This window comes from Rana temporaria, chromosome 5, assembly GCF_905171775.1.
Source record: "Rana temporaria chromosome 5, aRanTem1.1, whole genome shotgun sequence".
NCBI classification, from domain to species: Eukaryota; Metazoa; Chordata; class Amphibia; order Anura; family Ranidae; genus Rana; species Rana temporaria.
The window spans coordinates 261,015,146-261,087,234 of NC_053493.1; the positions used below are offsets into that span (position 1 = coordinate 261,015,146).

General features: G+C 45.3%; 1 protein-coding gene across 1 annotated transcript; it reads left to right on the forward strand.

Moving 5' to 3' along the window:
* Nucleotides 1-16,516: 16,516 nt before the first annotated feature.
* Nucleotides 16,517-56,344, forward strand: E2F3 (E2F transcription factor 3). Its single transcript, XM_040353786.1, has 7 exons — nt 16,517-17,138; nt 30,424-30,535; nt 31,793-32,012; nt 39,248-39,406; nt 41,727-41,841; nt 55,481-55,616; nt 55,716-56,344. Exons 1-7 carry the CDS (start codon nt 16,857-16,859, stop codon nt 55,964-55,966), a joined length of 1,275 nt encoding a protein of 424 aa, XP_040209720.1. The 5' UTR covers nt 16,517-16,856; the 3' UTR covers nt 55,967-56,344.
* The last annotated feature ends 15,745 nt before the right edge of the window (nt 56,345-72,089 follow it).

A 72,089-nucleotide genomic window follows, 5' to 3' on the forward strand; every position in this document is an offset into this window, starting at 1 on the left:
CTCTGTCACCCAGTCCTCTGTCACCCAGCCCTCTGTCACCCAGTCCCCTGCTGTCACCCAGTCCTCTGCTGTCACCCAGTTCCCTGCTGTCACCCAGTCCTCTGTCACCCAGTCCTCTGTAACCCAGTCCCCTGCTGTCGCCAAGTCCTCTGTCACCCAGTCCACTTGCTGTTGCCCAGTCCCCTTGCTGTCGCCCAGTCCTCTGCTGTCAGCCAGTCCCCCTGCTGTCGCCCAGTCCCCCTGCTGTCACCCAGTCCAAGTGACAAGTGACAGGCTGAATCTGTTGACGGGATGGGTGGCAAGTGACACACTAAATCTGGTGGCAGGGGACGGATGGCAAGTGACATGCTGAATCTGGTGACAAGTGGCAAGTGACATTTCCGAGTGTCTCCGATGCTCTCTGGCGCCCCCCACCTCTGGCCACATGCGGTATTGCATGCAATTGAAGTCAATGCGAAACAAATTATTTTCGTTTCCATTAACTTCAATGGGGAAACTCACTTTGATATGTGAGCACTTTGGATTACGAGCATTCTGCTGGAACGGATTATGCTCGTAATCCGAGGTTCCACTGTGTAATATATATATATATATATATATATATATATGTATATATATATATATATATATATATATATATATATATATATATATATATAATCTCCCTAGCCCTATGTGCTTTCATATCTGTCTTATCTTTATATAATACGCTCTTTGAATGTTTCTTTAAAATGTATGGTTTTCTCTTTTATGAACAAAAAAATAATGACGTTATGATGTTGGGCTGGTATAATAATGCTATGGGGCTGGTATGAAATGTTTTCCAGGGCTGGTTTTTACTCCCAGTCCGGCCCTGTGCATCCTTCAATAAGTTACCAGGCCTCTCTTAAAGTACCAGCCTTCTGCTCCGTCCTTTCCGGGACAGGTCCTCCACTGGTTTTCTCCACTGAGTGGCTTCCTCCCACAGGACAGACAGCACAGGATCACCTCCAAAGCGTAGGCCCCAGTCAGGATAATTGGGTCTACCAGGCGTAAATGCAGCCTCGGGCAAGCATGGTCCCGACGCTAAAAATCACACAACACATACCTCGCGCCAGGAGGGCCACGAGGCGAAGAAGCCCCTGTAAAATGGTGTCTGCCCTTAAAGGGTCACTAAAGGATTTTTTTTAAATCTAAATAGCTTCCTTTACCTTACTGCAGTCCTGGTTTCATGTCCTCATTGTTTGTTTTTGTTCTAATCCTTCTCTGTTCTGAACACTTCCTGGTTATCTGTTTCCTGATGAAAAATTCATGGGAGCTTTCTCTCTGTGGTCACTAATCAATGAGTGTGATTACTGTGTGTCTAAAACCCTCAACACCAATCAGTTTTGTTTTCCAAACCATCTCTGCCCTGTATTGGCTCTGTGCAGCAGAGAAGCAGGAAACATGCAAAAAACTAAACTAGAAACTACAGTACATTATATGATTGATTTTTATCTATTTTTATAATTTTTAAAGGAATCAGTTAACTATTATCTCTCTATACCCCTGTAAACAGTCATTTCAGAAAAAAAAAATGTTTCTCCCTTTACAACTCCTTTAAGTATCCTTCCCTAGCGGGGAGACCACTCCACTGGGCTGTTCCTGAGGAAAGACACCCAATACACCATGGCTTGCCTTGGTTCCAACATTGGCCTGTGGTGGTATTGCCACCTACAGGCAAACAAAGGGAAATCCCTCCAGCACAAGCCATAGCCGGAACAGAGGCTGATTTAGCCTTAATTAACAAAGTCTGAGCCAAACTATCGGCTCAGACACCCTCTAAATTTGACATAGTGCCTGTCATCAGGAGCAGGGCGCTACATATATATTTATATACAGTACAGACCAAAAGTTTGGACATACCTTCTCATTCAAAGAGTTTTCTTTATTTTCATGACTATGAAAATTGTAGATTCACACTGAAGGCATCAAAACTATGAATTAACACATGTGGAATTATACATAACAAAAAAGTGTGAAACAACTGAAAATATATTTCATATACTAGGTTCTTCAAAGTAGCCACCTTTTGCAGCAGACACATCTCTAGAACTGTTAAGAGGAGACTGTGTGAATCAGGCCTTCATGGTAGAATATCTGCTAGGAAACCACTGCTAAAGAAAGGCAACAAGCAGAAGAGACTTATTTGGGCTAAAGAACACAAGGAATGAACATTAGACCAGTGGAAATCTGTGCTTTGGTCTGATGAGTCCAACCTTGAGATCTTTGGTTCCCAATCCCTGTGTCTTTGTGCGACGCAGAAAAGGTGAACGGATGGACTCTACATGCCCTGGTTCCCACCGTGAAAGCATGGAGGAGGAGGTGTGATGGTGTGGGGGTGCTTTGCTGGTGAACCTGTGGGGATTTAATCAAAATTGAAGGCATACTGAACCTGCATGGCTACCACAGCATCTTGCAGCGGCATGCTATTCCATCCGGTTTGCGCTTAGTTGGACCATCATTTATTTTTCAACAGGACAATGACCCAAACACACCTCCAGGCTGTGTAAGGGCTATTTGACCAAGAAGGAGAGTGATGGGGCTGCTACGCCAGTGACTACCTCTTGAAGCTCATCAAGAGAATGCCAAGAGTGTGCCAAGCAGTAATCAAAGCAAAAGGTGGCTACTTTGAAGAACCTAGAATATGAAAAATATTTTCAGTTGTTTCACACTTTTTTATTATGTATAATTCCACATGTGTTAATTCATAGTTTTGATGCCTTCAGTGTGAATCTACAATTTTCATAGTCATAAAAATAAAAAAAACTCTTTGAATGAGATGGTGTGTCCAAACTTTTGGTCTGTACTGTATATACAAGTTTGTTCAAAATGATTCAACCCCCAATGCTGTAAAGGGTTTTAGAGAATTTAGTGTACATTTGTAATTGTATTCAGAATGAAATCCTACAAGACTTCTTAAAGAACCATATGCAACTAAAATGACTCAATTGGTTTTGTAATACAGTAGTAAATGTTTATTTGTAAATTATTCATTTACACAATTATTCAACCCCTTAAAGACTACCACTCTGAAGAACAGAGGTTCATTAAAGAGTTTTTCAATCAGGTATTGAAAACACCTGTGGATGATTGGGAGCAGCAATAAAGCCTAATAAGCACCATTTAGGCAGCTTTAAAATGACTGTGATACTCAGCTCCTTCTAGACATTTACTGGTGTGGTTACAAACATGGTGAAGTCAAGAGAATGGTCCTGGAAGACAAGAGAAGAGGTGATTACTCTTCACAGGAAGGGCAATGGCTATAAGAAGATTGCAAAGATGTTAAACATACCAAGAGACACCATAGGATAAGCATCATTCGCAAATTCAAGGCAAAGGGCACTGTTGAAAACGCTACCTGGTCGTGGCAGAAAGAAGATGCTGACTTCGACTGCTGTGCGCTACCTGAAGCGTAGAGTGGAGAAAAGTCCCCGTGTGACTGCTGAGGAACTGAGAAAAGATTTGTCAGATGTGGGTACTGAAGTTTCTGCTCAGACAATACGGCGCACACTGCGTAATGAATGCCTCCATGCCAGAACTCCCAGGCGCACCCCCTTGCTGTCTCCAAAGAATAAGAAGAGTTGACTGCAGTATGCCAAAAGTCCATGTGGACAAACAACACAAGTTTTTGGGATTGTGTTCTGTGGACTGATGAAACAAAATTAGAAGTGTTTGGGCCCATGGATCAACGCTATGTTTGGAGGAGGAAGAACAAGGCATATGATGAAAAGAACACCTTGCCTACTGTGAAGCATGGCGGGGGGGTCAATCATGCTTTGGGGCTGTTTTGCTTCTGCAGGTACAGGGAAGCTTCAGCGGGTGCATGGTACCATGAATTCTCTTCAGTACCAGGAGATATTGGGATGACAATGTGATGCAGTCCGTCACAAACCTGAGGCTTGGGAGACGTTGGACCTTTCAACAGGACAATGATCCCAAGCATACCTCCAAGTCCACTAGAGCATGGTTGCAGATTAAAAGGCTGGAACATTTTGGAGTGGCCATCGCAGTCAACCAGACTTAAATCCGATTGAGAACCTCTGGTGGGACTTAAAGAAAACAGTTGCAGTTCGCAAGCCTAAGAATGTGACTGAACTGGAGGCTTTTTGCCCATGACGAAATGGGCGAAGATACCCGTAGATCGCTGCAAGGACACTTGTGTCAAGCTATGCTTCACGTTTAAAAGCTGTTATAACTGTAAAAGGAATTTGTACTAAGTACTAAGATTGAATGTCACTTGGGGTTGAATAAAACTGATAATGATGTGAGCACAGAAAAATACATTTGTGGTTATTTCATTATAAATGTTATGTTATATTTGTCTGACCTACACCGTGCCTCTTTGATTTAATTGTAAGCAGGATGACTGAATGATCAAAATCAATGTCAAACTGGCCAAAACAATCAATTTCAGTGGGGGTTGAATAATTTTGAATACAACTGTATATATACAATGTGTCCTAAGACAGAACTGTGGGAGAGAGGGTTTAGGGCCAGGACACCCTATAGTAGTTGCAATGTTAATTGGCAGACTCCGAAACTTCTATAGGTAGACAGCCATGCAGGGAATGTTACCCAGCCGGACACCACGTCTGCATGTGCAGACTCCCCTGTCTCCTATGGCAACAATCTTAAACAGTTCCTAACTGAGGTTTAAAATGAACTCTTTAACTTCCTCTACAATCTCTATTGTAGACATTCACTCAACTGAGCTCCCAGTTTCTCTCACTAGCCTTGCTGACCCACTGCCACTGGATCTCTGGAGCTCTTCCAACCTTCTAGCCCCCGTATCTTCCGCAAGCATCACCCCTGCATCCTTGCTGGGTTCCTAGCATTGGCATCCAAGATACTTCTCAAGCATCACCCCACTGGCCTGCTCGGTCCCTAGCTGAAAATACAAGGCTGCTCATGCAAGCGTCACCTCCGCTGGCTGGGTCCTTGGCTTGACTCCTGCTGATTTTTCCAATTCTTCACCGTCCCCTGTTGGTGAGAATACTGCTCTGGCACTTGCTTCAGCTACTCAGTGGTCCCTGGTAACAAGGTGGCTGGTCTTCTTAGTGGCGACAGCTTCCCCACTACCTCTGACCACATCAGGTTCTCCGGCTGGCAGAACTGTCACTTCTGTGTTTAACTGCAAGCCGCAGTCCCAACCCTAAGCTGCTCTCTTGCTTCTGGAGAGGCCCTCAGACAGCCTAGCAGCCAGATGTCCCCGGAATAGGTCTTGGGATTTGGCCCAGCACAGCACAGGTCCACCCAGACAGCTGTCCAGATGGCATTGAACCCCTGATCACCTGACCTAAACCAATAGGCTCTCCCAGCAGGCCAAGTGACCAAAGAAGATCCCTGCCCATTGGCTGAACTACCCCATCTTTTCCTAATCCATAGCTCCCAACTGTCCCTGATTTGGGAGCAATGTCCCTCTGTCCCTCTTCCCCCTCATTTTCCCCTCATTTTGTATGATCCATGGAAAAAGAAAATATGGACAGCCGCACTCCAAAAAACCTTGTTGGTTGTCTTTATTTAAAAATAAAGACAACCATCAAGGTTTTTTGGAGTGCGGCTGTCAATATTTTCTTTTTCCATTTGTTGCCTTGTGCACTGCCAGCACCCTTGATCTTATGAGACCATACTGATCATCCTAACACAATCCACCTGGAGCGGTAACTTTCTTCCTTGGTATGATCCATATAGTTGTATATAAAATGCACTTTTTATCTTTCAAAAAGTGTTTCCCAGTGCTAACTCTTTAATCCAATTTCTAAATGGCTGCATTTGTACCAGGGCCGATCCTACGTTCACCCAGACGCGACAGAGGTGGGGAGCTGAAGCGCCAGCGTGCTTCCCTTTATCCTCCTCCTCTCCTTGTTTGTGTCGAGAGGCGGCTCTCCCCCCGCCGCTGCCGCTATGTTTTCCTAGCGTAAGCCCCGCCCCCCTTCCTCCTCTTGTCAGAGGAGGAGCGTGAAGAAGCCAGAGATCATACATCAGAGTGGCTGTCTGTGTGGAGAGAGACTAGCCCCTCAGTGACGTCGCTGAGGGGAGTGGTCCATGCCTGACACTGTTTCCTCCTCCTCCTCTCTGTGTCTAAAAAAAACTCCTGCCTGCCGCGATCTGTGCTCCACCGGGCGGCGACGGCTGACAGTGCACACTGTCCTCTCCTCTGCAGCTGCCGCCCAGGTGTTTTTATGTACCGTAATGAAGGGGGTTTGTCCTGGGGGGGTCTGTAGTAATGGAGGGGGGTGGGGGTTTTGTCCTGGAGGGGAGACTGTACTAATGGGTGAGTCTGTCCTAATGGGGGGTTTGTCTTGGCGTCTGTACTTATGGGGGGGGTTTGTCCTGGGGGTCTGCACTAATAGGCGGGTTTGTCCTGGGGGGTCTGTACTAATGGGGGAGTCTGTACTAATGGGGGATTGGTCCTGGGGGGTCTGTACTAATGGGGGGGTTAATCCTGGGGGGGTCTGTACTAATAGGGGTTTGTCCTGGGGTCTGTACTAATGGGGAGTTTGTCCTGGGGGGGGTCTGAACTAATGGGGGGTTTCTCCTGAGGGGGTCCTGCACTAATGGGGGGGTCTGTATTAATGGGGGTTTGTCCCGGGGTCTGCACTAATGGGGGCTTGTCCCTGGGGGGTATGCACTAATTGAGGGGGGGTGTGGTTTGTCCTGAGGAGGGTCTGTACTAATGGAGGGGGCGGTTTGTCCTGAGGAGGGTCTGTACTAATGGAGGGGGTGGTTTGTCCTGAGGGCGGGTCTGTACTAATGGAGGGGGGGTCTGTACTAATGGTGGGAGGGGTGGTTTGTCCTGGGGGGGTCTATACTGATGGAGGGGGGTCTGTACTGAGGGAGGGGTTTATACTTAGTGGGGAGTCTGCACTGATGGAGGGGGTCTATGCTTAGTGTGAGGGGGTCTGTACTGAGGGGTGCGACTATAGGTGGTGTCCTGCTCCACCAGAGGAAAGCCACACAGCTTAATGCCATCCCTGGTGGAGAAAGGAATGAGTCACTGCCAGAAATAAGATCTGGGCTCGCCACGGGCAATTCAGAGTGAGCTGACTCCTGATCATAGGAACCGTTGTGTTGCTGTATCGCTGGGTCAGGTGAGAGGGCCGATCGGCCATTATCTACTTACGTCCATAGGAACTGCAGGTCTCTGACCATCTCCTGTATTAATCTCCAATCTCTGTCTCCTGTAAAATGTCTGCACTCTCTGACCATCTCATGTACTATGATTGCAGTCTCTGACCATCTCTTGTATCATGTCTACAGTCTCTGACCATCTCCTGTACTATGTCTGGGCACTTTCCTAACAGACCTCTCTAACAGAAGCCCTCTCTTTGTTCATCAGAGAGGTTCCCCTCCAGTCTCATTACTGTATGCTCTTCTGTATTTTTCTTTATTGTCAAAAGATCGTGGGAGGATCCCAGGGTAACAAAGACTTCTTAGGGGAGGCATCCTCTGTGTTTGAGTCATTGCCCTCAGAAACATTTGTAAAGGGGAGGAGTCGGTTAGATGACCAAGCCCATGTGGGGGCGCCAGAAATATTTCTGCACCCAGGCGTCTGTGACCCTAGGATCAGGCCCTACTTTTGTACATTTTTTTTTTGTACATTTTCCTTTAACCGCTTTAGCCCCAGACCATTTCGGTGGCCAAAGATCAGAGCATTTTTGCGATTCGGCACTGCGTCGCTTTTAACTGACAATTGAGCGGCCATGCGATGTGGCTCCCAAACAAAAATTTACGTTCTTTTTTTTCGTCACAAAATAGAGCTTTCTTTTGGTGGTATTTGATCACCTCTGCGGTTTTTATTTTTTGCGCTATAAACAAAAATAAAGCGACAATTTTGAAAAAAAAATCTATATTTTTACTTTTTGCTATAATAAATATCCCCAAAAATCTTTTTAGGCCAATACGTATTCTACATATTTTTGGTAAAAAATTGCAATAAACGTATATTGATTGGTTTGCGCAAAAGTTATAGGGCCAGATTCTTAAAAGGCTTACGACGGCGCTACGCCATTTGCGCCGTCGTAAGTCCTAATCTGCCCGGCGTATCTATGCGACTGATTCTTAGAATCAGTTATGCATAGATTCCCATTAGATCTGACAGGCGTAAGGCTCTTACGCTGTCAGATCTTAAATGCAATTTTTTTTCCCGCTAGTTGTCGCATCGTCGTTTTTCCCCAGTCGTCTATGCAAATTAGCTAGTTACGCGAGATTCCCAAACGTACGCGCGGGACGACGCAGTGAGTGATTTTACGACGTTTCCGTAAGCGTAAACTTGCCCCTGCTATATGAGGGGCAAGTTTACGAAGGTCGTCGTATGCCATGTTAAGTATGGTGTCGGGAGTCAGCGTCGGCTTTTTCCGTCGTTTTCCTAAGTCGTACCGCGAATACGACTTTACGTCAATGACGCTCACGATGGCGTCATTGACGTTTTCCCGTCGTGAGCTGGAGCATGCGCACTGGGCTATTTTTCTGCCCGGCGCATGCGCAGTTCGATCGGCGCGGGGCACGCTTAATTTAAATACAAAGCCGCCCCCTTTGAATTACGCGGCCTTACGCCGGGCCATTTACACTACGCCGCCGCAAATTACGGAGCAAGTGCTTGGAGATACGGCACTTGCTCCAGTAATTTGCAGCGGCGTAGTGTAAATGGCCCGGCATAAGGCCGCGTAATTCAAAGGGGCGGCTTGTATTTAAATTAAGCGCGCCCCCGCGCCGATCGAACTGCGCATGCGCCGATTTTGGGACCATTGTCATTTTTACAGCTATCATTGCTATAAATATGCACTGATTACTGTGATGAAAATGACAATGACAGTGAAGGGGTTAACCAATAGGTGGCGCTGACGGGGTTAAGGTGACCTAGGAAGTGATTCTAACTGTTAGAGGGCATGGCTACGAGTGACACTGATTGCTGTTCCGATGAGAGGGAACAGACGATCGGTGACAGTGTCACTAGGCAGAATGGGGAGATGCATGTTTACACTTCCTCTCCCCGTTCTGCAGCTCTGTGGCCCGGATCGTGGACATTGGCGGACATAGAGTCTGCGGGCACGGTCACGGAGCTCGTGGCAGGGGCGCGCCTGCACGGCGGGAATTTCAAAGTGACGTATATATATATACACCGTCCATTTTGCCCAGCCCATGCCATTCTGCCGACGTAAATGTATAGGAGCCGGTCGGGAACTGGTAAAGGGTGTTTGGCAGAGGTCGTGTCCTATGCCAACCTACGTTTGTTTAGTAGGTGGTCCCTTATTCCCATCTCGAAATGTTGGGAGGCATGCTAATCTGTCCTTGCAATGCCCTTGTCTTAACTAATGCCACCAGATACCCGACCATCCAGTGACAGAAGTGCAGCAATTCCAGAATTAGGAGGAGAGCAAGGGGGGTGGGACATTACATGAAGCATGTGGTAGCAAAAGAGGTAAATTGGTGAACATACAGTATAGGAGGTTTATTGATTATTACAGTAATACATGCATATAATACTGGTATCAATGGTAAACAAGGTAATAGCAATAGAGATGGTAATAACTTTGGTATCTCATGGTAAAACCACAATAATATTCCAAGGTTCACCAAAGCAAGATTAGATAAAAACATTTGCAAAGTAATGCCTGCAGGACCTATGGCCTCACTAGACCTGTAAATATAAGTAATGCATAGTTACTTGAATATCTGGGTAAGTATTGGTAGAAGCATGGCAATGGGTAGTTTCTACACGTTTCGTGGCTTTTGAACCACTCGTCAGGAGCAAAGCGAGTGATGCATCTATAATAGAATTATTGTATATGAATAATCAAAATAAAAAATAAAGGATAAGAACAAGGGTGGAGTAAGAAGAACCCCACACCAGGTGCATGCTTACTTACTGGTCCGTATATTGGTGGTATGGTAGCCGGGTGCCCCAGGCCATACAAGGGCACCTCCAACCGGGAGCTGTGGTGGAAAGCTCGGCGGGGATGACCCACAAAGGCAACAACCAGGGAAGGCGTGGTAACCACGAGGCACTTCTGTGGAAGGAGTGAAAATATGAGGTAAACCTAAGAGGTCTCTAAGAGATATGCATCAAGTGAAGAGGTGGGCAGAAAGCCTGTGCTGGTGGAAAGAAGAAAAAATGCAGGGGTCAGAACTAGCAGGCCTGAGACTAAACGTATCTATATGACTAGAGACTGTGGGTAAAGAAAGTGGTTACCCTCCATTGGGATCTCGCAAGTGAATGTGAAAGGCACATGGGGCAGTGATGGGGCATGCACAGTTACCTGTTGTGAATGAAATAAGCAGATGGAGAGGAAAGAGGGGGAACCCAAGCTGCATGAAGTCTGGTATGCAGAGAGCCTTGAGTGCCAAGACCGCCCAGGGAGACACCCATATATGTGTCACCTCACGCCGCATGGCAGGGTGGGAGGAGGATCACCGGCAGCCGGAACAACTGTGTCTCCGGCCAAAAGGCACCATGGTATGTCCCATGTTGCCTGCGATTGTGGAAGCCGACTGCATGGGCGTGGCAGTGCCACATAGACGCTGCATGTCCAGCGTGGGATCAGAGTGGAAACGAGCCGCTGGCGGGGTGCATGCACACCCCCTACCCAGGTCACATGGGTATATACATGATCCAGCGCAGAGGTGCCACCTTGTAGCAGTAAAACTGCTATAGGGTGGACCTTAACCGTTTTAGCCCCAGAAGAATTTACCCCCTTCCTGACCAGAGCACTTTTTGCTATACGGCACTGCATTGCTTTAACTGAAAATTGTGCGGTCATGCAATGCTGTACCCAAACAAAATTGACGTCCTTTTTCCCCCACAAATAGAGCTTTCTTTTGGTGGTATTTGATTTGATCACCTCTGCATTTTTTATTTTTTGCGCTATAAACAAAAACAAGCGTAATTTTTTTTTAAAAAGCGATATTTTTGACTTTTTGCTATAATAAATATCCCCAAAAAAATATAAAACCAAGGGGTTAAGTGTGTCCTAGGGAGTGATTCTAACTGTGGGGGTAATGGGCTACCAGTGAAATGAGAGATCACTGCTCCTGATGAGAGGGAGGAGTAGATCTCTGTCCCGTCACTGGGCAGAACAGGGAAATGTCTTGTTTACAAAGGCATCTCTCCGTTCTGCCTCTCTATGACACGATCGCGGGCCGCTGGCGAACATTGAGTTTGCGGGGCCCGCGGGCACGGTCACATGTGGCAAATTAAAGGGGATGTACAGGTATGCCCATTTGCCCACCGCTGCCATTGTGCCGACGTATATCAGCGTGCATCAGTCAAGTGTATAACCACTTAAAGGGGAGGTTCACCCTAAAAACGACTTTCTAGTATTACATTGGCCCCCCACATTACAATACAATTATGCCTATTATGTTTTTTTTTATGCTGTACATACCTTGGTACAGCTAATTCACCCGTGACTTCCGGGTTGCGAGTCCCGCGGGAATGGGCGTTCCTAACATGCTGGTGATTGACTTGATGACCAAAAACGAGCTCCCCCCCCCCGTCGCGTAAGCTGCGTCATGATTGGCGAAAGGAGCCGAACAGCGTTGCGCAGGCGCAGTATAGCGCCGACCTCGCCGTTCGGCTCCTTTCGCCAATCGTGACGCAGCTTGCGCGACGGAGGGAGCTCGTTTTTTGTCATCACGTCAATCACCAGCATGTTAGGAACGCCCACTCCCGCGGGACTCGCAACCCGGAAGCCACGGGTGAATTAGCTGTACCAAGGTATGTACAGCATAAAAAAAAACATAATAGGCATAATTGTATTGTAATGTGGGGGGGCCAATGTAATACTAGAAAGTCGTTTTTAGGGTGAACCTCCCCTTTAAAGCGGAGTTCCCACCCAAAACTTCTCGCCCCCTGACATGCATGTAATTTTTTTTTTTGGGGGGGGGGGGAGTGAGTACCTTCTTTTTAGAGGGACTTCCTGTCCCATTTCCTCCTTCCTCTTCTCGGCCGCCTAGGTGACTCCTCCCTGCCAGCAATCTTCTGGGACATGTCACAGAAAATTGCCTGTCCAATAGCAGAGCGCATTGCGTTCCCCGCCTGTGAAGCCGTAAGCTGTCATAGCCGGGTGCCCACAGCTGCTATAACAGCGCTGCAGAGAGAGGCTCCGGGCACCCGCATCGCTGGACAGTGAGAAGGGTAAGTGTCTGTTTATTAAAAGTCATCAGCTAAAACGGGTGAAACTCCACTTTAAGGACCAGGTCTATTTTTCAGACTAATACCTAAATTCAGGTTCATGGCCGCAACTTTGCGGCGGCGTAGCTTAAGGAATTTAAGCTACGCCGCCGTAAGTTAGCGAGGCAAGTACATGATTCACAATGTACTTGCCTGCTAAGTTACGGCAGCGTAGCCTAAAGCGGAGGGCGTAAGGGCGCCTAATTCAAATGTGCTTGAAGGGGGCGTGTTTTATGTTAATAGTGCTTGACCTTACATTTTTCACGTTTCTTACGAACTGCGCATGCGCCGGGCGCCTACATTTCCCAGTGTGCATTGCGGCTAAGTACGCCGCACGGGCCTATTGATTTCGACGTGGACGTAAACGACGTAAATCCCGATTCACGGACGACTTACGCAAACTATGTAAAAAATTCGAATTTCGACGCGGGAACGGCGGCCATACTTGACATTACTATTCCAACTAGGGCCCAGCTCTAACTTTACGCGGCGTATATCTTACGTAAACGGCGTAAAAGTACTGCGTCGGCCGGGCGTACGTTCGTGAATCGGCGTATCTACTCATTTACATATTCTACGCCGACCGCAATGGAAGCGCCACCTAGCGGCCATGCGAAATATTGCAATCTAAGATAGGACGGCGCAAGCCGTCGTATCTTAGATATGTTTAAGCGTATCTCTGTTGAGCATACGCTTAAACATAAGTCGACGTAGATTCTGAGTTAGGTCGGCTTATCTACTGATAAGCCGGCCTAACTCTTACTGAATCTACCTATCTGTGTTTACATGTAAAAATCACGTTTTTTTTTAGTTCACCTTTACGAGCATTGGGCAGAAGTGATGTTCCGCCCTCCAATGCTATGGAGCCGAGCGAGGGTCATTTCCCCCTCACTCTGCATCCAGGCTCAGAGGAGAGTGGATGCTGCCGACGGCTCCAGTAAGCTGCGGAGACGACCGGAGCGCGGCGGGGGGCCCCCGACGTATAACGACGGCGGGCGGGTCTACAAGTGGTTAAAGTATAACTAATGGCAAAACTTTTTTTTTGTTTTGGATAGAGTGGAACACGTCAGTTTTTATTGCTGTCTGTACCCCTGTTTGGGAGATTAACCCTCTCTATTTGTCCTGCTTAAAGCAGAGGTTCACCCAAATAACATCTATATAAGACCAAATTCTTTATACTTCTAACATGTACAGTAGGCACTTTTTTTTTTTTTTTAGGCTGTACATACCTTATTATCACTATTTTCAATCCAGCTTCCGGGTACTCACTCCCGAGGGAGTAGGCATTTCTATGCTGAGCCGCAATGTAATCTTGGAGTTGGCCCAGATGATTGATGTCCTTCAGAAAAAGTTCACCCCGGCGGATAAGGCCCCCCCCGTATTGCGTAGGCGCGTCACGAGAGTCACGGAGTTTCCGAAACTAGCCGAACGTGTAGAGCCGCAAGTTAGCTCTACACGGCACCTGCGCACCGACTAGGAGCTGTGTAGAGCTGACTGCGCAGGCGCCGTATAGAGCTGACTCACAGCTCTACATGTTTGGCTAGTTTCGGAAACTCTGTGACTCTCGTGACGTGCCTACGCCTATATAGATGTTATTTGGGTGAACCTCCGCGTTAACATTATCATTGAAAGTGAAATGAAAAGAAAATCCCATATTTTGGGTTATCCCCGGAAAAGTAATAGAGGGGAAATGTTGTGGTGACTTAGGGGGTCCCCAAGGAATTCCCTTAATTTGCAGGGATTTCCTCTCAGTTCCCGGTTGGCTGTGGGACAGGAAGTAAACGGTAATCTCCGCAATGGGATGCCCTCCCGGAGGGACTGGTGGGAACCCCAGGGATTTCACACAAAGCAAAAAAACAAAAGAACAAAAGCTGGACAGCCGCACTCCAAAATTTTCTTTAAAAGAGATGTCTTTATTTTCAACTGTGCATACAGTCACTGCAAGCCCACAAAAATCAGTATGGCCAACGTTTCGCACTGGCGTCAGTGCTTAGTCATGGCTAAGCACTGACGCCAGTGCGAAACGTTGGCCATACTGATTTTTGTGGGCTTGCAGTGACTGTATGCACAGTTGAAAATAAAGACATCTCTTTTAAAGAAAATTTTGGAGTGCGGCTGTCCAGCTTTTGTTCTTTTGTTTTTTTGCTATTACCGCATTGCCAGCACCCTGGTGGTTCAACAACCCCTGATCATCACGAGGCTCACCTGGAGCGGTGAGAATTCTGTCTGGATTTCACACAAAGGAAGCAATTCAAAGAGAACAGGAGACTTTTTAACACAAGTGCATGGTACAGCAGGCACATATTGAGAATATGAAATTTTGGGTTTACATATTATTTAATGTCATAGTTGAGGTAACCTTTGTTTTTTATTGTCCAAAAATCTCTAAGTCCAGGGAGTGGCCAACTGGGGTCCTCCAGCTTATGTGGAACTACTTTGTTGCTGAGTAAATACATACCTAACATGTCATCCTTTGAATTTGCGCACACTTGTGGAATGGCAAAAAACGACGGTACTTAAAAATCTCCATAGGTACTTTTTTTTTACAGATTACTAGTTTAGAGTGATAGAGGAAGTCCTGTGATAGAATTATTGCTCTCACTCTGATGATCGTGACGATACCTCACATGTGGGGTTTGAACACTGTTTACATTTGCGAACGCTACTTACGTATACAATCCCTTCTGCGTGAGAACATGGCGCTTTAAAAAAAAAATATTTTATTATTATATTATGCACCTGGGTGACAACGGCAGAGGGGTTACACCGTCCTGAGCGCGGTGGAGGGTCCCAGAGGCAGGGCTCTTCAGCCGCAATGAGCCGGCGCCACGCTAACCGTGAGTGACACCCCTTACTCTCACTGCTACTGCCTCCTTTTTACTATACACACAGGTGCGCCGCCCGGAGAATGACAGTCTGAGCAAGCAACTCTCCGGGCAGCTGAACGCTGAAGCCTCTGCCCGCTGCATGAGGGGGGGGGGGGGGTCTGCACTTTTTAAAGGGTTATCCTGAGGGGGTTTGCATTTATGGGGGGGGTTTATCTTGAGGGGCTATCTGAAATTATTGGGGGTGGTTTATGCTGTGTGACCTGCACTGATGCAGGGGGCGGTTTATCCTAAAGGGCTGTCTGCACATATTGGGGGGTGGTTTACACTGATGGAGGGGGGTTTATCCTGAAGGGGGACTGCACTTATTGGGGGAGGGGATACTGGAGGTCTATCCTGAGGGGCTGTCTGCACTTATTGGGGGGGGGGTGATTTATCCTAGGGGGTCTGTACTGATGGAGGGGGGTTTATCCTGAAGGGGGACTGCACTTATCGGGGGGAGGGGATCCTGGAGGTCTATCATGAGGGGCTGTCTGCACTTATTGGGGGGGGGGGGGGGTGATTTATCCTGGGGGGTCTGCACTGATGGAGGGGGGGTTTATCCTGAAGGGGGACTGCACTCATTGGGGAGGGGGATCCTGGAGGTCTATCCTGAGGGGCTGTCTGCGCTTATTGGAGGGGGGTGATTTATCCTGGGGGGTCTGCACTGATGGAGGGGGGTGTATCCTGAAGGGGGACTGCACTCATTGGGGGAGGGGGATCCTGGAGATCTATCCTGAGGGGCTGTCTGGACTTAATGGGGGGGGGTGATTTATCCTGAGGGAAGTCTGCACTGATAGAAAGGGGGGGGTAGTTTTTTTAGAGGGGAGTCTGTTCTGATGGAAGGGGGTCTGTACTGAGGGGCGACTATAGTTGGGGGGGGGGACCATGTTTTACCTCACGGGGTGACACCACTGGCTGGTCACTCACTGCAGGCATCACCCTTGTTTAACCCCTTCAAGCCGAGAACGCACATTTGCGAACGGTCAGCATGAAGGGGTTAATCAGCCCCAGAACCTGTGTAATTAATATGGGTTCGGTTTTAAAGGGATGAGGTGTCAACTCATTCTACCACAGCTGCCCACCAAGCACGTAAGCCCAGGAGGAAGAGGCCTAACCCTAAGAGCTCAGCATTATATGAACAGAACACGGCTACCATAACATTACCACAACACTCCCTGTGAGGAATACAGATAGAAAAACGTGAATTTATGAATAAAACGTCCAGAAATTTCTATCTGCTCGTCCTATATCAGCTAGAGACGCTGATGCTCTGCACCATGTGATAACTCTCCACTGACCCCTCCCTCCGCCTCGCCTCAGCAACCAATCAAACACCGATGAATGTGACAGGTTCTCTGGTGTGAGGAGAAACGCAGCGCGGCGTTCCGAATTCGAGCGCCTCCCCGCCAATCAGAGACGCCGAAAGCATCCTGGGCGTGGACATGCAAATCCAGTTTGAAAAAGACGGCGGGAAATCTGAGTTTCGCGGGAGGACCTTCGCGCGTAAACCGCATCCCTTCATTCATTGTCAGCTTCCTGGAGCCATTTTTCAGCCGCGGCGGTGGCAGGGAGGTCGAAGCGGGGCCCAATCACTTCTAGCAGCACAATCCGCCTGCATCTGCCCCCTCCGGAGCCCGATCGCCCTCCGATAAGCTCACCCCGAGATCGGAGGGGGTCCCTGCTCACTGCATCGGTGACTATTTGCAGGCTACGGGGGCCGGGCCCGCACGGATTCCAAGGGTCGGAAGGAGGGAGGAAGCCGAGTGTGCCCGGGATCGGAGAGCGGGAGGAGCAGTATGAGGAAAGGAATCCTCTCCGGACACGACAAGCTGCTGGTGACCGGCCTGCAGAGCTCGGAGAAGGGATCCGGGGGGTTCGTGACCGGGGGAGGCTCCACCGCCACTATGGTGGGAGGAGGAGGAGGGGGATACCTGCACATCCTGTCCTCTCCCGGCCCGGTACACGGACTGTGTGTATCCGAACAGCAACACCAGGCGGCCGCCAGCTTCATCTACTCTACACCGCATGGACCCGCCGCCAGAGCCGGCCTACTGCAACCTACAGTGGGGCGCCCTCCGGTAATCAGCCCATCCCCCACACTGCACCGGGGAGGGGGGGGGGACTGTACAGGGAGGGGGGGTCATACAATACACGGGGGGGGGGGGGGGGGGGACTAGGCTTTCTGGGCAGGTTCCCGCCCCGGATGAAGGGGGTAGGGGAAAGGAAAGGTCACCTGTGTATTAGCTGTTTATACATCTGTCACTGGGGGGGGGGCTGTCTCACTAACCTTCTTCTGTTCACACATCACTTTCTACCATCAAAGGGGGGCATACACGCTTCCAGAAATTCTTTTATCATGAGTGTTCCGATCAATCGATAATCAACAACCAATTTCATTGCTAAGCGATCGTTGTGATCGATAACGTACAATTTGTATCTTTCGGCGATCGCTCATACGCCGCTTTCGTGTGGTTGTCAATTATCGACTGATAGCCGCCCGCTGATCATAAACGAGAATTGACAATCCAATGAAATTGCACGAGGAAAGATATTGTATGCGATCAATCGCGTCAGTTTTTACCGTGTGATCTCATCTGGTCAGTTTTCATCGTCAACGTTCTCATCAAACAATTGATAGAAATGGAATTGGTGGTTCGCCACTGATAGGAACGTTGATGATAAAAGAATTGACCAATCGGGCAATCGATCAATGCTGAACAACCTATTCAATTTCTATTAATTGATAGGAATGTTGATGAGAGAATTGACCAATTCGATGAGATTACATGATGAAAGATGACCAATCACATCTGTTTGCTATGCAATCTCATTGATAGGAACGGTGATAAGAGAATTGACCAATCACTGTTCCTATCAACGAGACTGCATTGCAAACAGATGTGATTGGTCATCTTTCATCATGTAATCTCATCGAATTGGTCAATTCTCTTATTAACATTCCTATCAATTGATAGAAATTGAATAGGTTGTTCAGCATTGATCGATTGCCAGATTGATGATAAAAGAATTGACCAATCGATCAATGCTGAACAACCTATTCAATTTCTATCAATTGATAGGAACAGTGATAAGAGAATTGACCAATCGACGAGATTGCATAGCAAACAGATGTGATTGGTCATCTTTCATCATGTAATCTCATCGAATTGGTCAATTATTTTATCAACGTTCCTATCGGGCAATCGATCAATGCTGAACAACCTATTCAATTTCTATCAATTGATAGGAATGTTGATAAGAGAATTGACCAATCACATCTGTTTGCTATGCAATCTCATTGATTGGTCAATTCTTTTATCAATGTTCCTATCAATGAGATTGCATAGCAAACAGATGTGATTGGTCATCTTTCATCATGTAATCTCATCAGATTGGTCAATTCTCTTATCGTCACCGTTCCTATCCATTGATAGAAATGGAATTGGTTGTTCACCATTGGTCGATTCTTTTATCAACATTCCTATGTGACAAATGGATAGTGAGCAACCAATTTAATATGACACGTGGGAAAGTAGCGTTTGAGCGATAACTGATAATGTACAATCGTATCTTCCAACTATCGATCTAACTCCTGTGTGTAGCCTGTCAAACTGGTTGGACCATTAAATCGATTGTCTAATTGGGCAATGTTTTATGATCAGCAATCGATTTGATAGTCCAACAACCAATTTGATACGACACACACAGGAGCTTGATCGATAGTTGGAAGATATGATTGTACGTTATCGGTTATTGCTCAACTTTCCTGTGTCGTATCAATTGAATTGGTGGTTCGCTAACAGTTTGTCTGATCAATTCTCTTATCATTCCTATCAGACAAATCAATTGTTGAACAACCAAGTCAGTTGATATGACAGGAAAGTTGAGTTTGAGCGATAACTGATAACGTACAATCATATCTTCCAACTATGGATCAAGCTCCTGTGTGTGTGTGTGTCGTATCAAATTGGTTGTTAGACTATCAAATCGATTTGTCAATTGATCAATGCTTTATGATCAGCGTTCTCTTAGACAATCGATTGGCCCAACAACCAATTTGATGACACGGGGGGGGGGGGTGGGGCTTGAACGATAGTTTGATAATGTACAATCGTATCTTCCGTCGGTTATCGCTTAAACGCTCCTGTATGTCATATCAATCAAATTGGTGGTTGACTAGCGATTGATTGTGTGATAGGAATAGTGGTCATAAAAAAATTGATCAATCGGATGATTATATCCTCTTTTCTGTGTGACATATGTCATCGATAGGAATGCTCATGAGAGCTGACCAATCCGATGAGGATATTTCTTGGATATGATTGTATGCTTTCCATTATGTAATCTCATCTGATCAAGTATGACTGCTGATCATAAAAGAATCGACCTCTCAGGTGAGATTACATGAAGACAGATGTGATGGCCTACAATCCTTTCTTTCAGTCTGTTTTTACCAACTAATCTCATTGGATTGGTCAATTGTTTTACAATTCCTATCAATCGATGGTCAACAATCACTTTGATCGCTATTACTCACAGGAAAGCGAAGCTTGATGGTTGGAAGATACGATTGTATGCTATCACAGCTGTCCCTCAAACACTATTCCTGTGTCATATCGCTAAAATTGGTTGACCATGGATTGTCTGATGGGAATGTTGGCAATAATGAAAATTGATCAGAGGAGATTTAATGGTAAAAACAAAGCAAAACATGCATGCCGTCTCACATCGGTTTTTCATCATGTAATCTCTGATCAATTCTTTTATGATTAACATTCCAATCAATTGATGGTCAACAACTAATTTGATTGATATGACACACAGGAAAGTGGAGTTTGAGTGATAATGGAAAGATCTGATTGTACGTTATCAATCAACTATCGCTCAAATTCCACTTTTCTGTGTCATATCAATCAAATTGGTTGTTGGACGATTAATCGATTTGATGGAAATGTTGATCATAAGGTGTGTGGTCACCATTATGAAAGTATATCTTGGCTTGCCTCTGTGTGTTAAACTTCCACATGGCTTTCCTTGATTTCCCGGCAGTGTACCATTTGGCGTTGTTGCTCTTTTCACCATGTCTGCTTTTTTCTTTGGTGATCAGGATCTCTAACCTCCATGGCTTTGGTATGGAAATGAAATGAGATGTCTGGCTGCATAATTAGGCCTGCAGTGTGGCTCTTCAGGAGTGTCTGAGGCCTGGAAGTTGGCTGTACAATGGTCTGATGAGACCAGCAGGTCTTGCTGCAGGATCATCGTGTTACTGGAGAAGTCCAGCCTCGGCTCGTTTCTTATGGGTCACAGGAGTGCAGTTCGTTTGGCACTCCTCGACCCGGTTTCCGCAGAGAGTGGTCGGAAGTCCACTGTCTGCTGACCTCACCAAGATCAGTCCAGGCACCACGTCATCCCGATTTGGAGTCTGGATCCGCCAGGTACTTGGACTGATGGCCACCTCGGCCTCTCAGCAAGCCGCCGAGACAGCCGCCGCTCCATGCTCCAATGAGAATGCCGGAGCAGCTGATTAACAGGCAGCAGCTCTCTGCTCGGGGAGCTGAGAACCGAGCCATTGGTTATGTTGGGTTCTCAGTGAAGAGTCTCCGGGGGACCAATGCTGCATCCACCTAGGTAAGTATGAATCTGCAGTAACCCCGCTTCCCATACTTCTCTTAAGCCAGCCATAGGTGATGTGATTTTTATTTGGTTGCAGGTAAGAAAATTGCTCTTCTCCAACAGTCAATGCTGCTGGGGGAATCCCTCCTGTGGCACTGTTGTGTTCTCCCAGCAGGGTGGTGGGCCTCATGGGAGAACGTGGCCTTTTTTTTTTGCTAGCTGCTATAGCCACTGGCAATCGTGTGGAAAATCAGATGGGTGCTTTGATCGGCCTGCCCATACTTGGTTTGAATCTCAGCTGCTCCCTGCTAAACCAGCCAAGATTTAAACTAAGGGTTGATGGTAAAGTAGACCTTACACCATTCATTATACTTGTCACTCATTCCATGTTCTTCTTAATTACAGACTGTTCATTTTTTGGGACCTGTAAAGCAGTTCATCTTTACTCCCTATAATACATAACGCCATATGCAGTACATTATGCATCACTCAATTTTGAACAGGAATGCTTACCTTTTCAGTTGCAGAGTTCATTGCCCTCCCCCTCTTCATCCTGCAGATGGCACCATGTACTAGGGGTTAGATGCACCCCCCTGGAAACTTATGAGCAAGCACTTGGCTTCGTTCCTACCCACGCATGCACAGCTTGCACTGTGGTAGCTCAGTGTTCTGTGAGTGGACTGCACACCGGTGGAGAATGAAGCAAAGTGCTTTTGTGAGTTTCTGGGGCTGTGCATCCAACACAGAGCCTGTCCTTTCTTCAGTGGAGAGCAATAGAATGAGTTGCTGAAAAGTTAATCATTCTGTTACAGATTGGAGCACTGTGTTGCTCAATGTACTCGGGACACTAATGTATGAGGTTTGTGACAGTAAAGCTGAACTAACACTTAAGGCCCCTTTCAGACGTGCGGACCATATGTCCGCTTCTTCATTTATCCGTTGCGGATGAAAACGGGACATACATTGGTCCCTATGTGATTGCGGGTGTCAGCGGATGACCATCCGCTAACACCCGTAATCACCCGCCTCAGCAAAGCTCCGATTTTTTTTTTTCGGGCGGAAGAAAATACTATTTTTCTTCCGTCTATCGGATCGGGTGAACACGGACGTACGGTCCGTGTTCATCCGATCTTCCCCATAGGGGAGAGCGGAGGAAAGACAGGGCGGTCCCTGCACAGTGTGCGGGGACTGCCCTGTCAGCCGACGGCTCAGCGGGGATTTTACGGAGGATCCCTGCTGAGCTGACGGACACACGGAGGTGGATCATTACTGATCCGCCCCGTGTGAATAGGCCCTAAGCCTCTTGCACATCTGGGTAGCTGCAGCTTTTAGATTTTCGCTGCTGGAATGACAGTTGTGTGATCGTCAGTAGGGGTGCAACGGATCGTCATTGATCTGAACACAGCGACCCAGTCGGATCGACACACCACACAATCCGCGGATTGCGGCCATAGGAAAGGCTGCGGCTTTGGCCTAGCTCCGGAGCGGTGGACATCCTGGAACATGGGGCGGCCTAGGTGAGCTCCCCAGAGCGGCCCGTTGATGGGGGAGATGTGGACAATACAGTGGGGACTATATATGGTGGTGGTCTGAAATGATCTGAGGAATGATCCGTTGCACCCCTAATCCTCAGTAGCCGCACAGCCCATTTAAACTAACAGCATGCTGACAGTGGCTGCTGCTGTTCGCATGTTTAGGGACAGGTGTCAGAGCCTGGATGCAGCAGACTGTGTCCAGGCTCAGACATCTGTCCCTAACCGCTTTGTGGCTACATGCGCAGAAGCGGCCACTGTCGCATGCCATTTGTTCAAATAGGCTTCTGATTGCATAACTTGGTCATTCCAGCGGCAAGAATCCACTAAAAGCCGTTAGGCCTGATCCACACCTATGCAGTTTGCATTTGAACCGTTTCTGCAGCGCTTTTTGCATTTCTTACCTCGTTTTTGATGTGTGTGTGTGTTCTGCATTTGTTCTTTATTTTTGTTGCAGTTTGTTGGGCACATTTAAAAAAAATGTCTACATGCGTTTCCGCAGCGTGTTCATTGATGTCTATTGGACCAAACACGCACCATGTTGTGTTTAAAACAGTCGGTGGCCCTTTCCAAAAAATGCATAAATGTCTCGTAGGAAACAATGTTTAAATGGACTGTCGGGCGTTTCTGCAAAATGCACTAAACACGTAGGTGTGAACAAGGCCAGAATTTGGCCCCTTCATCTTCCCACGTCCTCGTTTCTCCTGGTGAAATACCTTGAGGCTCCTAGGATTTTCTCATCACACATCCCAAATGGCTTCAGGTTGGTAAGTGCCAACTATCATGAGTTTTCACCCCTGGAAAGCTGACATCTATGCGGGCAGGATATTTTGGCACTAGCTGACCTGCAGCCTTTTCAGATATCTTGACTCAAATAGGTTGCGAGTGGCTGAAGATACATTGCTGGCATCTAGGCAAGGAGTTGGGGGTGCAGGGTCAACATTCTATACGGGTCACAGAACATAAATACTAGCAAATGTATAATGGAGAGGAAGGAAATTGCCAAACGTGCAGAGAAATGTATGCTTTAACCACTGACTATCCCTGTGAAGACTTCTATAGTGTGATTGTTGCAGAGTAGAATGCCTGGTGAGGTTGGGGGTGGAGGGTGAGATCTACTATATAAGGAGTGATATTGAAGCTGATAACCATAGGCCAGTGGGGGATGGGCAGGCTTACAACTCCCCTTGTTGGTATGTATCTGTTACTAAGACATGCTTCAGAAACATATGGTGAATTATGAGCATGTTGGGCTGAGTTGTATCTCAGTAAATCTAGTGATTGTAAAGAATGAGGTTCTCTAAGGCTAGCCATACACTGGTTACATGTCACTTGAAGAATAAATATCTCATGGCTGATCGATTTAGGGTGGTTTACTACCTTATTTGTAAATCTTTTTGCTGCTTACTCAACTACTGATCTAAGGTATAAGCAGGTATGCATGTCATTTTCATAAAAACATCACTTTTAACTCATCTTCAGCCCCGGTAGCAACCATAGAGTTTGGGTATAGGGATTTTTTTTATAACTTATCCAGTTGGTTTCCCAAACGCAAGGGTCTGATCGATCAACTTGGGTACAACCAGCCTGCTGGATTTCCTTGCTACTATAGCAAGCGACTGCTATAGTGGCTAGCAATAATCTGTCTTCTCCAGGCAGGGCTGACTTTCCTCGCTGGGAGAACACAATGTCTCGGCTGGATAAAGTCAGCACTGTCTGTTTGGGGTCGGGGGGAGAATCATGCAATTTCTTTTCTGCAACTCATGGTTGCATAATGAAAATCGCACAGTCTATAGCCGAAGGGATGATTGAGGTTGTAAGAGCACAGTCTTTGCTTGGCTATATTTAGAGGTGTTTTTGTCCTGATAGAGTAACAGTAGTAGCTTTGACTGCTGAGGTGGTGAACCACCATCCACCCCCCCTGTCTATTTATTTTACTGTGCTTCCCTGGCCCTCTCTACTTTGGAGGCAGACCTGCATCCTCCATGGCACTTGTAAGTAGGGTGTGGGTGCTCCAGGGATGGTTGGCCATGCAGGCTCTTTCCTCCCTCCTTTCAGGCCTTCGTTACTACTAGTTTGCTACCTGGGCCCTGGCGTTGCTGTACTTTGACTTGGCATAGTAGGGTTAAATGGCTGCGGGAGGGGCGGTGCCTTTTATTCAGTGTATCTGGGTGTCTGCATGTGCTCAGTACGTTGGGTACCATGTTCAGGTGGCAGAAGCTATCTTTTTGGGTGCCCTGGCAGCAGTCTTATGGGTGTCATGGCAAATTCTTTCTTGTATGGTAGCAGCAGGAACGGGTGGTGTCGGCTCCCAAATTGGGCTTCTGGTAGGTGAGTGAACAGGCATTAGTGAGAAAGAAAGATGGATCATACAGTGCTCCTTTAGGTTCACACTACGGGTGGTTGTGGGACAGTGGGTAAATTCCTCCTGCAGCCAAACCGTGCTGCTCCTTGGCAGGCATGCATGACTGCCATTTATTCTTAACCTCTTCCTGCCAGCCATATGCATATGTGGCCCTATGTAAACCTTTCTGTGCTGAGAGCGGGTGCCCATCACACAGGCGGGTACTGTAACTCCCAATGCATACTTGTGATCGGGAGCTTTCCAATCATGTAACAGCCAATCACAGCTGTCATGTGACTGGAATGCCTGCCTCCGCCTCCTGGCATTCAGAACCTCTTAAAGGGCCAGGGGGTGCCTGCGGGAAGAGGTTAAAGGCACCCTTTCACATCTGAAACGGCAGTGAATCTTCACTTGCTTGGAAATGGCCTGGTGCAAGAGTGTCATGCTATTTCCCTCTGGTTGCATTAAAAAAAAAAAAAGTGCCGGAACCTTTTCCTGCATGAAACGCAGGCACAGCAACCCATTCAAATGGGTGGGCTGCTGTGCAAACGTGCCTCGCACAAGCCACATAGATGTGGACCTAGTCTTGTATGCAATCGATAAGTGTTTCTATATTCGCTTGACCAGCATATTTAATTAGTTCTTTTTTTTTTTTGTTTTACCCGTAGGATTTCTCTATGGAAAAAGTTAAAGCGCTGCCCAGTGCTCAGAACTTGAGGCTGCTGACACCTCATGGCTAAGGACTAACGTCTAAAATGCCTAGGCTGTTTCGCAATTTTGTACATGCATTTAATAAAGAAATACTATTTTGGATGTCCTGAGTGCCATGCCATCCCTTTCCTTTATTCTGAGACTTCTCTATGGCCTCATCCACACAAGCCGTTATGTACATATAGCGGTTTCCAGTGGCAGGAATATTCATTATTGTAGCTGAGAGCCATTGCTTTTCGCTTGAATTTTTACACCCAGGAGTTGGGGGGGGGGGGGGGGGGGGTGTCCAATCCTGGATTGCTAATCTGTCTATAACAGCGGGCAACGGCTGGGGGTGTGGGTATGTACATTGGCTGCTCTATCTGCTGGCATTCATTTGTACAGGCGTGGTTTCAGCTGTTTGCATACACAAGTGATCACCGCTGCAGGAATTTGCTATACATATTCAGGTAGGCACCCGTGTGAAGGAGTCCTAAATGCCACTCTATGATCTGGCTGCCTTTGTCCCACTGTAACTTGGACTATAAAAAAGGGGATTATGGCAATGGATGCAGAAAACACTGCAGTGACACATAGACCATTTCCAACCATGCCATTCAGGGGGACAAAACTGCTTTTCAAGGCCAGATTATGAAACTTGACATTTTTTCTGGCTTCATAGCTATAACAAGATGGCAACACTAGAAATTGGGTAAGAACAGTGACCGGCTTTGGATGAGTCCGTCTTTTTTTCATTATTTAGGGTCGAATGGAACGTACAATAGTCTTACCCACCCCAGCTCCCTGGAATAACCCAGAAATCCCCAATCCAGTTGCTCATCTTGACATGGCATCAGCAACTGCTTCTGTTTCTCCTTACTGGCTGTTCCTGTGCTGTAAGTTCCAGCCATATATTCACATGGACACAGAAGCATGTCTTCAGTTCCCATTTAGGCAGCATGGTTCACATCTGTGTGGGTGATGGTCACTAGAGGTCAACTGATATATGGGTTTTTCTCTGGCCGATATTTAGAAATCGGTGCAGCCGATGGCCGATATATGATGCCGATTTTTGCAGCCGATATTTTAGGCCAATTTTTGGATGGTGCTGGGGATGCGTGGTGGAGAGGGGTGGATGCGTGGTGGCTGGTGCTGGGTGGGGATGACGATGAGTTACATTGTGAAGAGCATCTCCACAATGTAACAATCCTATCCACCCAAAGTCATCCTCATCCATTTTTTCAATGCCAGCTTGTTGGCCTCAGCCAGGTTTGCAGGGGGGCACAGTAGCACACATTAAATCTTTGTGACCTCCATTAATGCTGGTATCTATCTGCATGCACCTGATAGGGCTAGGTGCATGCATATAGACGCTGATCAGCCAATCGCATAATAAGAAAAATAGAAGCAGCCAGCCCGCTCCTCCTTAGCAGGAAAGAGGAGCTAGCTAGTGCTGGCCACGATCACCTGCTGGGGGGAAGTTACTAGTTGGCTTTTGACATGCTAATGAAGTAGTATATTGTTCCTCTGCTACAGCCTGCTGGGGGAGGGGGGCGGTACGGTGCCAGTGAAACTTTCCCCTTCCCTTCGATATAGTGACCGGCAGCGTGCGGGTGAAGAATGAATTTCACATGCTGTAGCAGGAGCGGGGCCCTGGTCAGTACTGCTGGCGGCCCTGCGGGCCGGGTAAAGCTACACATCGGCCGATGCCGATTTCTTCAAAATGGCTAAATATCGACCGATATGGTCACTGTGGGTCTGTACCTGCAACCACCCACGCTGAGAAACACAGGAGACGTGTGCGGGTGCATTTAACCCCCCCCCCCCCCCCAAGGATACGATCATTTTAAATATAAGCCACAGTACTGGTAAAATACTTTAAATGTAATTGCAAGGCCTTGTATTCCCCCCAGTCAGCTTCTACCTTCTCTGGATTTAGATGCTGATCTTCCCTGCCTTTAACCACTTCAATACCAGGCACTTACCCTCCCCCCTCCTGCCCAAGCTGATTTTCAGCACTGTCCCTTTTTAAAACCCTGCCTTTTGAACTGCTCACATCTTGCCAGGACTACACGTCCCATGAGGCATTGCTCCTCACATTCACAAGTTCTCAGGCACTTACTGACATGTATGGATGGTGTACTGAGCTGTATGTGTGCTGCACTCTATTTCCTGATGGCCAAACAACGAATTGGCTGGCCGTTTTAATAGATTATGAAAATGGTTGACTATTTTTACGATCGATTAATCGGTTAGTAGTTTCGTCACTTCCTAACTAGTACCAAAGGTGGGTTTGCTTTCATTTTCTGTAACAAACTAGAACCTGGATTGGTTTTCTTTAGGCAATACCCAGCTTTGTTGTAAACCATTGAAGTGGAACTTCACCTATAACGCCTTGATAAAAAATGTTAAGCAAGGAACATACATTCCACATTACAAATGATACCAAAATTGTTGTGTGCTGTAATTTTCCTCCAGCATAACTCCTGTTACTACTTGCTGGAGGCTGCCATTTTGTTAAAGCCCAGAGTTCTGAGCAGCAGTAAATATTTAGGCTGTCGCAGATCGGCTTCTACACTTTTTGCTCAGTGCCTACTGAGCATGTGGGAGGCAGTTTATTACTGGATTTTTTTTTTTTTTTTTTTTTTTTTTAATGGGGCCAGTTCACACCAGATGCAGTTCCATGTGCTTTTTTTTTCTGCACAAGATGCATGCACAGTGTTTTCCCATGTATTCTAATGGCTCTAGTTCACACCATGCAGCCAGTTTCTCCATGGTGTGAACTAGAGCCATTGGAATAAATGGAAAACAGTGCATGCATTTTTACTGCCGAAAAAATGCGCATGGAACTGCGTCTGGTGTGAACTGGCCCTTAATGTTTTCATAGTTATACCTGCACATGGTGCCAGCCTGATTACAATTTTCTGACTAAAGCTTCACTTTAAGAACAGATGGGAGTCTTTCCCCTGCAACATCCATTTTGTGTGATGCAAATTGAACATGTACTGGCTTGACTGATGTAGTAGAGGCCTAGTTTACGTTTTGTAGCATGTTGTCTGCTTTGTCAGCCAACTGTTTGTTCTTGTCAAAAGTAAAGTGCAGAGTAAGGATATCTGCAGAGGAAACTCGAGGCATTGTGCATTTCTAAGTCTTACATTAAATGTGAAGCTATAGCCATACATTGTACAATGTTCTTGTGCAATTTCCTTTAGATTTACCTTCAACTATGTATTACAAGGGCCTGCCTGATTGCATACAAATTGAAACTGTTCAGATATGACCTCCTATTATATAATTTTGGTAAAAGTAAAGAATGGTACTGAAATATTGTATAATGTATGGGAAGCCTTAGTATTAAGTGTAGCCAGGCAATTTTAGAGGCTTATTTGCAAGTGTGATATTAAGTACTTCTTCTTCTTTTTTTTTTTTTTTTTTTTTGGGCAAAAAAATAAACCAACCACAGAGGTGATCAAATGCCATCAAAGCTTTATTTGTGGGTAAAGGACATTTTCACTTTTGGGCACAGCATCCCACGACCGCATAATTGTTAGTGACGCAGTGCAGTATCGCAAAAAAATGGCCTGGTAATTAAAAGGGGTAAATCCTTCTGGTACTTAGTGGTTGTAAACCCAGAAATGTTTTAAAAATAATAAATACCTGCAAGACAAAGGCATAATGAGCTAGTATGGCTAGCATACTAGCTCATTATGAATTGCCTTAGATCGAAGCCGTCCTCCGCCCGCAGACATCTCTCCGGAAGGTTACTTCCAGGTATCGCTGCTCTGGCGCTGTGATTGGCCGGATCGGCGATGCCGGCATTATAGATTTCATAAAATCGGCATTTGCAGTCTCTATCGCCTTCTCCTCCATTACCATGGTCTGTGTGAAGCTGATTCTTCCACAATGCCCATCACTGTTGCCCCGTAAAATAAACTATCATGGGAGTTTACAGCCACTAAAAAAAAAAAAAGTTAAAGTTTTTATTCTTTCACATGTCTACATCCGTCAATATTATTATATTTCTTCATTAAATATTTTCCCATTTCATCAATACAACCACATCAACAGAAAACATGTCATTATACATTACATTCCACCTTGAAAAAGGAAAAAAGATAACAAAAAGGAAACAAAGCAATCAAAGACAAACTACCCTGGTTGCAGCGCCCCTCCCCCACTTTAACAACTTTAGTACCACGCTATAGCAGTGTACTATAGTTCTGAGGGATTGTCTATAGACCAGATTCCCTCCCCCTAAACTGCACACTGACGGCTGTGTCCTTGGGGCATGGGTTGGGTAAGGGGCCAATCATAGCGGTTCTTTACCATGTGATCAGCTGTGTCCAATCGCATGTAAACAGACTTGCCGAGTTATGCTCTATTCAAAATGAATTGTACCCCTGCTTTGGCAGCTGAAGATTTTAATGTGAACCAGTGATCGAGTTTTGTTCTGCTTAAGAGGAAATGTTTGTTACTTTGGGCGGGGCCAACCTCTGTGCACCCCTAATTCTGTTGCTTTGATACTTAAGCATGACTTGGAAGCTGATCTCTGCTAGACGTCATTCCCTGCCCAAAAGGATTCCCTCTGGACAGAAGTAATTCTGTGGAACTTGGACCCCTTTCACACTGAGGCGCTTTTTAGCACTAAAAATAGCACCTGTAAAGCGCCTCTCGTGAATCTCCAGTGTGGGCCTGAATTTTTTCACACTGGAGCGGTGCGCTTGAGTCCTGCAAGCAGCAGGTTTGGGAGCGGTGTATACAACACTCCCAAAATGGGGGGGAAATGAATGGACTGCCAAAGCACCTGGAAAATGTGCTAGCAGCGCTTTAACAGACGTTTTTTAACCCTTTCGGCCGCTAGCGGGGGTTAAAACTAGTGGCGCTTTACCACTAACGCCAGGTGCTTTCAGTGTGAAAGTAACCATGACGTCAAGCTTCAATGAGGGCTCTTACCACAGCAATGTAGCGAGAGGCTAGAATTTGCTAGACGGCTTTCATTAGACTACAGTTTTAATGCTATATAACCACCAGTAATGCATAACACTTACCGTAATAGGAATGGGGGGCTAACTTTCTGAAGGGATATAATTGGCAACACACGACTTTTAGATCATTAAGCAGTATGTTGATGTTTGTAGTGTATTTATCACTGTTCTGAATTTGTTCTTTATCTGTTTTTTGCAGGCTAAGCGGCGGCTGGAACTTGGAGATGGAAGTCAACAGTATCTTTCTGAAGGACTAAAAACACCAAAAGGCAAAGGAAGGGCATCTGTACTTTGTCCAGATAGTCCAAAAAGTAAGCTGTTCTTAAAGCGGAGTTCCGGCCACAATTTCACTTTTTAAATATAAATACCCCTGTAATACACAAGCTTAATGTATTCTAGTAAAGTTAGTCTGTAAACTAAGGTCCGTTTTGTTAGGTTGTTACAGCATTTAGACACTTTATCAAATAGAAATTGACTGGGCCATCTTAAAGCGGGAGTTCACCCATTTAAAAAAAAAATAAAAATCTCCCCTTAGCTTCCTGCTCGTTCGGTCTAGGGGAATCGGCTATTTATATTAAAATATGTGCAGTACTTACCCGTTTTCGAGCTGCATCTTCTTCCGTCGCTTCCGGGTATGGGTCTTCGGGAGCGGGCGTTCCTTCTTGATTGACATTCTTCCGAGAGGCTTCCGACGGTCGCATCCATCGCGTCACTCGTAGCCGAAAGAAGCCGAACGTCGGTGCGGCTCTATACTGCGCCTGCGCACCGACGTTCGGCTTCTTTCGGAAAATCGTGACGCGATGGATGCGACCGTCGGAAGCCTCTCGGAAACCTGTCAATCAAGAAGGAACGCCCATTCCCGAAGCCCATACCCGGAAGCGACGGAGAGGATGCGTCTTGTAAACGGGTAAGTACTGCACATATTTTAAAATAAATATCCGATTCCCCTAGTAATAACGAGCAGGAATCTAAGGGGGAAAAGTGCCCTCTAAGGGTGAACCCCCGCTTTAAGTGTGGGCATCATGAAGCCAGACTGTATGACTTCCTGGATTTCAGCCTTGCAGATCTTGCACATGCTCAGTGCTGCACAAGCAGTGTCAGATCAGGGTCCAAGTCACATGATTCTTTGAGACTCCAGGAGTCTCTGCACTCCCCAAAGTTGCACCCACTACATTCCCAGGAGTCTGTGCGGTGTAGGTTAGGAAGCATTAAGCACCTAGGTGCAGGAAGTGGGAAGATTAACTATTCTGCCTAGCAACAACACTTTGAAGGCATCTAAAAAAAAAAAAATTTTTCGTAAAGGACTAATGACATTTTTTTAAAACTACTGATGTAATGTTATATTTATGGGTGGAACTCCACTTTAAATCTTCTGCTCATTGTACGTATTTGTTTTATCTAATATAAGTCTAAGCATTCATCTTGAGTATTGGTTATTACTCTGGCAAATGCCCAGTGAATCTTCGGTATAATAGATGAAGTAGATACTACATTTTTGTCTTTTTCAGGATGCAAGGTTTCATGTTCATTTGACATCTAAAATGTTTACTCTTCTATGTTTGGTTTAGCTCCAAAGTCTCCCTTGGAAAAGACTCGTTATGACACTTCACTTGGGCTCCTGACAAAGAAATTCATTCAGCTACTCAGCCAGTCCTCTGATGGAGTTGTGGACCTTAACCGAGCTGCAGACGTCCTTAAAGTGCAGAAAAGAAGAATTTATGACATTACAAATGTATTAGAAGGCATTCATCTCATAAAAAAGAAATCAAAAAATAATATCCAATGGATGTAAGTATCTTCAATTCCTGATAATGCAGTCTGAAAATCGGACAAGTTCAGGGTCTATTCTCCCATAACGGCTTGATGGCTGCTTCACACCATCAGCTGTACTAATTGCTGGACTGTGTCCCAGCATACAATATTGTGGCAATGCTTCACATGCTCCTTTTTATGTGAGTTGGCTGTGCCTACATAGCTTACTGTCGAGGATATCCCCTAACTGACTGTCTGTCACTATGGCCCAGGTTCGGGGTGGGATTAAGCCGAAATGGGTCCTATGACAGCTAAGCGCTTCCACTTTAGTGTTTTGGCATAGGCTAATGCACCTCTCAGCTGAGTGGCCGCTTCCTTCTTGGTTACATTCTTGTGGGTTACATTCTTGTGTGGGCTACCAGATTTGTGTGGGCTACCAGATTTGTCTATCAGCTAGGGATGTCCGTCTGCCCCCCCCCCCCCCCCCCCCCACATGCAAAGTTTGCTTTGCAATGGAACTCCTATTGGTCAAAATGGCTCTGAATCCCAGCCCTTATCTGATATTCCCACAGTTTTTATGGGGTACAACCCTCTTGCTTTATCACATGAGAAATGATCTCCAGATATTTATAGACCGATTTCAGGCGTTCTTTCTAGTGTGGGTGAGTGAACGTCGCCAGCACACCATTGATTAAAGGTCGACTGATATGAGTTTTTCTCTGGCCTATGCCGATATTTAGAAATTGGGGCGGCCGATGGCCGATATTTTGCCGATTATTTTAGGCCTATTTTTATTTTTTTTTTTCCCTCCTTCATCTCAGCAAATCTAGGGTGGGAGGAGGTTATTATTTAGGGTGGAGAGGTGGTGTGAAGCCTGTTAGTGCCCACCAGTTCAGCCTGTCAGTGTCCATCAGTTCCACTTCCCTAATGCCCACCAGTACAGTGCCCACAGTACAGCTCAAGAATGTCAGTGCCCACCAGCAGAGCGCTCGGCTCTGTTCCGTCCCCTCGCCTGGCCAAGGAGAGCTCCATTTGTCTCCTGATGTGCTGCGTGCCCCGACTCTGCTTCCACACTACAAACCCCAGAATGCTGTGCGGCCAGTAACAGCCTATCGGCGTCCACAGCTGCAGACTTCCTCCACTGGGGGGGGGGGGGATCGTTAAACAGCGGCCGTTATAGCCGTTTAGAATGGGGGGGCATTTCCCCCAGCACGCCCCTGCTTCTGATCCCACACAATAATCAGCCAATGCCGATTTTCTTTTAAAACAAAATTATCGGTCGGCCCCTACCATTGTTTTCTAAACTTTATTCAGCGATCACATTGTTTCAGCAGAAGCAACATTTCGGAGCCTTACAGGGCTTAAGTTGCCACTACCTGAATCGTGTGTGTCCCGGGTTTTGCCACAAATGGTTTGGTTACCAATACCCCATGAAGAGAGACTTCTACAAAAAATAATTGAGCTTGCCAGCTGTTTTAAATAAGATCCTGATGGTCCTGGGGGTGTGTCTTTAACCACTTAAGCCCCGGACCTTTAGGCAGCTAAATGCCCAGGCCAGGTTTTGCGATTCGGCACTGCGTCGCTTTAACAGACAATTGTGCGACATGGCTCCCAAACAAAATTGCCGTCCTTTTTTCCCCACAAATAGAGCTTTCTTTTGTTGGTATTTGATCACCTCTGCGGTTTTTATTTTTTGCGCTATAAACAAAAATAGAGCGACAATTTTGAAAAAAATTCAATATTTTTTACTTTTTGCTATAATATCCCCCAAAAACAGATATAAAATTTTTTTTTTTCCTCAGTTTAGGCCGATACGTATTCTACCTATTTTTGGTAAAAAAAAAATCGCAATAGACGTTTATCGATTGGTTTGCGCAAAATTTATAGCGTTTACAAAATAGGGGATAGTTTTATTGCATTTTTATTATTTTTTTTTTTTTACTACTAATGGCGGCTATCAGTGATTTTTTTTATTTTTTTTTTTCGTGACTGCGATATTATGGCGGACAATTTTGACACATTTTTGGGACCATTGTCATTTTCACAGCAAAAAATGCATTTAAATTGTGTGTGTGTGTCCCGATCGGACCCCCCACCCGCTAGAAGGCAAGGGCGTACATGTACGCCCATTTGCCTGTACGTGCCATTCTGTGGACGTACATTTACATGCAACGGTCGGGAAGTGGTTAAGAGACACTGATTAGGTTTTGAAAATGTACTTTAACCACTTCAGCCCCGGACCAGTCAAAGACCAGGTCACTTTTTTGCTATTCGGCACTGCGTCGCTTTAACTGACAATTGTGCGGTCATGCAACGTGGCTCCCAAACAAAATTGACTCCCCCCCCCCCACAAATAGAGCTTTCTTTTGGTAGTAATCACCTCTGCGGTAAAAAAAAAAAAAATTTACGCTATAAACAAAAAATAGAGCGACAATTTTGAGAGAAAATTCAATTTTTTGTGCTATAATACGGTAAATATCCCCCAAAAAATATATATAAAAATAGTTTTTTTTCTCAGTTTAGGCCGATGCATATTCTACATATTTTTGGTAAAAATCGCAATAAGCGTTTGATTGGGTTGCGCAAAAGTTATAGCGTTTACAAAATAGGGGATAGTTTTATGGCCTTTTTAAAAAAAAAAAATTTCCATGACTGCGACATTATGGGGGACACATTTTTGGAGACCATTGTCATTTTTACAACGATCAGTGCTATAAAAATGCACTGGTTAGTGTGAAACTGACACTGGCAGTGCTGGGGTTAACCACTAGGTGGCGCTGTAGGGGTTAAGTGTTCCCTGCATTGTGTTTCTAACTGTAGGGGGGATGGACTCTGTCACATGACACCAATCTCTCCCAGAGTACACGGAGCCGAGATCAGTGTCATTCTCACTAGGTAGAGCAAGGAGATGCTTGTTCACACAAGCATCTCCCTGCGCTATACCTCCGTGAGATGATCGAGTCCACCGGACCCACGGTCTGACTTAGGAAGGCGGCAGGGTTGCGAGCACGTGATAATGCCTATCTGTGCCGTTCTGCCGACGTATATATGGCGCGGACGGCCCTCAAGCGGTTAAGGCATCATTCTTTCTAGTGGTGGCTGCTGTAAAAGTATGAAGTTCCAACAAGTATTTACGTTCTGAGCAAAGCAGATGCCCAATTCTAAAGACTGCTCTGGAGGATCCTGCCATTTGACAGCTAATGAGAGCTTTTTCAGAGAGCCCTGAGCTTTATGAGATGCATTGGAGGATTCCATTATGGCAGCTTTCACAAGTGGACAGTAAATCCGCACAAGAAGGCTCCTATTAGGTGTTGGTTGGCATAACTTCACAACAAGATGCATGTTGCGTGGCTGCCCTTTTGAGGTCAGACGCTTTATTTTGTTCAAACCTGGACCTCTATAACTAGAAGGGGGAAGCATTCTCATGCCTCTTATGGAAGCAAAAGCACACTTGGGAATCCAGTAGCATCTTTATAAAAAGAATCTCCTCTTGCAATATAAACATCTAGTCTTGGGTTCCAAATAAAAGCACAACCCAGTTTCACAAGCACTGGAAGCCTTCGCTCATGAATGGGGATGCCTAAGGGCCTTTTTGGCAACATTGCTGTCTAGAACATGGGTGCTCAACCTGTGGCTCACTAGCTGTTGCAGATCTAGAAGTCCCGTCGTGCTTCTGTCTTTGGGAGTCGTGCTTCTGTCTTTGGGAGTCGTGCTTCTGTCTTTGGGAGTCGTGCTTCTGTCTTTGGGAGTCGTGCTTCTGTCTTTGGGAGTCGTGCTTCTGTCTTTGGGAGTCGTGCTTCTGTCTTTGGGAGTCGTGCTTCTGTCTTTGGGAGTCGTGCTTGTAACAGTCAAACTTGCAATGCATCATGGGACTTGTTGTTCTGCAACAGCTTTAGGGCCACATGGTCTACTCTAGACCCATGGTCTGGAGCAGGGGTCTCAAATAATGGCCCTCCAGTTGTTCAGGAACTATTCCCAACATGTCTGTAAATGTCAGTCTTACAATGCCTCGTGGGAAATATAGTTCTGCAACAGCTGGAGGGCTGTAGTTTGGAGATGCCTGGTCTAGAGTATACAAGCTGGAATTTATTCCTTTCTTTCACAGTATGCACTTGAATACCTTCAGATCCACAAAGTGTGGTTTTCTTTGTGGCCCTGGAAAGACATACGGCCACAAAGGGGTGAATGCAGCTGTCAGAGGTCTCAAGGATTTTACTTCAACGGTTTCACAGGTCCCATGCTAAACACATCCACTTTAACTCCTTCCCTATTATAAAGGTGGAGGGTGTTCAGTCAACCACGATGGCATATGCGAACGTCATAGACTTGGCCTTTTCCAGCTGAAACTGCGTTTCACACCATAGAAACGCAGGTCGGATGCATTCCAGATGCTTTTCTAAATGTGTGTTTTTGATGTGTTCCAGTGCATCCCAGCCCCCCACCCCTTTTTTTTCTTTTAATATCATACACCACGGGACACAGGTTGTCTTTACATAATGGGTTATATGCTTACCAGAGGTGATTGAACACTGGCACAACCAATGAGTCAGTTCCCCTCCACTTTTTTTTTTTTTTCCCCCACAAATAAAGCTTTATTTTGGTGGTATTTGGTCGCCTGCATTTTTTTTTGCGCTATAAACAATATTAAAATGGAGCGACAATTTTGAAAAAAAATCAATAGTTTTTACTTTTTGCTATAATATCCCCCAAAAAATATAAACTTTTTTTCCCTCAGTTTAGTCCGATACGTTTTCATCTACATATTTTTAGTAAAAAAAATTACAATAAGTTATTGATTGGTTTGTGCAAAAGTTATAGCGTCCTACAAAATTGGATAGTTTTTGGCTTTTTTATGAATTTCTTTTTTTACTAGTAATGGCGGCGATCAGTTTTTTTTTTTTTTTTTATCGTGACTGCGACATTATGGCGTGCACATCGGACACTTGACACTATTTTGGGACCATTGTAATTTTTACAGCTATCGGTGCTAAAAAAATGCACTGATTACTGTGAAAATGACAGTGAAGGGGTTAAGTGTTTCCTAAGGAGTGATTACTACTGTGTGGGGGCGTGGCTTGGCGTGTGACATCACTGATAGTCTGTTCCCTGTCATAGGAAACGACGATCAGTGACCTTCACTAGGAAGAACGGGAAAGGTTTGTTTACACTTGCCTTTCCCAGTTCTTCAGCTCTGACCTGCATGTGACCCTGTCCGAAGCACCGTGACTGCGGGTGTCCCGTGATCGGTCACAGGAGCTGAAGAACGGTGAGGGATGTGTGTATGTAAACACACCTTCCCCACTCTTCACTGTGGCAGTGACACTGGTCATCTGTTCCGTGATATAGGGAACTATGATCGGTGACGTCACACCTACAGCCATTATTTATATATTTTTTTTTTTTGGCGGGATATTTATAGCAAAAAGTAAAACGTCAATTTTGAAAAATGCAATATTTGTTTATAGCGCAAAAAATAAAAACTGCAGCGGTGATCAAATACCACCAAAAGAAAGCCCTATTTGTGGGAAAAAAGTTTCGTTGATCCCCGCTGACTCGGCGGATGACAGGGCGGTCCCCGCACGCTGTGCAGGGACCGCCCTGTCTTTTCTCCGCTCTCCCCTATGGAGGGATCGGATGAACATGGACCGTATGTCTGATAATCCGATCCGCAGCCGGAAGGAAAAATAGGGTTTTCTTCCATCTGCAGAATCGGATCATTGCGGAGGTGGACGAGATCGGTTGTCAGTGGATTTTTATCCGCTGACACCCGCAATCTCATAGGGACCAATGTATGTCCCTTTATCATCCGCAAACGGATGGATGAAAAAGCGGACATACGGTCTGCACGTGTGAAAGGGACCTAAGGGGTTAAATAAGGACATGTGTGTGCCAGTGCATTTTTGATGCTTTTTACCATGTTCAAGTACAGTCCAGTGCATGAAAAATGCAGCATGTTCTACTTCTTAGCTCCTGCAAGCACTGGTGTGAACTATGCCATTGAAAAACATATAACCTACTTTCCATGTTTTTTTGATGCAAGAAAAAACACACTGCATGTGGTGTTAACTGGCCCTTAGAGTTAGAGGACTTTTTGAAGTCCAGGACCTAAGACCTGGGAGTTTTAGATACTGATTCCTATTCTTAAGGGCTTGAAAGCCAACCTTCAGGAAAGTGTAGCATTGCATTTGGAAGGCTTGGATTCACTTGGTATAAAATTCACCTTCAACAGTGTTTTCTGGCAAATTCTAACTTTTCTCCACTGAAAGTTTACAGTAATATTGTGTGATTCAGAAATTGAAGCTAAGACTATTTTATTCTTTAGGGTGTCTGCTTTCATAAAAGATGTGTTTAGGGTTTTCTGTGATTTTTCAGGCCCAAAATGATTGTTTTGCATTCGTGAAAAAAAAATAGATGGCCAAAAGGTAAAGGAGACGTTCATCTTCGTGAACATGTTCCACCTGTAAGTGTTTTTTTTTATTTGGCTCCTAGATTCAAAGCACATTTGTGAAGCTCAGTTACCACCTTTTTTATATGTTGGATTACTTTTGAGTATAATGCACTATACCGGTGCACCCTCTCTTTTTGTTCAATCCTGTCCATTCTGCCTGAAGGACCTTGTCAGGGTCGGGCAGCTTTAAACGCCACCATTTCAAGGTGTGTTGTACAGCTAATTTCTCAGGGCAACGGGATCAAGTTGGTCTCCTTTCCAGGGTAAAGGAGTGTCAGTGCTTCCTTGGCCATTCAGCTTCTGCAGATGAAAGGTCATGTATGTGGCTTTATAGGGGGTTTCCCCCTCTGGGGATTTGGGCTAGTTGTGGTGTTGCCCTCACCTCAGACTGATTTTTGCTTTGGGGCGTCCATGTATTTATGCCTTATTTTAATGCCGCTGTGTCTCATGATGTACTGTTGGTAAATTAGGAATTTTTGGTTTTCCTGTAAAATCCTTGAAGTACATTACAGGACACAGACGACATTACTTGTAACAAAACAGTTTTAGATGAGCTGGGAGGAGAACTCTACTTTTGTTTCGTTTTTTTATTTGATTTTTTTTTTTATCCATTTTAAATGGGGGCAGCAGCCTAACCCATGTGTCCTGTGAGCTCAAAGAAAATTATTTTACAGGTAAACAAATTTGGTGGTTGAAGTGAATATGCATTTAATGGTTTTCTTTGTGCCAGTACTCAAGTAATTAAAAGCGAAAGCCTGGGTACTCTGTCTGGTTCGTTGAAATAAAAATGTATCTGACTCGTTATGAAATTGTACTCTTATAGGGGCTGCACTTTGCCTGATGATGGAATCAACATGGTACGGTGTCAAGGACTATCCAAGGAACTGTCAGAACTTAGCCAGGAAGAGGCTAAACTAGATGAATTAATACAGAGCTGCACACTAGACTTGAAACTTCTAACTGAGGATTCTGAGAACCAAAGATATCCTTTCTCTGTTTGTTTTTATTCTTTTGTTTTTATTTATTTTTTCAAACTAGTACTGAGGTAACATGTAAAGCTTTTTATGTAGTGTCAATTTTTCTGTTGCCCATAGTGATTAGTCCCATGGATATGTTGCCCATAGTGACTAGTCTTTCTATTCTGTCAGGTGAATCATGTTGGACAATATTGGCATTAAAGCAGTATAAACTATTTCAGCTCATGTATAGTACTTCCAAGGAGTGAACCTTTTAATCACAAGCTGCAGAAGCAGTCATCAGCTTGTGTGGTTTTTGTTTAGCCAGCTCACAGCTTGAAGTGATGCGGTAGCTTCATAGCTGCCGGTCACTTTCACAGAGCCAGTGGCACGGTACCTGCACCCCCTCTCTCCCCCTGTAGTTCTTGGGCCCTCCTGCTCTTACTGGGACCACAATGGCCAGCTAGGGGGAGGGAAAGTGTTAAGGCAAATCCATGCCTCGATATTGCATGTTTAACAATGAAACCGGAAGTTATGCTTTGTCACTTCCAGTTTCAGATCCACCATTTACTGGCCAGTACTTTCATTTGATCTAATATAAGCTTACTTGAAAAATCAAATTTCTCTTATCGTCCATGGACGGACACAGCTCCTTAAATCTTGACAAGTGGGTTATGTTCCCTGTTTACAGGAGAGGACTAGGCAGAAACATGTTAAATAGTTAAATACATGTTACATTAACAGAGTTGAACAGCCCCGCCCAGGGGGCGGTCCCTCCAGACATAACCCTCCTCACTGCAGCATGCAGCCTCAGTTTCGTTCTGCCTAGCAAAGGAGAAGGACGTATGGCTCCCTTTGGGCCCAGCGCCCTGAGGAGAAATTTTATTTTATTTTACTTTACTATCTCAGAAGGTGGCCCCTTTAGTGGCCTTTACCTCTGTTAGAGGGGTTTCTGAGTTGGCGGTCTTGTCTTGCAAGCCGCCATGCTTGATCCCCCATAAGGATTAGGTGATGGTGCGCCCGCGACCTTCCCTTCTTCCGAAGGAGGTTTCGGCCTTTCATACTTTAGGCGTGGTACGCGCTTTGCGGGTATACCAGCCTACTACGGCTCCATTTCGGAGCTTCTGACTCTCTTTTGTGTCGGTGTCTGGTCCACAAAAGGGCCTGGCGGTCTCGTCGACCACCATTTCTCGGTGGATCGGGCAGGCCGTCATACAGGCCTATGCTCCTAAGGGGCGGGCCCCCCTTTCCGGTCACGGCACTTTCGACCAGGGCAATTGGTGCTTCCTGGGTTTTTTTTTTTTTTTTTTTTTCTCGACATCATGCGTCGGTCTCACAGGTGTGCGAGGTGGCGATTTGCTCGTCCGTTCACGCTTTTTCCAGAATTTACATGGTTGCTGTGAGTGCATCTTATGATGTTTTTTTCAGCCACTAGTTTTTGCCGGCGGCTGTTTAAAGTTGCACCTCCTCCGTTGAGGAGCTCTGCTTGTTTTGGGGTGAAGTTAAAATTGTTTTTACTGATATATTTCCCACCCCTCGTTTTTTGACACTGCTTGGGGACGTCCCACTTGTCAAGATTTAAGGAGCTGTGTCCGTCCATGGACGATAAGAGAAAATAGGATTTTTTGTACTCACCGTAAAATCCTTTTCTCTGAAGTCCATGGACGGACACAGCTCCCACCCCTCCTTTTTAGGTTTGTACTGCTTGTTACGAACTGAGGCTGCATGCTGCAGTGAGGAGGGTTATGTCTGGAGGGACCGCCCCCTGGGCGGGGCTGTTCAACTCTGTTAATGTAACATGTATTTAACTATTTAACATGTTTCTGCCTAGTCCTCTCCTGTAAACAGGGAACATAACCCACTTGTCAAGATTTAAGGAGCTGTGTCCGTCCATGGACTTCAGAGAAAAGGATTTTACGGTGAGTACAAAAAATCCTATTTTCTTGAGTACTGCCTGTATGCTGGCCATCTTTCTACAACTTCCTGGATTCCCTGCATGCTTTGCAGCTGCTTTTGTTTACTTTCAATTTGTAAGCACTACATATGCCATGGTACCTTGCTGCTTGCAAGCAGTGATTCCTGTACTCTGCCTCTTTAAACTCCTATGCCCTTTGTAGCAAGGAAGCCTCTGATTTCTTTGACACAGCAATGCCTACTTGTCAGACATGGTGATTAGGTGTCACAGAATTCAAGAAAGTAAATTTGTGGGCATCCATGCAAAGTGTTTTTATTTTTTGCAGCTTTAAGGATGCTTAGATTGATAGGAGTAGGCTATAAATATTTGAAATGGTGTTAAAAAAAGTTATTTTTAGATTTTGACCATTTGTTTTCCTTAATTTATCTTACGTTGGCCTATGTAACCTATCAAGATATAAGGAAAATTGGTGGCCTTAAGGATCAAACCGTTATTGTTGTCAGAGCTCCCCCTGAAACTAGACTTGAAGTGCCTGATCCTGTCGAGGTAAGTGTTGCCTGGACACATCAGTGATTAATGGAATAGTGGTGTATAGGATTAACATTTTCTTGATTGCTACAGATTTAGGAATAATGAATCTGTTTTGGCTCTCAAAATGCTTTTGAGTCTTGCTTGTACACCGATCAGCCATAATGTTACCTATAGAGTAGGTAGGTCCTTCTGCTGCCAGAAAAGCCCTGACCCCGTTGAAGCATGAACACCAGTAGCCCTCTGAAGGTATGCTGGTACCAAGCCATCGGTAGCATGTCCTTTAACAGCTTTAATACTAGGCACTTTCACCCCCTTCCTGCCCAGGCCAATTATCAGTTTTCGTTGCTGTCGCACTTTGACAATTGCAACACTACCCAAACAATGTTTAGACGACTCCCTTCCTCCGCTGATTGGACACAGCTGACTACATGCCTAAGAGCAGAGTTTGACAAATTTGCTTGGAATCTAGGAGCCAGCTAAAAAAAAGTTAAGAGCCAGGAAACGCTCCCCGTCCCGACGAGCCCGCGCGCAGAATCGAACACATGTGTGAGTAGCGCCCGCATATGTAAACGGTATTCAAACCGCACGTGAGGTATCGCGGCGATCGTTGGAGCGAGAGCAATAATTCTAGCTCTAGTACTCCTCTAACTCAAAACATGCAACCTGTAGAATTTTTTTTCTCAAGTCGTCTTCCAGGACGGCACCTTGAGAGTAGACTGGCTCCACCTGACAGGAAACACAATCAGAAAGAGGTTTAAAAGCCCCGCCCCTCCCCGTGCACCTCAGTTATTGATTGTGTTTCCCACCAGCGAAACAGTTTGTTATTTTTTTATCAGACCTAAGGCCTGGGGCTGGTGGTCCCCCTCCGGGTACTGAGCAGTGGGTCCTGGGGGCCGTCCCTGCCTCAGCTTAAAGGTGTAATGCCTGTCCCGGGGGGTTTTCCCCGTGTGATAGGGGGGGGGGAGGAAGATTGCAAATACCCCCCTTCTTTCCTTTCTGTAGGAATCCCTGGGATAGTGGCTATTCCAGTACTCCTATGTGGCCATGTTCCCTCTCCTCCAGGACCCCTTACCTGCTGGGCGGGTGTGAGGGCTTCCTCAGCGTGGCTCCGGTGTACTGTCCTCCCGGGGACATTTTCGAATGGAGCCAGCAGTCGACGCCGCGTCACAGGCGGCGCGCGGTGATGACGAGGTTCCGCTTCCGGTCTTCACCAAAATGGCGGCCGCCAGCGGCGTCGGCTCCTCGCTGTTCTCACTGCAGCAAGGAGGAGAGTGGCGCCTACACGACTTCGCTATGGAGCGCGAGGATCGTTCGCTAGCAGCCGCTGCCGAGGACACCACCAAGGGTGAGTCTGCCTCAGAATGTCAGGGGGGCATATTGGACTGGGTCCTCTCCCTCCCCCCCCCCCCCCCCCTCTCCTCTCCTCTCCTCTCACACTTGATGTTTGAACTGTGATATATTTTTTCTCTCCCCTTACAGGGGAGGAGGTTTCTGCCCAGGGGGAAGCTGCTATTCTCTCCCTAAAACACACTTCCAAAACCAAGAGGTGTGGTAACTGTAGCATTAAGCTGGCTGCAGATTACTCCAAACTTCTTTGTGCCAAATGCATACAAAAATTGACAGCAAAGGAAACTTCCCTGATTATGAAAGAATTCCTAGCTGTCCAATCCCAAATGCTCTCCACATTAAAGGAATTTAAGGACACCTTAAAAAATAGGGATCCTGAGCCCATAGCAGCCGGCCCCTCTTCTCAAGAGAGCTCATCCACCCCAGTGCCACGAGTTTCCAGGGCTAGGGAGTCTCTCCTATCTGACACCGAAGATTCAGAGGCTCCAGAAGATGGGGTAGTTGATAGTCATTATGAGGATGAGGATGCCAGATCAGGCAAATATATTTTTTCTACAGATGACATGGGGGGTCTGCTGTCTATGCCTCTGAGGGGATCCAGCAGCCAGCAGAGCTGGTGTCACCTCAGGACAGAATGTACCAGGGTTTAGCTAAACCCCAGCCAAAGGTTATCCCAGTCCATCAGTCTCTTAAAGATATAGTTCTGAGGGAATGGGCTGAGCCTGAAAAGAAACTACTACAAGACCTGGAAGAGGCGCTGTCCCTTTAAGGAGGAGTTAGAAAATACTTTGTTTAAAACTCCTAAACTAGATGCATCTCTAGCCCAACTCTCCAGGCAGTCTGACCTCTCGTTTGAAGATGCAGGGAACTTAAAGGATTCCTTAGACAGGCGGGCAGACACCTCCCTTCGCAGGGCCTGGGAGGCTAATACGGCCGCCCTTGGACCCGCTTTAGCCTCTTCCTGCATCGCTAGGAATGCAGATACCTGGTTAACCAGACTTCTGGAGCATGTACCTCAGACCTCCAAGTTTAAAGAAATTAGAGATTCTCTTACAGTCATAGGCAGTGCGGTTGCCTATCTTGCAGACGCATCGATTGAAACAGTCCGATCCTCTGCTAAGACGGGTGCTCTCGTCAACGCCGCCAGAAGGGCGGTATGGCTCAAGACGTGGGAAGGTGATCTTGCTTCCAAGACCCGTCTATGTGCCCTGCCCTTTGAAGGTACGCTTCTCTTTGGGGCAGGGCTTGATCAAGCTCTAACTAGGGCCTCAGAAAAGGGGAAACGGTTCCCCCCAAAACCTAGACCTAATAGGAGAAGATTTTTTCGAGGCCCCCAGAATAAAAACCGACCTTCTGACCGAAGATCGGCCTTTAATAAGCGTTGGATCGCGGGAAAGGATAAGCCAAAAGGGGGTATCCTTTTCCCCGATCCCAAACCCGCAGGTAAGGACTCCAAGTGACTTAAGAGTCGGGGGAAGACTCTCCCAATTTTTTCCAGCCTGGGAGAGTATAACACGGAGTCCTCACATTCTGCAAATAGTGAGGGAGGGTTACAGATTGGAATTCCGACAACTTCCCCCCCCAATATTTCTCCTCACTCATCTACCCCAAGATCCCCTCAAGGCAGCTGCCCTTCTGGGAAGTGTCACAGATCTAGCTCAGCAGGCAGTCATAATCCCAGTTCCGCCAGGACAACAGGGTCAGGGGGTGTACTCACATATTTTCATGGTGCCCAAACCTTCGGGGAAATTCCGATTGATCATAAATTTAAAACCTTTAAATACCTTTCTCCTCTACAAGAAATTCCGCATGGAAAACATTTACAGTCTCAAGGGACTGTTGTTAGAAGGAGTCTTTATGGTAACCATAGACTTGAGGGACGCCTACCTCCATGTCCCAGTCTTCAGGGACCATCAAAGGTTCCTCCGATTTGCCATTGCCTCCCCTCAGGGGATTCAGCACTGGCAGTTCACCGCACTCCCCTTTGGTCTGGCCTCCAGCCCAAGGGTTTTCACGAAGGTCCTGGCAGAGGTGGTCGCCTTTCTACATCTGAAAGGGATCTCCCTTGTCCCCTACCTGGACGACCTACTGCTTTTCAACCCCAGCCGAGAACTCCTTCTCTCGGATCTGGCCACCGTCCTGACTACTCTGGAATCTTTGGGATGGATTGTAAACAGAGAAAAATCTTCTCTCCTCCCAGAACAGAGAAAAAGGTATCTGGGATTCCTGATAGATTCCATAGAGAAAAAGCTGGTTCTTCCAGAGGACAAGATCCAGAGACTCGGGTCAGTGGTCAGGTCCGTCATGGGGTCAATAGAAATTTCCCTCAGACAGATCATGAGGTTACTGGGACTGATGACCTCATGCATCCCAGCGGTCCCATGGGCCCAGCTTCATTACAGATCCCTGCAGGCCTTCCTGCTCTCCTCCTGGGACGGGAAGGACTCATCCCTAGACTCCAGGGTCAGCATCCCGGAGTCAGTAAAATGCACACTGGGGTGGTGGCTCATTCCTCAGAATTTGGAGGAAGGCCTCCCATGGAACCAGACAAATCCTCTCAGGATAACCACGGATGCCAGCTCCTGGGGGTGGGGAGCCCACATGTCGGGTCTCCAGGCCCAGGGGTGCTGGGATCGACAACAGAGCAGGTCCTCTTCCAACTTCCGCGAATTATTAGCGGTCGGGAAGGCCTTGGAGGCGTTCGAGGAGAGAGTCATAAACCAAGAAATACAGATTCTCTCCGACAACGCAACCACGGTGGCGTTCATAAATCACCAGGGAGGCACCAGGTCCCGTTCCCTCCTAAGGCTGTCCTTAGAAATTCTGAGTTGGGCAGAACAGAGAGTCCTCTCCCTTTCAGCAATCCACATCAGGGGAGTCCTAAACTTAGAAGCGGACTTTCTAAGCCGCCAACCCATCCTCCAGGGGGAGTGGGAATTAAATCGAGAAGTCTTCGACTGGGTTCGACATCGTTTCGGCAACCCAGAGATAGACCTCTTCGCGAACAGGAAGAACAGGAAGGTAGAAAGGTTCTTCTCCCTCTCCCGGGATCAGGGATCGGAGGGTGTGGATGCGTTGGCCCAGGCCTGGACATTTCAGCTGGCCTATGCTTTCCCTCCCCTGAGTCTGATCCCAAGGGTCCTACAGAAACTGAGTCGCTCACGGGGGAAGCTGATCCTGATCGCTCCCCAGTGGCCCAAAAGAGCTTGGTTCCCAATGTTAGAACGTTGGTCAGTTCTTCCCCCCCCTTCCTCTCCCGGTCCGAGTGGACCTTCTGCGGCAGGGACCGATCTTTCACCCAGAGCCCGACTTTTTCAGTCTGACGGCCTGGTACTTGAGAGGTGGAACCTGCAGTGGAGAGGTTGTTCGGAGAAGGTAATAAATACCCTTTTGGCTAGTCATAAGGAGGTCACTAGGAAAATCTATGCTTAGACCTGGGGGGTTTTTTCACGCTGGTGTGCAGCCAGGCAAGCCCCACTACCTGAAATATCTGTCATCCTGGAATTTCTCCAGGAAGGAGTTGATCTAGGACTAGCCACAAGAACCTTAAGAGTACAGGTAGCCGCCTTGTCCTACTTTTTAGACAAGAGGCTGGCCCTGGATCCGCTGATCAAGCGATTCCTGTCGGCTAGGGATAGGTTATCCCCTATTCAAATCTCCAGGGTTCCCCCCTGGGACCTCACCTTGGTTCTAGACCATCTATCCAAACCTCCGTTTGAACCGATAGACAGCATTCCGGTTAGGCTGTTGACATTTAAATTCTCCTTTCTTCTGGCTATTACTACGGCCAAAAGAATAGGAGACATGCAGGCGCTCTCAATCAAAGAGCCTTATTTTCGTCTTTTTGAAAACAGGGTAGTCCTAAGTCAGGATCCCCTGTACCTACCTAAGGTGGCAACGAAATTTCATAGGTCACAAGAAATTATTCTTCCTTCATTTTGCGCAAATCCACAGAACGAAAGGGAAGAGACCTTCCACTGTTTGGATGTAAGACGCTGTTTGTTAAGTTATTTGGAAAGGGTGAGCGAGTTCAGACGCTCATCTCACTTGCTAATTAATTTTTCAGGACAGAAAAAGGGTTGCCAAGCATCTAGAGCCTCTATATCTAGGTGGATAAGACAGGCAATTTCATTAGCATACATTAAAGCTGGCAAAACAGTACCTAAAGTCAAGGCACATTCCACGAGATCTATAGCAACCTCCTGGGCAGAGAGAGCAGGAGTTTCAGTGGAACAAATCTGTAGATCAGCAACGTGGTCAAGCCAGAACACCTTTCTCAAACACTACCGAGTGGAACTTCTGTCACCCCAAGACTTGACGTTTGGCAGAAGAATCCTGCAGGCAGTTGTCCCGCCCTAAGGTAGGCCTGAGGGTTACTTGCTTATCTCTCAAGGTGCCGTCCTGGAAGACGACTTGAGAAAATACCAGTTACACTTACGGTAGCTGTTTTTCTGTAAGTCTTACAGGACGGCAGGCCTATTTCCCACCCTGAGGAATTTATATGGTTTGTATTTTTATATACTGGTTCCCGTGCTCTTATGGTGGTTACTTTATCACTAACTGAGGTGCACGGGGAGGGGCGGGGCTTTTAAACCTCTTTCTGATTGTGTTTCCTGTCAGGTGGAGCCAGTCTACTCTCAAGGTGCCGTCCTGTAAGACTTACAGAAAAACAGCTACCGTAAGTGTAACTGGTATTTTTTTTTTTTTTTTAAACGTCGCCTATGGAGATTTTAAAGGGTCAAATTTTGGCGGCATGCCACGAGCGAACGCAATTTTGAAGCGTGATATGTTGGGTATCAAGCCAGCTCACAGAAAGAAGAGCTTGGTACTTCACAAAGCCGCGGCCTCAATTACTGGCCGTCGTGGCCCCGCCGCGATCGTGCGCCCCCGCCGCGCTGAGACACCGGATCCGCGGCCTCAAATACCGGCCATGTCACAATTTCTTGTCGCAATTGCGACCTGGCGCCCGGATATTACCGACCCCTGCTTAAGAACCTCATCAACTTCACTGAGAGTAGAGGGCTGCACTGACTTGATAAAACACAGTGGACCAACACCAGCAGATGACATGGCTCCCCGAATAATCACTGACTGGGAATTTTTACACTGGACTTCATGCAACTTGAATTCTGTGCCTGTTCCTTCCTCCAGACTCTGGGACCTTGATTTACAAATAAAATGCAAAATTTACTTTCATCCAAAAAAGATGACTTTTGGATCACTTGGCAACAGTTCAGTTTATTTATCTTTCCCCTCCTTGGCCCAGGTAGGATGCTTATGATGTCTCTGGTTCAGACGTAGCTTGACACAAGGAATGCCACAGTTTTAGCCCATGTTCTGGATCACCCTTGTGTGCGTGAATCTACGGGGGGGGGGGGGGTGTATTTTATTCCCTGCTAATTTTGTACATTTGCCCACTGACAATTTTTTTTTTTTTTTTTTTTTTTTTTACCAGTCTATAATTTTAATGGCAAGTTTATTTTAACAGTGAGACAGAATGACAAATTTCCAGGAAAAACAAATTTCAAAAAAGTTATACATTTTAATGAGTCAAATAGGTATTTGATCCCCTGTCAATGAGCAAGATTTTTCTCCCAGGTGTCTTCTATACAGGCAATGAGCTGAGATTGGGAGCACTCTTTAAGGGAGTGTTCCTAATCCTAGCTTGTTGCCTGTATAAAAGACACCTGTCCACAGAATCAGATTCCAATCTCTCCACCATGGCTAAGACTAATGAGCTGTCCAAGGATGTCGGACAAAATTGTAGACAGACACTGGAATAGACTACAAGACCATCGCCGAGCAGCTGAGTGAGAGGTTCCAATTGCCAAACGTCGGCCTCAAAACCTTAATGACTTGGAGAGGATCTGTCCCCCCTACCAAAAATAAGCCGACTTTTATTTTATTTTTTCTCCCAAAAATCATGCAAGAGTATCTGATACAGTAGTAAAGTGCAAAACCTGTCATGGAAGAAATGGGCTGTAATTGCTGACCTGAGTTTGAAAATTGGGCTAGAGCTACAAATAGTATGCAGATCAAATAAACGCTATTGCAAAAAACTCACTGCAAAGCTATTATCGTGGGGTGTTTTTTTTTTTTTTTTTTTTTATGTTTTATATTAATCACTTCGATACAGGGCATTTTCACCCCCTTCCTGCCCAGACCAATTTTTAGTTTTCAGCGCTGTCTCACTTTGACAATTGCGCGGTCGTGCGACGTCGCTCCTAAACAAAATTGAGGCTTTTTATTTATTTTTTCCACAAATGGAGCTTTCTTTTGGTGGTATTTGATCACCTCTGCGGTTTTTATTTTTTGCGCTATAAACAAGATCGACAATTTTGGAAAACTTTTTTTTTTCCTCAGTTTAGACCGATACGTATTCTTTTTTTTTTTTTTTTGGTTAAAAAAAATCGCAATAAGCTTATTTGATTGGTTTGCGCAAAAGTTCTAGCATCTATAAAATAGGGAATAGATTTATGGCGGCGATCTGCGTTTTTATTTTTTTTATTGTGACATTGCGACGAACATATCTGGACACTTTTGACACATTTTTGGAACCATTTACACAGCGATTAGTGCTATAAAACTGCACTGAATACTGTGTAAATGTGACTGGCAGGGAAGGGATTAACACTAGGGGGTGCTGAAGGGCTTAAATATGTTCCCTAAAGGGTGTTTTTAACTGTAGGGGGACTCACAAGGGGAGATGATCGATGTGTACTGGGAACACACTTCAGTCTCCTCACTGCTGACAGGACATGGATCTGTGTGTTTTGAATTTCTAACTTCCTGTTTCTCAGTAAGCTTGCCACATCATCCGAGCTGTTCTGGCTGGGGGTTAAGGCCCTTTCACACGGGGCGGATCAGTAATGATCCACCTCCATGTGTCCGTAGGCTCAGCGGGGATTGCTCCATATATCCCCGCTGAGCCAGCGGCTGACAAAACGGTCCCCGCACACTGGGCAAGAACCGCCCTGTCTTTTCTCCGTTCTCCCCTATGGGGGGATCGTATGAACACGGACCGTGTGTCTGTTCATCCGATCCGCAAACGGAAGAAAAAATGGGACATTCTTCCGTCTGCAAAATTGGATTTTTGCGGAGGCGGGTGATTACGGGTCGCTGACACCCCTGCAATCACATAGGGACCAATGCATGTCCCTTTTTCATCCGCAAACGGATGGATGAAAAAGCAGACACACGGTCCGCACGTCTGATAGGGCCCTTAGTCAGTGTGCTCCCCCCCCCCCCCCTCCCTTGGGACTACATCAATGCGGGGAGACTCTGTGAATGTTCACAGGCATGGGAGGAAGGGGGATCAGCAGGTGTGTCTAAGATGCTGTAGCCCCGCCTCCCGTGCCTTGTACTGAATGACCATCTAACCAGCACAGCCCCACATTAACTCCGCCCCCGCATTTGCTGCATTGAGAGTTGGACTCTCTAAAGAATTAAATATATTAGTATATTTCAATAGTTGCTATTTCTTGATGCTATTGGGAGGCTGGACTGAAAGTGTTAACCACTTAAGGACCGCCTAACGCTGATATACGTCGGCAGAATGGCATGTCTGGGCACAATCACCTACCTGTATGTGATTGTTAAATGCCCGCGGACCCGATCGGTCTCCGGAGCTGAAGAGCGTGGAGAGGTGTGTGTGTGTGTGTGTGTGTGTGTATAAACACGCCTTCCCTGTTCTTCACAGTGGCACTGTCATTGATCGTGTCCCTGATATAGGGAAACGCTATCAATGTCACATGTCCAGCCCTGCCCCACCTACAGTAAGAAACACATATGAGGTCACACTTAACCCCTTCAGCTCCCCTAGTGGTTAACTCCCAAACTGCAATTGTCATTTTCACAGTAAAGAATGCATGTTTTTATAAAAAAAAAATTACTGGGAAAATGACAATGGTCCCAAAAATGTCAATTGTCCAATGTGTCTGCCATAATGTCGCAGTCACTCAAAAAAAAAAAATCGAAGATCGCCGCCGTTAGTAGTAGAAAAAAAAAATAATAAAAATACAATAAAACTATTCCCTATTTTGTAAACACTATAAATTTTGTGCAAACCAATCGATAAACGCTTATTGCAATTTTTTTTTTTTTTTTTTTCAAAAATACGTAGAATACGTATCGGCCTAAACTGAGGAAGAGAAGTTTTTTTTTTTTTTTTTTTTTTTTTTTTTTTATATATTTTTGGGGGATATTTATTATAGTAAAAAGTACTCTATTTTTGTTTATAGCGCAAAAAATAAAAAACGCAGAGGTGATCAAATACCACCAAAAGAAAGCTCTATTGGTGGGAAAAAAAGGACACCAATTTTGTTTGGGAGCTACGTCGCACAATTGTCAGTTAAAGTGACGCAGAGCCCGATGAGTCTTATTGTTTAGACATTCTTTCTCATTTGAGGGAATACTTTGATATCAATAGGGCGGGGGATACCACTCCTGCCATTAATTGGGCAGCCCATAAGGCCTCTGTACGGGTTTTTTTTAATCCAGTTAGCATCTAAACTTAAAAAAGCTCGTGATGAGGTAATCAGTATCAAGACTAAGGAATACGAAAAGCTAGCGACTCAACACAAACGCTCCCCACACCCTGACTTACTGGTTAGGCTTGACCAGGCACGTACGGAACTTAATGTTTGTCTAACCACTAGGGCGGAAAAACATTTACGGTGGACTAATCATAAATTTTTCACCTGGCGGGATCGACAGGGTTCGTTATTGGCACGTAAACTTTCCCCCAAACATTCTCACGTGGCTCTTCCAAAAATTAGACTCTCAAATGGCAATCTTTCCCAACATCCCCATAAAGTTCTTCAGGAATTTGAAGATTTTTACGCTAAACTATATAACCCAACCCAAGACCGCACCCCTGTCTCCATTAATGGTTTTTTGCACACCTTATCACTGCCATCTCTCACTGAATCCCATAGAGAACTTATGGACCAACCAATTACCTGTGAAGAAATACAGACTACTATTAAAGTACTATCGTTGCATAAATCTCCGGGCCCTGATGGCCTCTCTAATATTTACTATAAGAAATTCTCTGAACAGTTGGCTCCTCACATGGCTCTCTATTTCAATTTTTTGCGGGATGGCGGAAAAGTTCCTTTAGATGAAAATAGGGCATACATTAGTGTTATCCCCAAACCACATAAAGACTCCACTGACATTCTTAATTATCGGCCTATATCTTTAATTAATTGCGATCTTAAAATCCTGACGAAACTTTTAGCCATGCGTCTTGGTACTTTTTTAGAGCAATATATTCATAAAGATCAATCTGGATTTATAACCGGACGTCAAACGTTGGATCAGATTCGTCGTTCCATAGCGTTGATCTCTGCAGTACGTTCTAAATGGGATGCCCCTGTGTCGAGGGAATTATTACTTCTATCTTTGGACCTTCATAAGGCCTTTGATAGCTTACATTGGGATTACTTATTTGCTACTCTGGAGGCTTTTGGATTTGGTTCTACTTTTATCTTATTGCTTAAACAACTTTATAGTAACCCATCGGCCCAGATTTCCGTTCGGGGTTATAAATCCGCATCATTTCCTATCCGACGCGGGACGAGACAGGGCTGCCCGCTCTCCCCTTTGTTATTTGCCCTAGCGATCGAACCTCTGGCTATATCAATTCGATCTCATCCTGATATACATGGCATTTGTTGTGGGCAGCGGGAGCATAAATGTTCCTTGTTTGCCGATGACATTCTCATGTATATCACAAATCCTCAATTGACTTTACCAAATCTTTTAACTCTGTTCCATCGGTTTTCTCGGATCTCGGGGCTCTCTTTAAATACCCAAAAGACGACGGCTCTTAATATTTCTTTGCCCACCTCGACAGTCTCGACCCTACGAACTCTCTATAATTTTCAATGGACGCAAAATTCATTGCCGTACTTAGGCGTCCAACTGACAGCCTCAATCGCTACTCTATATCGAGCCAATTATCCCCCACTTTTCAGTCGACTCCGGGAGGACCTTCGGCGATGGGCAGATTATCCTTTGTCCTGGTTTGGTAGAATAAATTCTATTAGGATGACATTTTTACCTAAGTTACTTTATTTTTTTAGGACTTTGCCAATTGCGGTCCCGAGGGGGGATTTACAGCGATTACAATCAGATGTTCTCCGTTTTGTTTGGAACAATAAGAAACCGCGAATGAATAAATTGACACTGTATGTCTCCAAACAGTCTGGTGGACTTGGCCTCCCTAATTTACAGGCTTATTATCAGGCGGCTCAAATAACCCAGCTTTCCTACACAACAGCCAAAGGTTCTACACCCCTTTGGGTCTCTATTGAGGCCCTTTCGTGCCACCCCTTTGCTATAGGTTCTTTAATGTGGCTTCCTGGTCGTCTTCGTCCCCCGATCTTATGCCCTACCCTATCCCATTCACTTGCGGTCTGGGATGGAGTACGACATCGCAAACCTCTGTCCTCCCCACATACTCCATTGGCTCCCATTTTCTTTAACCCTGAATTTTCTCCCGGAATGACTCCAATGCTGTTCCTTTGGTGGCTGAACAAAGGGCTTTTTAGAATAGGAGACTATCTTGTTAGGGATCGACCGCATTCCTTGCAATATCTTACGATACACTTCAGATGCCTTCCGGCGAGTTATTTAGATATAATCAGATTATTTCTTTTATAAGATCTAAAATTAATCGGTTGGATGGACCCCTGGTTCTTACAAATTTTGAATTATCTTGCCAAACAAAATGCCTTTTACGGGGAAGGATATCTACAGTATACACTATCCTTACTGATCCGAATACCAAGCTCCCTTACATGAAGCAGTGGGAACGGGATTTGAATACCACGTTGGAATTATCAGATTGGCAGGATATTGCCTTCGCTTTATCCAAAATATCTATTAATACTACATTGATTGAAGCAAATTACAAAACACTTCTACGTTGGTACTTAGTCCCGACCAGAGTCGCTAGGATGCACCCGTCCGCATCGCCCAATTGCTTCAGACGTTGTGGTCAGATGGGTACAATGCTTCATGTTTGGTGGCAATGCCCCGTGGTCACTAGATTTTGGATTTGCATATTTAATTTAATTTACTCGGTATCGGGGGTTAATTTACGTCGATCCCCGCAATCAGCGCTCTTTCATAAGTTGCCTGGTGAGGTTCCCAAGAAATCAATAAATCTAATCACATATGTGTTTTTAGCAGCAAGAATAACTATTGCTAGACACTGGAAGCAGTCGGTGGTTCCCCTTGATTATGTGAAGAATAAACTTAATTGGATCATGGTTAACGACAGACTCACCTGTATCCTTCGCAATTCTACTAAGAAGTTTGATATAACATGGGATCCGTGGATACGTTACATATCTCCACCTTAGGGTGCTTCCGGCTGGCCCTCTTCTCTTCTCTTCTCTCCTATTCTTTTCTTCTTTTTTTTTATTCTTCTCTTTCCTTTTCTTTTTTCTTTCAAAATATTTACTGTTGAATTGGCCATTGTTGTTATTGTGGCTAACTATAGGATGCTTTGACGGAATTTCTATCTCTACATTGACATGATGCTGGTAGAAGTATATGAAGGGTTCCCCTTTTCTCCCCTTCCCTACTCTTCCTTATCCTCCCTTACCCTTCCTCCCTGTGTGCATTACTCTCAAGGTTATGGGTTAATGTGGCTTCCTGAGACAACCACTATTTGGACCCTAGGGAGTCAAGAATAAATCTCATTAGCTTCACTCTTATTTTATTTTTTATTTTTCTATTTCTTTACTATTTCATGAATGGTTTAACTACTGAAGAGGGGAAGGATACGTTATAAAGGGGACATACGTTTTTTCCTTGATTATTCTCATGTCATATGGTTATATTAATGGGCTTTCTCGTTACCTGTATTTTTTGTTGAGTCTCTTTTTTTATCTACAGGTTTTATGTTTACGACTATTTGTATAAGTAATATAATTTGACAGAGCTCGATTGTTATTTCTGTCTTTGTCACTTGTGCCTTATACAACTTTGTCTATTTTCAATAAAAATATTGGAATATAAAGTGACGCAGAGCCCAATCGCAAAATGGGGCCTGGTCCTTTACCTGCATTTTGGTCTGGGTCTTAAGTGGTTAAATGGGTGCGGCGTGTTTTTTTTGTTTTTTTTTTTACAGGTAACTAAATCTTTTAAGGAAATATAACAATATTCACTAAATATAGCACAGTGATCGCATATGGGCTAAAATAAATGTACCTTTTACAACTGGTTAACATGTCAGCAAAGCTTTTGTTTGAAAACATTGTAATTCTGTTTTATTCTTCTTTTCTCCCCATAGAGTTTACAAATTCACTTGTCCAGCACCCAAGGAGCAATTGAAGTGTATTTATGCCCTGAAGAAAGTGAATCCAGTAGTCCGGTGAAGCAAAGCCATCAGGACCAAAATGGGAATATCTCCAAACCAAACTCCAAAGGTATCTGTATATATTCTTCTCATGTTGGGATGTTCAAGCTGGCTTTCAGCCATGACAGTCTGGTAATTTATTTTTTATTTTTCCTCCTTTTCCCTCCAGATGTACTATCACCTAATATAGAACACTGTACAATGGAAGCAATTTCTCCCTTGACCTCTCCATCAAACCTCCTACAGCAAACAGAAGATCAAATACCTTTAAGTCTCGACAACCCGTTTGTGAACTTACTCCCTCCCCTTATCCATGAGGATTATTTACTAAGCCTTGGAGAAGAGGAGGGCATCAGTGATCTGTTTGATGCCTATGAGCTAGAAAAACTTCCATCTCTTGAAGACTTCATGTGCAGTTGACTCCTATGATCCCAAGGCCACGCTTTTGTTCTGTATGAATTTCAAATGGAATCCTATCAACTTGTTGGCGTTGCCTACTTGACACCTTATTTGCCTGTGTCTTTTAAAGAAGGCATGCATTTAATAAGGCAGCAATTGCTGCAAAAAGTGCAGTTATTTCATTCCATACTACTTGAGGCTATGCAAATTTACTGCATTAGGATGGTCTGCTGGGATTGCTAAAGGCACAAATGAGCAACTTGAATGGGTTTAGCTTTCTCGGTTTGTTTCCATTAATAGTACATGGCCTGGTGAAGTCAGTCTGTGCCTTCTTGTACTAGTTTACCCCAGTTTTTGTGGAGAAACTCCACAATAAATATGAACTGTCATTTTTGCATATATTGTGTGCATTTTTATTTGTGGTTGTTGGAAAGCATCATAAAACAGCCCAACACATTGCATGTTACACAACTGTACATTTATAAGATGTACACTTCGCTATCTACTTCACTATCTTCCTGTTCTCAAGCCATACAAGTTGTCATCTTGCCTTATATAACCTATTTTGTTTGTTCGGAACTTGGAGATTTGAAGTGCCTGTGAATCCTTCTGCACGTGAAGGATTTCTTAACATTTACACGGAAGTTTTTTTTGTTTTTTTTTAAACATCCTTTATTTTAGGATGTATGTTCTAACATGAGTACCTGTTTCTGTACATTTCTTATACTGAGACTCTTGACTTTGTTGAAAGTAAACCTTTCACTGCTAAATTAGTATGAGCGATTGTTACCGGGCAAATCAAGGCACCCTGCAAAAGATCAATACTTGCCTCTATAGCAGGTAGTGATACTTATCTTGACACTCTTGCATAGCCATCAAATGCTTTCAGGTGTGATACCAGGTTTCCTGTTGCCAGTCATGCCATCTGGTACCCTACAGCAGTGGTCATCAACCCTGCCCTACAGGGCCCACTAACAGGCCAGGTTTGCAAGATAACTGAAATACATCACAGGTGATATCATTTGCTGCTCAGTGATTGCAGTATTCTAGACTGCATCTCCCCAAGGTAATACATAAAACCTGGCCTGTTAGTGGGCCCTGTAGGGCAGGGTTGATGACCACTACCCTACAGGACAGAATTCCTATATGAGAAAGGGGGGCAGATAGACTAAGCACAATTACACATGAAAGTGTGTAAAAATGCTGAAGTCCTCAGCTGCTGTAGACCTGTAAGTGTGTGAAGATGGGTGTTCCTGACTGCAGGACTGAGTATGATCACATTTTGCACAGTGCATTTTTGAAGATGGGATTTTTTGCCTTGGCAACCATAGAATATGCTTGTAACCAACCAGCCATGCAGATCCCTTTTTAGTGAAGTAGTAACGGGCATTTGTAACCCTTGTTGGCTCTGTTTTTTTTTGCCAGCTATCCTTAACATGTTGTGCCATCTAAGTTCTTGTGTACATGGGTGTCAATGCTGAGAGCCTGGTTCCTTATCCTACTGCGTGCCAAGTGTTTACTGGGTCAAGATCCTAAATACAGTTTGCTTTTGTGGATCATCTGCTTTAAATCTGTTGTAAAGTATCTTATCACAATTACTGGTATCCCATCGGTTACAGCAATATATACAGGTCTGTGTTTTTAAGTGTATGTAAATTTACAGTGCTGTTGGGCCTCCCACTGCTCTCCTTTCCTGATCTAAGGACTACAGAGGGAGGTGCTGAGATTCCCATCTGTCAGCTGGGTGGTTACATGACGGCACAGCAGTTCTGTAAAATAAGGTATTTGGCTGCATAATTAAAAAAAAAAAAACACTGCACTGTATGTTTTGCTGTAACAGAGGGGGATTCAATATCTGATCAGTGACTTTAAAGCCACAGTGGAATAGCGGCATGAGGGGGGGGGGGGGGTAAAGGAGATGGCCCACATGGACTACCGAGCTGACGGAAGGGAAGAGGGAGAGACTGCGGGATGACTGAGGCACACAAACTGAACACTATCGATCAGCAGCCATGATGAATGTGGTTAGTTTACAAAGGGAGACACAACAGGCAAGACCAACTAGTTATTTTACAGCATAGAGAGGGACCAATTATACTGCAGAAGCACTATGCGGTTATTGTCCTTTTAAAGTAACATGTACACTTTTTTTATTTTTTTGGTGGGCTGTAGTGTTGGCCCAGAGCCACTGTCCTTTCATACTATAACCATGTATTGAGCTTTTGTTTGAAAATGCATTCTCTACTAAGTAGGGTTGTCCCGATACCACTTTTTTAGGACCGAGGACAAGTACCGATACTTTTTTCAAGTACTCGCCGATACCAAATACCAATATTAATTTTTTTTTTTTTTAAATGTCCCCCCACATATGCAGCCATGTCCCCCCCACATATGCAGCCATGTCTCCCCATACCTAGATGCCGCCTAGTTAATCAGCGTGCGGGCAACATTACAACTTTCATTTGTGCCGCATATAGACACTCCCCCTTGCTCGGGATTGGATGGGTGATCTGCACTTTGATATTTCACCCGTCCAATCCCAAACAAGGGGGAGTGTCTATACGAGCCGGGGAACAGACGGCTATTCAAATGAAAGCTGTAATGTTCCCCGCACGCTGATTTAAATAGGCGGGGGGTAGTATCGGATCTGGCATCGGGGGCATTTGCAGGAGTACAAGTACTCCCTCAAATGCTCAGTATCGGTCCCGATATCGGGACAACCCTACTACTAAGGCCCCTATCACATGTACAGATCCCGTGAGGATCCGTACATGTGTATCGGCTTGCTCAGCGGGGATCGCTCCGTTGATCCCCCGCTGAGCCGGCAGATGACAGGGTGGCCCCTGTCAGATCTCCCCTATGTGGGGATTGGATGGACACGGACCGTCTGCAGAATCGGAGCATAGTGGACACCGATGAGAGCGGGTGTTCATCCGCCGACACCCGCTATCTCGTAAAAATAATGTATGTCCCCTTTTTTTTATCTGTGAACGGATGGATGAAAAAGCGGACATACAGTCTGCATGTGCGAAAGGGGCCTAAGGCTCGGTGGACGCAGAAATAGAATGTTCTCTATTGTGACTCATTGTTGGCTCTGGGCTCTGCCTTCCAGCGTCAGTTTGATGGCACATATGGAGAGGAATGCTTATTTTTAATTAAAAATCCTCTTCTGCCTGCTCTGGCATGTTCCCTACTGTGTGGTTGTGGGGTGTTTTTTATTTTTTTAGTTTAAGAGAAATCCATTTTGAAAACTGTTCTTGCCAAGCTGTTTGAGTTTGCAGCACTGCTTCAGCGTATTTGTCCATGAAGTAAATTTGCAAGTACCAACAAGGCTTGTGATGTCCTTCAAACCATTCTAGAAAGATGCTAGCCTACAGTGCCTGGTAAACAAAGTGTATTGGTATGAGAATAAAAGTGCCAAAGGTTTACATTTCACAAGAGGTCGTTTTTAGAGAGGGTGATTCTTTTTGATTATTATGCTGTATCTGCCCTCTGCACTATTAGATTTGGATCCATCTATTTGGATGATTTGAATTGATCGCTAATCTTTTATTTGTTTATACAAGTCTTGGATGTTAAATTGGGGCAAGGCTTTTGCTTATCGGCTAACTTTGGCTCTAAATTTTTCCTCTTCATAAGAATATGTAAAGCTTTTATGGATGCGTGTGAATCCACCATGGTACAGGCTGTTGTCTTGAAGTATTTATTTTAAGTCTGGTACCATTCAAGCTGCTACCTAGTCTTTTTATGGGTAAAAAAAAACTTGCATTAACTAGCAGTTAATTTTTTTTAAAACTGTAGTGGAGTGTTAACAGTGTTAAGTGTGTGCATAAATGTGTGGGGGTTTTAATTATTATAACCTTGTACTTTCAGGTCTGTTTGGACTGGAAATCTACATAAGACTAGAAAAGCTTCTGGTTTTGTTGGTCATTTTTTTTTTTTAATTAAGTTTAATGTTATTTAACATGGTTTTGTGTGAGCTTGAACTCCTCCCCCCCCCTTTGGTGAGGGTATTTGTCCATTTGTAAAACTTTTAGACCTTTTTGTGATGGACTTTCTTCCCTAAAAGTATGAATCATTGGAATATAAAATTATTGCGCTTTTGTGGTTTGTAGACTGTAAAGTAATGTAAAAAAAAAAATATTAAATGCTATTTGTAAATAGAAAATACAGGATAACCTGTAATTTAGCAGTTTTGTCATTTAAAGTACATTTTGTAAAGTAATCAATAAATGATTTTTCTAATATTTGTAAGCTTTGTAACTGCTGGTAATGTGGTATGTGTTGTAATGCCTTCAGTACAGGTTTTGCCATAATTATTTTTTTTTGTGTGTACATCAGGGTTGCCCAACCTTTTAAGACCGAGGGCCACTTGAGCGACTTGGTAACCTGGTCACAGGCCACAATGAACGGTGTGGGTGGATTGTGGCCCACTCTACTCTATAGAGCCCACTCTACATTTTTGTGTGTGTTTTTTTTTTTTTTTCGTAGATCGGATTGGAGGTAGGCGTTAATAAATGGACATAAGTCCATTTACATCTGCCACTCCTTAGAGGTAAATTGGGGGCTCGATTGGGTCAGACTGACCACATGAAAGGGGCCTAATGCCGCGTACACACCATCACTTTATGTGATGAAAAATTACGTTTTTAAAAACGTCAATTTAATTGACTGTGTGTGGGGGGAAAACGTTGTTTTATGTCTATTAAAAAACGACCAAAAAAAATTGAAGCATGCTTCAATTTTATGTGTCGTTTTTCAAAAGTGCACTTTTTACTTCACAGAAATTGACCGTGTGTAGCAAAAAACGTTGTTTTCCAAGACGTTTTTTCATCCACGCATGCCCAGAAGCTACTTATGAAGCAAGCTTCAATGGTAAAACGTGGTGGAATGTAACCTCACTTTGCAAGATCATTGTGAGAAAAACGATGGTGTGTAGGCAACTTCGTCTTTGAAAATTGAAGTTTCAAAAACGTCATTTTTTATTTCACAGTGTCGTTTTTTTTTTCATCACATAAAGTGATGGTGTGTACGCGGCATAAGGCTGCTTTTACACTGATGCACTGTTTACCCACACTGCGGGTGCAGCACAATTCATCTGTTTTTCTGCGGGTTAGCTGCACTTTTGCCATAGACGTCTATTATATCCTGTAGGTGTGGTGCACTTTCAGAAAGCACACCAAACTCGCAGGTCAATGGTTCAGTACAAGTAACCTGCAGGTGCACTGCTCCGATCCTGTGGATCAGTTTGAAAGCAGCCCAGTAACCACTGCAGAACAGATATGCCCATATATACACTGTAATTTTTGTAATAAACTGACCTTTAATAACTGCTATTCTATTCCATCCCAGAGCAGGAGGTCTTGGGCCACATGAGATGGCTCTGCAGGCCACTGGTTGGGCACCCCTGGTGTAAATGGTTATTTCCCTTACTATTTATTCCAATATGTTATTTTGGTTGGCTAACCAAGTGCTTATCGGTTAGGCCCCTGTCACACTTGTGTCATTTCAAAGTCCCATGATTTAGCGGCTGCGATTCTGACTACGACTGTGGATCCGACTTTGATTCCTGAGATAACAGGCACTGTCTGGTATGAATCATTAGGGGGAGCTCCATGCCCCCCCCCATATAAGAGGATACCAGGCCTTTTGGTCTGGTATGGATTCTAAGGGAAACCCCCACACCACAAAAAACAGCGTGGGGGTCCCCCCAAAATCCATGCCAGACCCTTATCCAAGCACGCTGCCCGGCCAGTTAGGAAAGGGGTGGGCGAGAGCAAGGGCCCCCCTCCTGAACCATACCAGGTCGCAAGCCCTCAACCCCCACCCCTGAAAAGTGTCAAAAATAAAACGCGCTGCACAGGTGTTTCAAGTAATTTTATCAGGGGGGTCTTCAGACTTTCTGCCCTCTCCGACTCTTCTGCCTCCTCCGCTGATGTCCTCTCTGTGCTCTCTCCGGTTCTTCTCCCTCTGTCGATTTGACTTCTGCCGGTTCTCCTCTGCTATCTTCTGCTCTTTTGCTTGTTCTTGCCCAGTCTTCTCCGTTGTCTGCCCTCTGTTCTTCTGCTGTTGACTTGGCACTCTCCATGCCGTGTGCGTGGTGTGCATCGACATATATTGCAATGGGGCGGGTCTCTGGGTGATGGCACCCGGTGACCCTGCCCCACGCCAGTATAAGTCATTGCACACACGGCATTAGAGCGGGAGAGAGCATCGAGGGAAGAAGACCAGGCAGAAGATGGGGGCGGAGACCCGGAAGAAGACAGTAGATAGAGGGAGAAGAACCAGAGAGCGCGAAGAAGACATCGGCAGATAAGGCAGAAGTCGATACTCCTGAAGACCTGTGTAGTGTTTTAATTTTTTTTTTTTTTTTTTTTTTTTTTTCATGTGAATGGGTAGGGGTATGATGTACCCCATACTCATTCACATAGGGTGGGTGGCTGGGATCTGGGGCCCCCCTTATTAAAGGGGCTCTCAGATTCCTATAAGCCTCACACCCACAAACCCTGACAACCAACGGCCAGGGTTGTTGGGAAGAGGCCCTTCAACACGGGGACAAGGTGCTTTGGGGGTGGGGGTATGCATTAGCACCCACCCCCATGTTGAGGGCATGCAGCCTGGTACAGTTCAGGGGGGGCTCACTTGTCCCCACCCCCTTTCCTAACCAGCAGGGCTGTGTGCTCTGATATGGTTTTGGGGGACCCCCATGCGCATTTTTTTTTTTCTTTTTGATGAGTTTCTGTTCCATATCAAAGCACAAGTCTCATGCCAAAGTCGGATACATTAATACGGGGATCTGACTAATAGTGCAGGGACTACTTTAAAATCGGCACGACTTAGTTGTGCTAATATGAATAGTAGTCATTGAAAATCATGGAGAAGGACTTGTCATGCAATTTTATATATATATTTTGCAGTCCCAAATCGTGAGACAAGTGTGAAAGGGGCCCAAGGCTGATTTATTGCAGGTCGATATCGGCATTTTCTGAAATCTGTTTTGGTCGCAAACTAGACCGATTATTGCTTCCAGGGGTTTTACCAGAGTGCTGCCTGCAGTCATCACCCCGGGACTATGCTTTAAAGCAGACGGCTTTATTACTGATGCGACTCAGCCGCTTGGCTGTTATTACAAACAGCGGGAGGGGAGCTCTCCCGTCCCACCAAGAGGGCCGAACAAAGCCAATGCTGCATTTGGATCTCAGAATCTAGTAACCTGGATGCAATGTCCTTCAGGATTACTGGCATGTTTTGGCTCCATGCACACTGGGCTTAAGTCTGTTCTCTTTGAAGAAAAAATGCTTTTATACAAATTTTTTTTTTACCAGTAAGTGCCAATCAAACGTTAATGAGGATTTTTTTTTTTTTTTTCTCCCCCTGCCTCTAAATGTTCTCAACATATGCTTGTAAACGTCCTAATGTGCATGGAAACGTAGGATAACATTGAGTTGCTTCTACAGGCAGAACACAACTCCTGCAGAAGCAATGTTTCTGCCTTATGAAGTTTTGGTTCTGCTGATCTCCCAGGTTTAAGAATACCATTTTGGTCATTGACACGGCACACGCATTGTCCTGGAGCAGCCTTTTTTGTACATTTGACTAGGCTAATCTTGACAAGCAAAGTACTGCTCCTTTGGGTTTTTCTCAAATACCCTGTCAAAGTGTTGAGCGGGCAATTTAATTTTGTGAATCCAGTCATTTCTTGCCTTACTGTTCTTGTTGGACATCTCATTGTTTTAATGAGTTGCTTCACCCTTAAAAACAACATACAACAAAGGCACTTTATAAAAAAAAGGGTTTAATAATGGCCATCTGCAGATGGTTACTTATTGCAGGCTTTTTATTCTATGCATACCGTATTTTCCAAATTTTTCTCAGGTGCCCATGTTTCACTAAGGGTAGATTAAATCCTCTTTGTTTATTCCATTGAACTCTGCCTAAAACGCTGGTTCCCTTCTTGAACATGTGAAAGGTTAATTCCCCAGGATGTATCTGATGTCCAAGTTGCATCATCTGTGTGTCAAAGGCCCCTTTCACACTTGCAATGTGACTTTGCAGTCCCAGGACAAGTCACACAAGTTGTACCCATGACTTCGATTCATATCTGTGTCTTCAAATTGCAGAAACTTGAACGTGGTCTCTGCACTACATTGGTCTGACTTAAATGCAAATTAAGGTCCATAGCCCACAAGCTTACCCAGGCAGTGCTGCAAGTTGTGTCAAAATTGCACGTCTTTCAAGTCGCACAAGTGTGAAAGGGGCCTCAACCAGGAAATGGGGGGGGGACTGCAATTGATACAACACAAATTCTTAATATAAGATTCTATATTGGCATGCAGGGACTGTATACCAATGTGGTTTTTGGTAAAAGAAGGTAATGGTCTGCTTTAACTACCCTGTGGATTAAAACCTTTCTTTGCTTCTGCTTTTAAATGTCTTCCTGCATGGGGATTAGACACCGTGACATGCCTTTTGACATCCTTCCCAAACACGAACAAATGGAGCAAGCATTTGGAAGAGTGTAAAACAGGTGTCAACTGCTAGTTTCTTCAGTGGAACACCTTAACAATGAGGCCTTTATGCTAGTGGGGGATGACTCTAACAATAATCAGTTTGAAACTGTTCTTGGTGTGTCATTTGCTATGACTGTCAAACCCTGGAAGAATGGTCAAGTGCTCTTAAAATAATCTCTCCTATGGCTGCGTGTGTGTGGGTGCAAATGGTTGGAGCTTTACACCTCTGCTCTTGGGGTCCTGCATCCAAGAAGTACCTAACCATCCTTGGTCTGGTGGAAAAAAAACTGGTTGGCCCTTGATGTCACTGAAGGATGGGGTACCCATCTGCCTCAGTGTAAGGAGCCTAGCGAAAGGTCTGCAAAGTTTCATCCCTTTTTGTTAACTCCTGGAGTATACACATCCAGGCCTCCCAAACATTCTCTGGCCATCTGCAAAGTGTTAAATTCTGCAAAACCTGAAAAAAATAGCATTGATGGTATATGCCAAATTCCTAAACACATTTGATGACCTTTGTGCACACCCAGATAGTTTGCTACTTGGGTGCAGGGAGTGATCTCCCAGGGATGCAAATTGAAACTTTGCTTTGAAGTCTCTGCTTCTTACCTCCAGCTTTCTTGTGTCACTACACAGATTAGCAGATCTCCACCTAGTGTCTTTGGAGACTGATGTACACAACATGCCTATTACTTTTGGAGAAAAAAAATTGCTGTTATAACATGGGCAGATTATCTTTCTGGAGACATCGGAATCTTGGACCTCGAAGGTCTCATGCAGCTAATGAGAAATCAAATGTGTGCTTGATTGGCTGCTTGGGGGGGGGGGGGGAGAACTGTGCCAAATAGTGTTGGAAACTTATGGGGCTATAAGAATTGCTCTATAAACATATATGTATATATTGGAAGCAGTGATCCTTCTGTAAAACACCAACACAGTGAACGAATATGAAAAAGAAATGCGGTCACGCTTAACCTATAAATATTAGTTATTGGATGACGTAACCTTACAAAACGCGTAGGGTCGTGCTGATGTCTTCACCTGTCACTACTCGTACATCCAGACGGACAGGTTTGCCTGTTAGTCTTGGGCTGGCACAACAGGCTTATAGGGGTTGTAAAGGTTAGTGTTTTATTTTCTAAATGGGTTCCTTTAAGCTAGTGCATTATTGGTTCACTAACCCTTTCCTTTGATTTCCCTTCTAAATGTTTTTTTTGTCTGAATTTCTCACTTCCTGCAAGCTTTCCCCCATCACACCCTTGGGGGTTAGTCAGCCAGAACAGCTTACTGAGGAGGAACAGGAAGTGAGAAATTCAAAGAAAAAAAAAATTAGGGAAATCTAAGGAAAGGATAAGTGAACCAACAATGCACTAGCTTAAAGGAACCCATTTAGAAAATTAAAAAACACACCTTTACAACCCCTTTTAAGGCTCTTTTGTCGATGCAGTTTGTAAGTGAGATACTGTGCTTTTATTCTTCAAAATAAAGCATAAGGTTTTATACTATCGAATCATTATGACTTTTACATGCCACGCCGTTTGGAAATGGGTCTGATTATCCACGGAGTGTGTTGACTAGTGGTGCAGCAAGTCTCGGATGTCTCTGGAAACAAACTGATATATAAGTTTCTCTGGATTCTCTGTAACGGGAATCGCGGAGCTTTGGTAAGCAGGAATTATTTTACATAACGGTGGTGGATTTCACACGGTTTTCAACATCTGAGGAGTTCCTGTTTATGAGAGAAAAATGTGAAACTGCGCTACCTAACTAGGTGAACAAAAATAATAATAAAAAAGCTGCAACAGAAATTGTGATATACACACAATAAATAGACAAAAGGAAAAATTAAGTTGCGCTAACAATTTGTGATGATAAATTATTAAGTGAATAATAATAAATAAATAAAATTGATATAAGTCGTGTCCATAAGGTCCAACAGACAAAAAAATCATACAAAAAAATCGTAGTGAAAGTTCAAATCAGGTGAATGAATTGATGAATAAAACGTGACTGGCAAACACAAATCCTCCACCAGTGTGATAGATGAATATATGACTATGCGCTTACCAGAAGAGCAAGCAAACAGGGCTTGCAGCTGGAACCCCCAGCCAGGGTCTTTATCCGGAACTGCTAACAATAGTTCCTGTTAATGGATGGACTTTATTATTTGCATGGGTGGTCAGATATTATTTATTCAATGTTTATGGACTTTTTTTGTTTTTTTAACTATCATTTTTTTTTCTTTACAGCTGTTACACAAGTTTTGAACCATTCACTTGTTTTCGTTTACTTTCCAGTGTTTTGGTATTTCTAAATGGTTACACTCATATTTGTAATATTTATAGGTTTAGCGCGACCTTATTTCTTGATTTGCTGCTTACCTGGCTACAGTAGCTGGGGAATGACCACTGCTCTGAACCTGGGAGTAGTGGAATACACATTGCTTTCTGGTTCATTCATTACAGAGCATATTTGGGAATGGATATTTCTCGATCTCCTGCAAAACTTGTTTGGGTAGAGGTCGACCGAAATGGGTTTTTCTCTGGTCGATATGATGCTGGGGTGTTTTTTTTTTCCCCCCCTCCCTCTCATAAAACCTACCAGCGCCGCTAAAACTAGCAGCGTTTTACCATCAATGCCCACTCCAGTATGAAAGCAGCCTTAAAGCGGTGTTCCACTCATTTTTAATGTTTATTAAAAGTCAGCAGCTACAACGCCGGCCTTTGCCACAGGTGGAGTCTAAGGCACAGTTCAGCTAACCCGCAGGATAGACACAGCGAAGAGTTACGCATGACAATATTTCTATCATCACTTAAAACCTTCAAAGCATCAAATTCCTCTCCAGACAGATTACCATTAACATGTTTCTTCTGACACAAACGAGAAAGGTGAGTGAGATCTCTTTCCACAAGCTTTTGGAAGAGATCTAGATCCTTTCCCCTCGATCCCACGGGGTAAAACTCTGAACGCAATTTAAAAGGAATATGATTAACCTGATCGGTGGTGGGATCGATGGGAGAAGGATCAGACTCAGAGGCCAAATCCATTAGGTCCTGTAAAGCGCAGACCTCTGGAAATAAAACAGGGAGAGATTCACACTCACCAGAAATCGGGTTGTCAGGAGAAACGGAAACAGGTGCATTCTCAGTGGCAGAAATGTAAAAATGTTTCTTCAGAGTGAGGGTCCGGGACAGTTTGTTCACATCCAGTATAGTTCCGAAGAGATTAAAGTGAGTGGTGGGGCAAAAGTTCAGTCCCTTGGAAAGTAAAGTGGTCTCTGCTGGAGTGAAGATTCTGCTTGATAAATTCAGAACATTGGGGACTATTCTTTCGTTTCCTGGGTTTTGGAGCTTATGGAGGACTTATGGGTGAGCTCGAGAATGGGGAAGAGACAGTTCAGGTCTCTCTCCCATTTGAGAAGACATGGGATCGGGCGGTGTGATCAGTATGCCATACATCAGAGACAGGGTCTGAGGGATCACCCCGGTTCCGGTACAGATCTCCTCCAGTCGTGGGTGGGTCTTTTGTGCTATTTTATGTTAATACATCACTTTTTATGCATGGCTATATTTTATCAGCATTTGGTTTCCTGTGAAGGCTAGCCTTTGGTCTTCTATTATCATGCTTTTATACTGGGTGGAGCCTCATCGCATTCCAGTATAAGGTCCGTCAGGTTGCTCTTGAGCTGTAGGCAATCCTTAAGGAGTGTGTTTGTTTTTTTCCTCTATTCATGTTGGATCTGTTTTTTTCCTCTATTCATGTTGGATCTGTTATCAATTGGTTATCCACCACTCAGTTGGGATATCTTAAAGATAAGACTTGTGCACTTGTAAAATTTTCCTATGTTGTCTTCCAGCGCAGCACCTGAGATAGGACTCCCACAGGTAAACAGGAAATGCATTTGTCCACCAATATAAATTTCACTCATTACCTGCATGCCTCAGTTCTTATTTCCTCCTGATAAAGTGGAGTTGTACCGTTTTTTTTTTTTATATTCTTCATAGTCTCTACATGTTGCAGAGAACTGCCTGGCTGCCTCCACAGGGCCCTTGGGTTCCTGGCAGCAAAACCAGGGCCAGGAATTAGCCTGGCAGATCACCCAAAGTTTCACCCCAATAGAGGATGGCCTGTGATTGGAATTAGACATAGGAGAGAGCTCACGAGTATGCATTTCCCTTTAGAAGAAACTGAATAGCTGCTCAATGCAATCGCAGACACCTGGGCATTAAAGACTAAAAGTAATTTTTTAGGTCGGCAGCCGTTAAACACAGTTACCCTTTTTCTGAAGATGATACACAAGCATGGGCAAAGTGCCCTAAAGTGGATGCGTCACCTTCCAGGATCGCTAACAAGACAGGTCTGTCCTTCAAAGACTCCGGAACACTGACCGATCCGATGGTCAAAAAAAAAGCAGAGGCTCTGTTAAAAAGGGCATGGGAAACAGAGGCTGCAAACTTGAACCCAGCGATAGTATCTACCTGCACAGCTCACACCTTGTTGTCATTCCTGAATTAACTCCAAGAGCACATACCCAGGGAAGAACTATCCCAAACCATCCCTACTCTAACCACAGCTGCAGAATTTTTAGCAGATGCATCGGTGGAAGCGGTGAAAGTAACATCCAGAACCACAGCCTTATGGCTAAAATTGTGGTCAGGGAACAATTGCCTCCAAGAACAATCTATGCAGCATCCCCTTCACGGGCAAGCAACCTTGGGCCAGGGAAAATGCCATTTCATCAGGCTGGGAAATACAAGCAAGAAAAAACAAAAGGTGGTCCTTTCAGAAAAGGAGGAATAGGGAAGACTTCACCCGTAAACCCTCCACTTCCAACAATAGACAATGATAGTTTTCAGGTGGGGGGAAGACTAGCGTCATTTGCACATCAGTAGTGGGATATAACGGAAAAGGTAATTTACCCTGTCCTGCCGAGCGAAGAAGGCACATGATTCTACTTGCACATATTCACAAGGAACAAAACCACCTGGTAAGTTCAGACTTCTACTTCATCTAAAACCTCAACAGGAAGATAAAATGCAAGATATTTAGAGTACAGTCTATTCACTCCATCAGGAACAGCCTACAGCTGGGATTCTTCATGGCAACCGTGGATTTTTAAGACTCCTATCTACACATGCCTATAAAGAGAAGTCCTCAACAATATCTGAGGTTTGCAGTTCAGGGGCCAAATGCCACGCTGCACCTGAAATACTTCATTACCCCAAGGAATTTCTTCCGTACCCAGAATCTTCACAAAAATACTGGCGGAAGCTCTGAAAAAGTTATGGCTACAGGACATAGGAGTTATTCTATATTTGGACCATCTATTCTTTGCAGATGCACTGGTGAGTGACCTTTAGACAAGCATCAGCTACTTTTAGGAACTAGGGTGGATAATAACCATACAAAAGTCCCACGCCAATCAGTGGTGTACCTTGGCTATGTGGTAGATACCAAGGAAATTAAAACCTACCTAACCCAAGGCGTCTATAGACATCAAGGATGCTTATTTACATGTACCTATTTATCCCACTCACCAAAAGTTCCTAAGGTTTGCGGTAGAGCATCGCCACTTTCAGTTTGTGGCTCTACCTTTTGGTTTGGCCACTGCACCCCGGGTATTTACAAAAGTTCTGGCCCCACTGTTGACAAACTTAAGAGCACAGGGCATAACGTTGACAGCCTATCTAGACGATCTACTTGTGTTAGATCAGTCAGTGGCAGGACTAGATCATGCAGTGCTCAATACAGTGAGATATTTGGAGCATTTAGGATGGATCATAAACCTACAGAAATCCTCTCTACAAGCCCTAAGAAAGGTAGAGTATTTGGGCATGATCATAGACACAGCCCAAAGCAGGGTATTCCTGCCAGAACCAAAGATCAAGTCCCTAAGAGAATTAATCCACAACGTCAGGACGAAAAAGGGACCATCAATTCGCCTTTGCATGAGGCTATTAGGGAAGATGGTGGCCTCCTTTGAAGTGGTTCCTTATGCCTAGTTTCATTCAAGACTACTGCAGGGCGGCAGTCTGGCTGCCTGGAACAGAAAAAAAAAACTGAATCTACCCATGCACCTGTCTCCACAGGTGCGCCAAAGCTTCAGTTGTGTCATGGTCTTACCTCTCTCCTGTCTCCTTCGTTTGACATGTGCTGGCGGCCATCTTGGTTTCCAGGTCTCTTGTAGCCTCCCACCCTGCGGCTCCTCCTTCCCACTGGGAGGAGCTGGATGCCTGGCTCATATATATAGGAGTTCTCTGGCTTCAGTTCCTTGCTTGGTCCTCCTGTGTTCACATGCTTCTAAGACTGCTGCTGCTTCTGGTTCCGATCCTGGCTTCGTCTGACTTCCCTGCTGGTTCCTGATCCTGGCTTCGTCTGACATCCCTGCTGGTTCCTGATCCTGGCTTCGTCTGACTACCCTTCTGGTTCCTGACCTCTGGCTTCGCAAGACTCTGATTCGGGTTCACCATCTGTTTTGGACTTTTGCTTTAATGCTTGATATTCAATAAAGCCTTCTTATTTTTCACTTATCTCTTGTTGTACGTCTGGTTCATGGTTCCGTAACACTAGGACCAAGCCATGAATTTTGACGGTACAGAGCCATCCTTGCTACCCACGCTGGTTGCCAGACTTGATCAGCTGGAGTCCCTGATGGGTCAGTTTGCCGTGGCGTTGCAAACCCTGCTTGAACGCATGGCTCATTTCGCTCCCGTTGCCGATGGGTCGGTCGTCGCTCCTGGGCCCGCTCCTACGGCCGATCCGACTGTTGCGCCAGACTCTACCTCGACACCTGTTGTTGCGCCTGCGGTGTTTCGGGGTATGTCCGGTTCTGCCCCCCTTCCACAGCGATTTGGGGGAGAGCCAACTCAGTGCCGAGGTTTCCTTAACCAAGTGGGCATTTATTTCGAGTTGCTGCCACATGCCTTTCCCACTGAGAGATCAAAGGTGGGGTTCTTGATCTCGCTGCTCTCGGACAAGGTCTTGGCCTGGGCCAGTCCTTTATGGGAGAACAACAATCCGGTGGTTGCCGAGTTTTCCGGTTTTGTTGCTTCTCTTCGGAAGGTATTCGATGTGCCGGCTCGCGCCGCCTCTGCTGCGAAGCTCCTTATGTCCGTCAGACAGGGTTCACGATCCGTAGCCGAATACGCCATTGAGTTTCGTACCCTGGCAGCAGAGGTAGGTTGGAATAATGAGGCCCTGGTCGCTGCTTTCTCTCATGGTCTCTCGGATGCCTTGAAGGATGAGGTTGCAGCTAAGGACCTACCAGTGGAGCTTGAGGCTCTTATTTCTTTCCTGATTTTGATTGACACCAGACTCAGGGAGAGACCTTCCTTTAAGGTGAGCCTGCGGAGGCCTCCTAACAGTTTGGCGCCTACGTTTGCTGTCCCACCCGTGCCTCCCTCTCCTCCCACGCCTCCTGGTGTTGACTTGTCTGGGGGTGAACCCTCGCAGCTGGGGTTTGCTCGCTTGTCCGAGGGGGAGAGGGTACTCCGGAGACGCGAGGGCCGATGCATGTACTGTGGTCTCGATGGGCATTTTCGGTTGGCATGTCCGAACCGTCCGGGAAACGCTCGCACCTGAGATCCTGTCGGGGGCAGATCTTGGGTGGAGTCTCCTCGTCCCCGGTTTCCCGTGTT

Bases quoted from the DNA above. Each gene is read 5' to 3' on its own strand.
- E2F3 (XM_040353786.1), top strand. From the start codon at position 16,857: ATGAGGAAAGGAATCCTCTCCGGACACGACAAGCTGCTGGTGACCGGC. The intron at 39,407-41,726 runs ATATCCTTTCTC...AATTTATCTTAC, and splicing joins GAGGATTCTGAGAACCAAAG to GTTGGCCTATGTAACCTATC. The intron at 41,842-55,480 runs GTAAGTGTTGCC...TTCTCCCCATAG, and splicing joins AAGTGCCTGATCCTGTCGAG to AGTTTACAAATTCACTTGTC.